The sequence below is a fragment of the Choloepus didactylus genome, chromosome 2 (assembly GCF_015220235.1).
Source record: "Choloepus didactylus isolate mChoDid1 chromosome 2, mChoDid1.pri, whole genome shotgun sequence".
Classification (NCBI taxonomy): Eukaryota; Metazoa; Chordata; class Mammalia; order Pilosa; family Megalonychidae; genus Choloepus; species Choloepus didactylus.
The window spans coordinates 53,469,249-53,530,196 of NC_051308.1; the positions used below are offsets into that span (position 1 = coordinate 53,469,249).

Consider the following 60,948-nt stretch of genomic DNA (forward strand, 5'->3'; position numbering starts at 1 on the left):
AGGCCAAAAGGAAATTACTGCCTTTCCTGGAATGATTGATCGTGAATATCAGAAGGAAATAGAGTTGCTGCTATACATTGGTGGAAAAGAGGGAGTTGGAATCCTCTGGGTGCCTATTAACAATGCCATATCCAGTGAAAAAATTAATTGGTTGAATTACAACAGTCTCATTCAGGTAGAGTCACCAAAGCTCGGATCCCTCAAATATGAAGTTTTCAGTTCCTCCAAAGTAAATAACTCCAAACACCTGAGGTAATTTTTGAGGGCATAGGGCATAAGAAATGTGTAAAGAGGGAAGTCATAAATACTACTATGACCTTAGGACCAGTTGAGGAATTAAGGACTATAGCATTGAGCCATATTGAACTACATGCTGAATCAGAACATATTTGTAACTCATACATATCTATAAACATATCTCTAAACTTTTAGTTTTCAAATACTCTTGCAAGTTTTGGATTCAGAGGTGACACTTGCTTAAAACCAAGAACATAAATATATCAATTACATTCTGAAACCAAATTTGTTACTGGGAATTAAAGCATGACACCTATTACCATTAAATATGTGTTTCCTCAACTATTAACCACAGCAAAGATGCCATGACTCTTGGAAGCATCCTCTTGCTGTGGTCAGCCCCTCTCAGGATTTTGCAATTGAAACCGGGTGTAGGTATGCATTTGCTCATGAGAGTTCTGTTATTTTCTTCTTTGGAACAAAACCGCAAAAGTAGGAATTCTCAGTAAGCTCCATCACGTTCTCATTTTCTCATTTCCTTCGCTATCTGCTCGTCTGGCACTTCCTCCTCCATAGCTCTAAATCTAGACAGTCCTTGCGGACTTGCTTTTTCCTTCTGATCTATGGTTTTTAAATCAGTCCTTTGGGAGCACAGTGTCCAAAAGAGTCATAGACTTTTTGGATATAGAAGCTTTCCTTTAACTCTTACACCAAAAGTGGAATTAATGAAAGGGGAAAAAATGTTTAATTTGAATATTATGTTTTAAATCACCCACACGTCAAACACTATAATTAAGAAGGGTAATAAAAAGCTACTAGAAACAGTTAAAATATATATAATAATTGAGTTAATTTTTAAACAAAGTCTTCTTTACAAATCAATACGGAAATAGAAATGGCAAATAAAAATATGAGCAAAGAACATGATAGGTAAGTGAAAAGAGAAGAAATACAAATGCTCAATAAGGGTTTCATAGGACAGTTTCCCTGGGAAATAGCCTCAGAGATGGAGGTTCATTTGCAGGTGTTTTATTAAGGATACCTCTCAGAAATGATATGTCAAGGAAAGCAGAATGGGGCTGTGAGCAGAGTTGAACCATAAATCATTGCATCAGAGGCCTCAGCGGATCCACAGAGCTAAGGCTGGGGTAGCCCTTCAGACATGTGTGAGACTGAGATAGGAGCTGGGCCCTCCAACCACTTCATCACCCATCACCCACTATAGTCTGCCGCAGAGAGATAGTGCACCTTCAGGTGGGGCTGGTCCCAAAAATTACCCTATGCTCATTATAAATGCAGATGCCCAGGTCCCATCCTCTGATCAGCCCTAGTAAGGCTCAAGGAGGATCAAGTTATTTTTAGGAATGCCGCAGGTGATTCTCATGCGTTGGAAATTGGAGACCACTAGTGCAACATATACTAATCATTCATTTCTTTACAACCTCCAGGGTCTACCTTGGTTTCAAAATAGAACTTTAGTTGTTATGTGCCTGCATATCAGCAGATTAACTCCTTGCAAAAGCATTGATCTTAATAGATCAACTCAGTTCTTATAAATGGCTGATATATTTGGCTGTTTGAATAATAGCTCTGCAATTGGTGATGATTCATTATGTTACCCATTGTTTCTTATAAAATAATCCATGAGACAAATCCTTCTTCAACTTTAATAAGAACAAAAAAAAGTCTCTTTTCAGAACTTACGTATTTATTTTTGTTAACCAATGGGGAATATATAATCACTTTATTTCCCATTTTTCCTTGACTGAAAATAAACTCAATCAAAATTACTATATGGGCCTAAATTTTATTAAATTTGCTCCTACTCTCTGGTGCTTCCTTTTCCATAGGTCTAACCAAGCAATCCTTGAGTGGTTTTGACTTTCCATTTTTATTTTAGCCATTTTAAGTTATGCATGCTGTGCCAGTTATCAATGTATTGCCTCTCAGCTCCATGTTCACCTTTTATTGCATGCTTTGCTATAATGGACAAAATTTCTTTAATCCTTTGTCCTTTACAGTGAGCATGATGTTAAGCTTTCTCAATAGAAGGTGCTAGAGGGATATTGCAGGAAGAAGGGACCCTCCTGCCGTTTTCTACTGCTCCAGGTGGGTTAGCAGTGTGACTGTGAGGATACCCAGTGTGGCTCTGCCTCAGCCATGCGTGCAGAAAGCATAGTCCCTTGTCAACCTTGCAGTGCTGGCCTGACCATCACCTTCCTGTGGTCCTTCTGACAGGGTATCAAGCTCTTGGCCTCTTCCTCCACTGGTGACCCCATACCCTGTGCACACCTGCATCACTAGCCACCAGCTACAGCTTGCCTGTATCCCACCTATGTCCTGGAGGCTTGCCACTGGGGTCCCCTGTTCCTCTGCTCCTGGCCACTCTCTGCATGTTATCTCCCAGACACTATGCCCTCCAGCACAGGCTCATGAACACAGTCGATAGCTGTAGTGCGCCTCTCTATTGCCTGCATTCTAGGGGACTGTTTTCTGCTTGCCCAGTGACCACAAACCAGCTATGGTCCAGGAAACAGCTGAACTTCTCTGTCATCTAGTAGGCTACAACTATACCTTTGCCGATGAGTTCTAAACCTCAATCTTAAGAAGAGGCCCCCACTTTGAAGTTTGTCCTTCCTTGAGTGCTTTCCATCATCCCTGGGTTCCATATAGAGTTTTCTTATTTCTTGTAGTTACTCTTTTATCAGAGTTACATAATTCTTTATATTAATCTTCCTCTATTCATTGTGTGATTCCTATCTCATTATTGGACTCAGACTGAGGCATGTATCTTTTAGCATAATTAAGAATAGATATAGGAAGGCGGGGCAAGATGGCAGCATAGGGAGGTGTAGAATTTAGTTAGTCCTCTGGAACAACTAGCATATAGCCAAGAACAACTAGTAAATAGTCTGAAACAATGTTGGGGACATCTGTGACTGGACAAACATCATACACCAGTCTGGAATGGGTGGAATGACTGAGATTGCAGTATAAGAACTGCAAGCAAAGCTCCCCAAACTCTGAAGCTGGCACCCATCCCCCACTAGCATGGCAGGCTGAGCTGAAACACTTCCCTGTGGGAAAAAGAAGCAGTCTACTAGGAGGAAGGGAAGGTAGCTCAACCAAGCTCCAATTGTGATTTTAATTAACAAATTTGGATTACTGAATACAAGTTATGAGCTCAGATAAACCTGGAGCAAGCAGGAAAGGAAAATGGAGGTTTCTCCTGTCAGAGAGGAGGCAGGGCTGATGGGAAAAAAAAATGATAATAAATAAATAAAATCAGAGATTTTTGGAGTCACCTGAACTCAGAATACTGAAAGGGGGCTGTGTTCCAAGAAAAGGGGCATATAGAACACGGCACCAACTTTGGATCTTGACTGGTAACTGGGGGGCTGGAGACTGGTTCTGAAAAGGGGATTTCTTTATATTTTCCTTTTTTTTTTCTCTCATTCTAAGTAGCTCATTAGAGAAAGCCTCAGACATTTTCAATTGTCAGTGACCCAGGCAAGGGAGGAGTTAAGATAGAGAGCCAAAGGAAGAAGTCAAAGGTAGTAGATAAATCCCTAAAAGGCTTATCTTCCCTAAGAAAAGGGGGAGGCAGGGCCCAGTTCAAGTGGCTGCCCACGCTTAGAGAACTCAGACTCCAGGGTCCAGGGGAAAAAAAAAAAGAAAAGTAGCTTAACCTTGGCTTCTGATACTCTCAGCCCCTGGCAGGGACAGGGTCTGTGGAGATTAAAGACAACACACCTCTTTACACCAGTAGGGAACTGTGGGCTGACAAGCACCACCTGCTGGCAGGATAGGAAAAGCACAACATTTAGAGTCCTCATAGGAAAGTCTGACAACTTTCTGGGTCTCATCCTGTATTAGTTAGGGTTCTCTAGGAAAACAGAATCAACAAGAGATATCTGTAAATACAAGATTTTATAAAAGTGTCTCACACAACTGTAGGGATGCATGAGTCCAAATTTCATAGGGCAGACAGCAAACTGGCAACTCCAGTGAAGGTGTTCGATGAACTTCTCAGGAAATGCTTCACTGGCTAGCTGAAGAAAGAAGTGAAAGTCCTCTCTCTCTTCCTTAAAAGTCTTAAACTGATTGGATTAAATCCAGCTTATTGAATTCTTTCATTGCAGAAGACATGCCTTTTGTTGATGTAATCAGTCACAGCTGCAGTTAATTGACTGATGATTTAATAAACCAGCCTTCTCATTTATAACGAGTCACAAATGTCCTTGCAGTAATGGTTAGGACAGTGCTTGCTTGACCAGACACCTGAACACCATCACTTGGCCAAGTTGATACCTAAACCTAACCATCACACATCTCAGGAAAACCTGATACTGATTATACCCTCTTCCTGAGACCTGGGCCCATCTGGTCTGGAAGAATCTGATTGGGGTCATCAAGGAAAACAGATGCTAGACAACAAAAAATTATGAATCACACTAGAAAAAATGAAGATATGGCCCAGTCAAAGGAACAAACATATACTTCAAATGAGATACAGGAGCTGAAACAACTTATTAAAGATCTCCAAACAAATATGTTAAATCAATTCAAAAATCAAATCAATGAGTTGAGGGAAGATGAAGCAAAAGAGATGAAGAATATAAAGAAGATATTGGGCAAACATAAGGAAGAACTTGAAAGTTTGAGAAAAACAATTGGCAGAACTTATGGGAATGAAATACACATAGAAGAGATAAAAAACACGATGCAGACATACAACAGTAGATTTGAAGAGAGAGAGAAGAAATGATTCAGGAACTAGAGGACAGAACATCTGAAATCCTACTCAGAAAAGAAGAGATAGGGGAAAAAAATGGAAAAATATGAACAGGGCCTCAGGGAATTGAATGACATCATGAAGCACACAAATATATGTGTCATAAGTGTCCCTGAAAGAGAAGAGAAGGGAAAAGGGACAGAAAGAATAACAGAGGAAATAGTCAATGAAAATTTCCCATCTCTTATGAAAGACATAAAATTGCAGATCCAAAAAGTGCAGCATGCCCGAAACAGAATAGATCCAAATAGACCTACTCCAAGACACATAATAATCAGATTATCAAATGTCAAAGACAAAGAGAGAATTCTGAAAGCAGCAAGAAAAAAGCAATCCATCATATACATAAGACTATGTGTGGATTTCTCAGAAGAAATCATGGAGGCAAGAAGGCAATGGCATGATATATTCAAAATACTGAAAGAGAAGACAAAATGGTAGGTGGTAGACATTATATTGAGTGAAATTAGACAGAAACAAAAGGACAAATACTCTATGAACTCACTAATATGAACTAACATTGATGAGCGAAATTTGAGAGTTGAAGTTGAGAACACAGGTTGTCAGGAGATAGCAAGAAGTTAGAAAATGGGCATATGATGCTGAAGGAATACATAAGATTCAACAGAATTAATTGTACAGATCCAGAAATGGATAATATGATACTGTGTGATGGTAGCACAATATTGTAAGTACTCTGAACAAAGTGAGTTGTGAGTATGGTTGAAAGTGGAAGTCTAGGGGCATGTATGACACCAGAAGGATAGAAGATAAAGAATGGGATTGTATAACTTAGCAAAACCTAGAGTGGTCAGTGATGGTGATTAAATTTACAAATATAATAATGTTTTTAAAAGAGGGAGAACAAATAAATGTCAACATTACAAGGTGTTCTAGTTTGTCAGTGCTGCCAGATTGCAAAACACCAGAAATGGATTGGCTTTTATCAAGGGGTTTTATTTGGTTACATAGTTCCAGTCTTAAGGCCATAAAGTGTCCAAGGTAAGTCATCAACAATTGGGTACCTTCACTGGAGGATGGCCAATGGTGTCTGGAAAACCACTGTTAGCTGGGAAGGCACGTGGCTGGTGTCTGCTCCAAAGTTCTGGTTTCAAAATGACTTTCTCCCAGGATGTTCCTCTCCAGGCTTCAGTTCCTCAAAAATGTTACTCTCAGGAGGCGGGGCAAGATGGCAGACTGGTGAGCTGTAAGTTTTAGTTACTCCTCCAGGAAAGTAGGTAAAAAGCCAGGAACTGCGTGGACTGGACACCACAGAGCAATCTGTCTTTGGGCATACTTCATACAACACTCATGAAAACGTGGAACTGCTGAGATCAGCGAAATCTGTAAGTTTTTGCGGCCAGGGGACCCGCGCCCCTCCCTGCCAGGCTCAGTCCCGGGGGAGGAGGGGCTGTCAGCTCCGGGAAGGAGAAGGGAGAACTGCAGTGGCTGCTCTTATCGGAAACTCATTCTACTCATTCAAACTCCAACCATAGATAGACTGAGACCAGACACCAGAGACTCTGAGAGCAGCCAGCCCAGCAGAGAGGAGACAGGCATAGAAAAAAAACAACACGAAAAACTCCAAAATAAAAGCAGAGGATTTTTGGAGTTCTGGTGAACACAGAAAGGGGAAGGGCGGAGCTCAGGCCTTGAGGCGCATATGCAAATCCCGAAGCAAAGCTGATCTCTCTGCCCTGTGGACCTTTCCTTAATGGCCCTAGTTGCTTTGTCTATTAGCATTTCAATAACCCATTAGATCTCTGAGGAGGGCCGTTTTATTTTATTTTATTTTTTTTTTGTTAAATCCTTTTTTCTTTTTCTAAAACAATTACTCTAAGAAGCCCAATACACAAAGCTTCAAAGAATTGCAATTTGGGCACGTCAAGTCAAGAGCAGAACTAAGAGAGCTCTGAGACAAAAGGCAATAATCCAGTGGCTGAGAAAATTCACTAAACAACACAACTTCCCAAGAAAAGGGGGGTGTCCGCTCACAGCCACCATCCTGGTGGACAGGAAACACTCCTGCCCATCGCCAGCCCCATAGCCCAGAGCTGCCCCAGACAACCCAGTGTGACGGAAGTGCTTCAAATAACAGGCACACACCACAAAACTGGGCGTGGACATTAGCCTTCCCTGCAACCTCAGCTGAATGTCCCAGAGCTGGGAAGGTGGAGCAGTGTGAATTAACAAAGCCCCATTCAGCCATCATTTGAGCAGACTGGGAGCCTCCCTACACAGCCCAGCAGCCCAGAACTGCCCTGGGGGGACGGCACTCACCTGTGACATAGCACAGTCATCCCTCAACAGAGGACCCGGGGTGCACAGCCTGGAAGAGGGGCCCACTTGCAAGTCTCAGGAGCCATACGCCAATACCAAAGACTTGTGGGTCAGTGGCAGAGACAAACTGTGGCAGGACTGAACTGAAGGATTAGACTATTGCAGCAGCTTTAAAACTCTAGGATCATCAGGGAGATTTGATTGTTAGGGCCACCCCCCCCCCGACTGCCCAGAAACACGCCCCACATACAGGGCAGGCAACACCAACTACACACGCAAGCTTGGTACACCAATTGGGCCCCACAAGACTCACTCCCCCACTCACCAAAAAGGCTAAGCAGGGGAGAACTGGCTTGTGGAGAACAGGTGGCTCGTGGACGCCACCTGCTGGTTAGTTAGAGAAAGTGTACTCCACGAAGCTATAGATCTGATAAATTAGAGATAAGGACTTCAATAGGTCTACAAACCCTAAAAGAACCCTATCAAGTTCAGCAAATGCCACGAGGCCAAAAACAACAGAAAATTATAAAGCATATGAAAAAAACAGATGATATGGATAACCCAAGCCCAAGCACCCAAATCAAAAGACCAGAAGAGACACAGCACCTAGAGCAGCTACTCAAAGAACTAAAGATGAACAATGAGACCATAGTACGGGATATGAAGGAAATCAAGAAGACCCTAGAAGAGCATAAAGAAGACATTGCAAGACTAAATAAAAAAATGGATGATCTTTTGGAAATTAAAGAAACTGTTGACCAAATTAAAAAGATTCTGGACACTCATAGTACAAGACTAGAGGAAGTTGAACAACGAATCAGTGACCTGGAAGATGACAGAATGGAAAATGAAAGCATAAAAGAAAGAATGGGGAAAAAAATTGAAAAACTCGAAATGTACCTCAGGGATATGATAGATAATATGAAACGTCCAAATATAAGACTCATTGGTGTCCCAGAAGGGGAAGAAAAGGGTAAAGGTCTAGGAAGAGTATTCAAAGAAATTGTTGGGGAAAACTTCCCAAATCTTCTAAACAACATAAATACACAAATCATAAATGCTCAGCGAACTCCAAATAGAATAAATCCAAAAAAAACCCACTCCGAGACATATACTGATCACACTGTCAAACATAGAAGAGAAGGAGCAAGTTCTGAAAGCAGCAAGAGAAAAGCAATTCACCACATACAAAGGAAACAGCATAAGACTAAGTAGTGACTACTCAGCAGCCACCATGGAGGCGAGAAGGCAGTGGCACGATATATTTAAAATTCTGAGTGAGAGGAATTTCCAGCCAAGAATACTTTATCCAGCAAAGCTCTCCTTCAAATTTGAGGGAGAGCTTAAACTTTTCACAGACAAAGAAATGCTGAGAGAATTTGCTAACAAGAGACCTGCCCTACTGGAGATACTAAAGGGAGCCCTACAGACAGAGAAACAAAGACAGGACAGAGAGACTTGGAGAAAGGTTCAGTACTAAAGAGATTCGGTATGGGTACAATAAAGGATATTAATAGAAAGAGGGAAAAATATGGCAAACATAAACCAAAGGATAAGATGGCCGATTCAAGAAATGCCTTCACGGTTTTAACGTTGAATGTAAATGGATTAAACTCCCCAATTAAAAGATATAGATTCGCAGAATGGATAAAAAAAAAATGAACCATCAATATGTTGCATACAACAGACCCATCTTAGACACAGGGACACAAAGAAACTGAAAGTGAAAGGATGGAAAAAAATATTTCATGCAAGCTACAGCCAAAAGAAAGCAGGTGTAGCAATATTAATCTCAGATAAAATAGACTTCAAATGCAGGGATGTTTTGAGAGACAAAGAAGGCCACTACATACTAATAAAAGGGGCAATTCAGCAAGAAGAAATAACAATCGTAAATGTCTATGCACCCAACCAAGGTGCCACAAAATACATGAGAGAAACACTGGCAAAACTAAAGGAAGCAACTGATGTTTCCACAATAATTGTGGGAGACTTCAACACATCACTCTCTCCTATAGATAGATCAACCAGACAGAAAACCAATAAGGAAATTGAAAACCTAAACAATCTGATAAATGAATTAGATTTAACAGACATCTACAGGACATTACATCCCAAATCACCAGGATACACATACTTTTCTAGTGCTCACGGAACTTTCTCCAGAATAGATCATATGCTGGGACATAAAACAAGCCTCAATAAATTTAAAAAGATTGAAATTATTCAAAGCACATTCTCTGACCACAATGGAATACAATTAGAAGTCAATAACCATCAGAGACTTAGAAAATTCACAAATACCTGGAGGTTAAACAACACACTCCTAAACAATCAGTGGGTTAAAGAAGAAATAGCAAGAGAAATTGCTAAATATATAGAGACGAATGAAAATGAGAACACAACATACCAAAACCTATGGGATGCAGCAAAAGCAGTGCTAAGGGGGAAATTTATAGCACTAAACGCATATATTAAAAAGGAAGAAAGAGCCAAAATCAAAGAACTAATGGATCAACTGAAGAAGCTAGAAAATGAACAGCAAACCAATCCTAAACCAAGTACAAGAAAAGAAATAACAAGGATTAAAGCAGAAATAAATGACATAGAGAACAAAAAAAACAATAGAGAGGATAAATATCACCAAAAGTTGGTTCTTTGAGAAGATCAACAAGATTGACAAGCCCCTAGCTAGACTGACAAAATCAAAAAGAGAGAAGACCCATATAAACAAAATAATGAATGAAAAAGGTGACATAACTGCAGATCCTGAAGAAATTAAAAAAAATTATAAGAGGATATTATGAACAACTGTATGGCAACAAACTGGATAATGCAGAAGAAATGGACAATTTCCTGGAAACATATGAACAACCTAGACTGACCAGAGAAGAAATAGAAGACCTCAACCAACCCATCACAAGCAAAGAGATCCAATCAGTCATCAAAAATCTTCCCACAAATAAATGCCCAGGGCCAGATGGCTTCACAGGGGAATTCTACCAAACTTTCCAGAAAGAACTGACACCAATCTTACTCAAACTCTTTCAAAACATTGAAAAAAATGGAACACTACCTAACTCATTTTATGAAGCTAACATCAATCTAATACCAAAACCAGGCAAAGATGCTACAAAAAAGGAAAACTACCGGCCAATCTCCCTAATGAATATAGATGCAAAAATCCTCAACAAAATACTTGCAAATCGAATCCAAAGACACATTAAAAAAATCATACACCATGACCAAGTGGGGTTCATTCCAGGCATGCAAGGATGGTTCAACATAAGAAAAACAATCAATGTATTACAACACATTAAAAACTCGAAAGGGAAAAATCAATTGATCATCTCAATAGATGCTGAAAAAGCATTTGACAAAATCCAACATCCCTTTTTGATAAAAACACTTCAAAAGGTAGGAATTGAAGGAAACTTCCTCAACATGATAAAGAGCATATATGAAAAACCCACAGCCAGCATAGTACTCAATGGTGAGAGACTGAAAGCCTTCCCTCTAAGATCAGGAACAAGACAAGGATGCCCGCTGTCACCACTGTTATTCAACATTGTGCTGGAAGTGCTAGCCAGGGCAATCCGGCAAGACAAAGAAATAAAAGGCATCCAAATTGGAAAAGAAGAAGTAAAACTGTCATTGTTTGCAGATGATATGATCTTATATCTAGAAAACCCTGAGAAATCAACGACACACCTACTAGAGCTAATAAACAAATTTAGCAAAGTAGCGGGATACAAGATTAATGCACATAAGTCAGTAATGTTTCTATATGCTAGAAATGAACAAACTGAAGAGACACTCAAGAAAAAGATACCATTTTCAATAGCAACTAAAAAAATCAAGTACCTAGGAATCAACTTAACCAAAGATGTAAAAGACCTATACAAAGAAAACTACATAACTCTACTAAAAGAAATAGAAGGGGACCTTAAAAGATGGAAAAATATTCCATGTTCATGGATAGGAAGGCTAAATGTCATTAAGATGTCAATTCTACCCAAACTCATCTACAGATTCAATGCAATCCCAATCAAAATTCCAACAACCTACTTTGCAGACTTGGAAAAGCTAGTGATCAAATTTATTTGGAAAGGGAAGATGCCTCGAATTGCTAAAGACACTCTAAAAAAGAAAAACGAAGTGGGAGGACTTACACTCCCTGACTTTGAAGCTTATTATAAAGCCACAGTTGCCAAAACAGCATGGTACTGGCACAAAGATAGACATATAGATCAATGGAATCGAATTGAGAATTCAGAGATAGACCCTCAGATGTATGGCCGACTGATCTTTGATAAGGCCCCCAAAGTCACCGAACTGAGCCATAATGGTCTTTTCAACAAATGGGGCTGGGAGAGTTGGATATCCATATCCAAAAGAATGAAAGAGGACCCCTACCTCACACCCTACACAAAAATTAACTCAAAATGGACCAAAGATCTCAATATAAAAGAAAGTACCATAAAACTCCTAGAAGATAATGTAGGAAAACATCTTCAAGACCTTGTATTAGGAGGCCACTTCCTAGAATTTACACCCAAAGCACAAGCAACAAAAGAGAAAATAGATAAATGGGAACTCCTCAAGCTTAGAAGTTTCTGCACCTCAAAGGAATTTCTCAAAAAGGTAAAGAGGCAGCCAACTCAATGGGAAAAAATTTTTGGAAACCATGTATCTGACAAAAGACTGATATCTTGCATATACAAAGAAATCCTACAACTCAATGACAATAGTACAGACAGCCCAATTATAAAATGGGCAAAAGATATGAAAAGACAGTTCTCTGAAGAGGAAATACAAATGGCCAAGAAACACATGAAAAAATGTTCAGCTTCACTAGCTATTAGAGAGATGCAAATTAAGACACCATCTAACACCGGTTAGAATGGCTGCCATTAAACAAACAGGAAACTACAAATGCTGGAGGGGATGTGGAGAAATTGGAACTCTTATTCATTGTTGGTGGGACTGTATAATGGTTCAGCCACTCTGGAAGTCAGTCTGGCGGTTCCTTAGAAAACTAGATATAGAGCTACCATTCGATCCAGCGATTGCACTTCTCGGTATATACCCGGAAGATCGGAAAGCAGTGACACGAACAGATCTCTGCACGCCAATGTTCATAGCAGCATTATTCACAATTGCCAAGAGATGGAAACAACCCAAATGTCCTTCAACAGATGAGTGGATAAATAAAATGTGGTATATACACACGATGGAATACTACGCGGCAGTAAGAAGGAACGATCTGGTGAAACATATGACAACATGGATGAACCTTGAAGACATAATGCTGAGCGAAATAAGCCAGGCACAAAAAGAGAAATATTATATGCTACCACTAATGTGAACTTTGAAAAATGTAAAACAAATGGTTTATAATGTAGAATGTCGGGGAACTAGCAGTAGAGAGCAATTAAGGAAGGGGGAACAATAATCCAAGAAGAACAGATAAGCTATTTAACGTTCTGGGGATGCCCAGAAATGACTATGGTCTGTTAATTTCTGATGGATGTAGTAGGAACAAGTTCACTGAAATGTTGCTATATTATGTAACTTTCTTGGGGTAAAGTAGGAACATGTTGGAAGTTAAGCAGTTATCTTAGGTTAGTTGTCTTTTTCTTACTCCCTTGTTATGGTCTCTTTGAAATGTTCTTTTATTGTATGTTTGTTTTCTTTTTAACTTTTTTTTTCATACAGTTGATTTAAAAAAGAAGGGAAAGTTAAAAAAAAAAAAAGAAAAAAGACAAACAAGGAAAAAAAAAAAAAAGATGTAGTGCCCCCTTGAGGAGCCTGTGGAGAATGCAGGGGTATTCGCCTACCCCACCTCCATGGTTGCTAACATGACCACAGACATAGGGGACTGGTGGTTTGATGGGTTGAGCCCTCTACCATAAGTTTTACCCTTGGGAAGACGGTTGCTGCAAAGGAGAGGCTAGGCCTCCCTGTATTTGTGCCTAAGAGTCTCCTCCTGAATGCCTCTTTGTTGCTCAGATGTGGCCCTCTCTCTCTGGCTAAGCCAACTTGAAAGGTGAAATCACTGCCCTCCCCCCTACGTGGGATCAGACACCCAGGGAATTGAATCTCCCTGGCAACGTGGAATATGACTCCCGGGGAGGAATGTAGACCCGGCATCGTGGGATGGAGAACATCTTCTTGACCAAAAGGGGGATGTGAAAGGAAATGAAATAAGCTTCAGTGGCAGAGAGATTCCAAAACGAACTGAGAGGTCACTCTGGTGGGCACTCTTACGCACACTTTAGACAACCTTTTTTAGGTTCTAAAGAATTGGGGTAGCTGGTGGTAGATACCTGAAACTATCAAACTACAACCCAGAACCCATGAATCTCGAAGACAGTTGTATAAAAATGTAGCTTATGAGGGGTGACAATGGGATTGGGAATGCCATAAGGACCAAACTCCACTTTGTCTAGTTTATGGATGGATGTGTAGAAAAGTAGGGGAAGGAAACAAACAGACAAAGGTACCCAGTGTTCTTTTTTACTTCAATTGCTCTTTTTCACTCTAATTATTATTCTTGTTATTTTTGTGTGTGTGCTAATGAAGGTGTCAGGGATTGATTTAGGTGATGAATGTACAACTATGTAATGGTACTGTAAACAATCGAAAGTACAATTTGTTTTGTATGACAAAAAAAAAATATGCATTGGTTAAATATGATATAGGGCTATTAAAACCACATTGTAGAAGAATTTTTAATGTCAGAAAAGTGTTCAAGATATGTACTTACTTTTCTAAGTAAGAAAAGCAGACTTCAAAACCATGTGCATCTTTAATTATTATTATTGTTATTTTTGTGTGTGTGGTAATGAAGGTGTCAGGGATTGATTTTGGTGATGAATGTACAACTATGTAATGATACTGTGAACAATCAAATGTACAATTTGTTTTGTATGACTGCGTGGTATGCGAATATTATCTCAATAAAATGAATATTTAAAAAAAAAAAAAAAAAGAAAGTAAAAAAAAAAAAAAAAAATGTTACTCTCAGTTGCTCTTGGGGTGCTTGTCTTCTCTTAGCTTCTCCGGAGTAAGAGTCTGCTTTCAACGGTCGTCTTCAAACTGTCTCTCATCTGCAGCTACTCTCTCAGCTTCTGTGCATTCTTCAGTGTCCTTCTTGGTTGTAGCCAGCCTGCTCCTTCTGCCTGATCTTATATACTTCTCCAGTAATCAAGGACCACACTGAGTGGGTGGGACCCTGCCTCCATGGAAATGATCTCATCAGAGTTATCACCTACAGTTGATGGGTCACATCTCCATGGAAACACTCAAAGGATTCCAATCTAATCAACACTGATACATCTGCCCACACAAGATTACATCAAAGATAATGGCATTTTGGGGGACATAATACATTCAAAACAGCACACAAGGTGTTCAAAATTTGATGGTATAGGAGAAAAATACAATCAATGCCAACTAGAGTCTAAAGTTAATGGTAACATTGTAAGATGCTTCCACTAATTTTAAAAAAAAAGGAAAGGCAATACACCAAAGCTAAATGTCTATAAGACGCAGATGTAAGGGAGTGATATGGGATTCTTTGTGGTGTTGTTGTCTGACCTTTTCATGGTATTTTGTTTTATTTTTATTTGTCTTCTATCTTTTATTTTTCATTCTTCATTTTTTCCTCCTTTTCCTCTTTCTTTGCAGAAGAAATGGAAATGTCTTCATATAGATTGTGGTGGTGAATGCATAATTATGTAATTGTACTGGGAATCATTGATTGTTTACTTAGAACAGATTATATGGTGTGTGAATGAAATTATTTTAAAAAGTGCTGGAGAAAATGTGGAGAGAGAGATGTACTTACTCCCTGTTGGTAGGGAAATAGAATGGGGCAGCCCATCTGGAGGGCAGTGTGGTGGTTCCACAGGAAGCTAACTGTGTGTTTGCTATATGGTCCTGCAATTCCATTATTGGGTATATTCTTGGAAGAACTGAGAGCAGGGACATAAACGGACATTGCACACTGGTGTTTATGGTGCAGTATCCATGATTCGCAATGAATGGAGGTGACCTAAGGGCACATTGACCAATAAACAGAATGGTGAACTGTGGTGTAAACATACAATGGAATACTGAGCAGTGGCAAGAAGAAATGAAGTTATGAGGTATGCACCTAGGTGAATGGACCTTGTGGACAGTATGTTGAGTGAAATAAGTCAGAATCAAAAAGAACAAACATCATAATACCTCACTAATATTGACTAATTATAATGTGCAAACTCTGAGAATTGAATCTGAGAGCATAGGTTATCAGGGGAAGGCTTATGGTAAAGGTTCCTAAATTGTAAACTCCTATAGCAGTCACATCTATTCATGAATTGTAACAGTTATTTCTAAATTCTGAGATGATGAGCTGTTTGTGTGTAACATAGTCAGTCCCTGGAACTTCAGGTATCTGTGACACCTGAGACTCAGAGTTAGAGTTCAGCAATAATGAATGTCAGCATTACCCATACAGCAAAGGTTAAAGAAGCTGAAAAAGAGATCAGACTTTAATTAGTGATATGAACAAAATGGACTTGCTTAGGACTAAGGTAAACGAGACTAAAGGGAAAAGGATGATATTGACTGTGTTTTTAAAACGTCAACTCCTGTGTGAGACAAAGGAAGAGATGTTTATTTGGTGTAAAATCTATATTTTTCTGTAGCATGCTATATAATTTAACTTCTGTGGTCAGTTTATTCAAACATCATAATTACATGGAAACTTGAATAAGGGGTGAGATCTGGTTTGTTTGTATAGGTTAGCATGAAACCCTGATATGTCCCAAAGTAATGGACAGAGAATAAAAAGTATTTGCAAAGCCCTCTTGAGGGACTGGAGGGGGGAGAATTGGAAATATTAAATTTCCCCACCTGGGGAATTCCTGATATTCTTGCAAGCATTGGGGACTACCATTGTAGCAGGCCAATCCCTTGATCTTGGGGCTTGCCCTTATGAAGCTTGTTACTGCAAGGAGAGGCTAAGCCTACTTATAATTGTGCCTAAGAGTCACCCCCAGAGAACCTCTTTTGTTGCTCATATGTGGCCTCTCTCTCTAAGCCAACCCTGCAGGTAAACTCACTGTCCTCCCCACTACATGGGACATGACTCCTAGAGGTATAAATGTCCCTGGCAATGTGGTACATGACTCCCTGGGATGACCCTGGACCCAGCATTGTGAGATTGAGAAAGCCTTCTTGACCAAAAGGGGGAAGAAAAATAAAACAAAATATATTTTCAAGGGTTGAGAGATTTCAAATGGAGTTGAGAGGTCATTCTGGAGGTTACTCCTATGCATTATATAGTTATCCCTTTTTAGTTTTTAGTGTATTAGAACAGTTAGAAGGAAACACCTGAAACTGTTGAACTGCAACTCAGTAACCTTGATTCTTGAAGACAATCGTGTAGTAACTATATAGCTTATACACTGCGACCATGTGATTGTCAAAACCTTGTGGCTCATACTCCCTTTATCCAGTGTATGGACAGATGAGTAGAAAAAAGGGGGACAAAAAGTAAATGAATAATGAGGGGGAAGGAGTATGAGATATTTTGGGTGTTCTTTTTTATTTTTATTTTTACTTTTATTCTTATATTTATTTTTATTTCTTGGAGTAATGGAAATGTTAAAAAAATTGATCATGGTGATGAATGCACAACTATATGATGATACTGTGAATAACTGTACACTTTGGATGATTTTATGGTATATGAATATATCTCAATAAAATTGCATTTTAGAAAAGAGAATAGATATAATCTAAAACTTGTAATACTTCAACTACTACTTGATGTTAAGGTACATAATATATAAAGTTTCTAAGAATTTTTTTGTTAGGAATAAAATTTTAGAAGTTAATAAATCCATTAAAAGTATATAAATATTTTGAATAAATAACAATTCATCATGTCTTTAAATCTGCAACTAGGCTTAGTATAATATCAGAAAGTCAATTAAAATTGGTGGAAACACAGGACTAGGAACAGCAATTCCCAGATTCTGAGGAATTTTAGAAAATACCATGTTTCTTTTTTAGCCTTCCTAACTTCAAGATGGCAGTGCAGTCAATATAGTCTTCCTTTAGTTAGAATTTTTCATGAAGTTTCCAGTTTACCAATTTGCTTCCCATGGTTATTAAAGCTGAAATAGAAATAAGCCACTCCATTTTAATTTGTTTTCTTGTGGCCAGACAATGATCTTTGACTACCAACATTTTGCAGTTGACCTCTGTTAGGCCAAAGCAAACTTTAACACCAAATTAACATTTAATACACACTTTTCACTCATGATGACCTTATTCAGCACCTACTGTGGTTAAACTTCTGAGGGAAATACAAAGATGAACTTGTCATAGTGGAAGGGAAAACATTGTGCCTAAAACGAGAAGATAAATGAAACTGTTCTACCTTCTAAGGATGGGAGCCATCATTTCAGAAAACAGTGCTGCCAAAATAAGTGATGTGGTGATGGAAATAGGCTGAGGAGTAGAAGGAGACTCAGGGTACGGTGAGGATACCAAAGCAGTTATCTCCTCATCTATATGGTAGAAATCCAAGTTACAAATAAGCAGGCAGGAGACTGGAGGATCCTTCTTGGGAAAACTTGACAGCACTACAGAAAACAACAATGAACATTGATAGTTGGAGGAGACAGGACACCTGTGATGATTAATTTCTTGTGCCAACTTGGCTAGGTTATAGTGTCCAATTATTTGGTCATGGAAGCCCTGGCCTGATTGTTGCTGAGAGGGTCTTTCACAAATGGATATCAATATTATTAGTCAGATGACTTCATCTATGGCTGATAACATCCACAATTAACAAACAAGATTGCATTTGGCAATGAAAGGTGTTTCCTCATTCAATCAGTTTGAGAACTTAAAGAGAGAACTGAGAATTTTAGCAGTCAGAAAGACTTTCTATTACTAGTTCAGCCAGACAGCTTCTCCTAGGGAATTGAACTTCACCTTTATCAAGTTCCCAACTTGCAGCCTGCCCTATAAAACTCTGCCTTTCCAACCCACATAGTCGTGGGAGTCATTTCCTTTAATAAATCTCTTAATATCCTGTTGGTTCTGTTACTCTGATGAACACTGACTAATCTAACACCCAAAACCACAGTGGCTCACACCAAGTAGATGTTTATTACTCTTCCATGGTATAGTGCAGAGGCATAAGGGCATCACTCAGGATGGTTGGCAAGTGTGCCCAATACGGTCAACCAGACACCAGGTCACCCCTCCCTTGTTGTGCCAACATCCTCTGGGGTGCTCTTCTCATCAGCATGGCAGAAGGTGGCTCAACGCACACTGTCAGCATACCAGCCCACAGCGAGGGCAAAGAGGATGTGGAGAGCAAGTGCCTTCCTTTTGAAGAAAGTGACCTGGAAGTTGCAAACATTAGGAGATTGCTCAAAGGGAGAGCCTAGCTGAGCAGGTATGGGCCCTGCTGATATTTACAAGGATGGAGGTGGTTCTATTATTTGAAATACAAAGGAGATAATGGAAACAATCAGTAGTCTCTGCTATGTCCCTATATAAAGAAAAATGCCTCCTTCCCCTCATGCTGTAAGTAAGCCTACTGTCAACAAAATTGGTTTATGTGCACAGAACTTAAAATGAGCTTATTTGGACCTCACTTTTAAAAAAAGCAAATGACTAATGACCAACAACAGAAGTTTGCAGGGAGCAGAAGAAACTTTTCTACTACAAACGGCTCCATGGAGACAAGAATATATCTAGGGAGCAAGAACAGAATATTATTTAGCAAAACAAAGTAGGACAGTTAGAAAACAAGAAAAAGTCTTCTGAAAAATTTAACTAAAGGGTTGGAGTACAAAGTCAAGGACATCTCCCAAAAAGTGAGGGACGGGTTGGGAACAGGAACGAAGATTTGGGAAGCAAGACATAAAGTGTAAGTAAAGTAGATAATCACAAGGAGGTCAAATATCAGACTAATTACATTTCAATAAAGAGAAACAGAAAAACAGTGAAGAAACATTATTGAGGAAATTACACAAGAAAAGTTGTCAGAACAAAAGAACATGAGTTTCCAGACTGTAAACGCCTTTCAAGCACAAGGAAAGAAAAGAAAAAGTATAGCAAAGTTTATCAAAATGATTTTTTGGAACACCATAGGTAAAGAGTCAATCCTAAAAGCTCCTGAGTGGGGGAGAAAAAATCGGGTTAGAAATCAGGATGTCTTCTGACTTAATACCATACTGCAAGTAGTATGACAACGAAGAAATTCCTTTAAAACATGAGAGAAAATATTTCTAATCCATCCTTCTACACCTAGCCAAACTATCAGTCAAGTGTAAAGATGAAGACAGTTTCAAACAGTCAAGAACTAAAAATTTTATTTATCAGGCAGCTCCTAAAGGATGTCCTCCATAAAAGAAAACATCATGAAAGAGGAAAGCACGGATCTGAGAATTAGAGAAAACACAAAGGCAAGTCTGCAGACTTGAGCTCATCCATTGCATGTTGAAGTGTGTAACTGACACTGTCAACAACCTGGCAATATCACTAAGGGTGTAGGACCCCCAGCACACTCTGGCCAACTTCCAAAGGACAGTATCTGCATCTCTTTGCAGAGGCTTTTTCCACAGCCACTTAAGGCTATTTGCCCTTAGACGGACAGAAGTACCAAATAAGTAATACCTCCCAGAAGCAGACTCAATTAACAACTGATGGAAGTTATTGTTTACTCCAACTCCCTCACCTTGAGTAGGATTACTCTGAAGTATGAGTTAAATATCTTTCCCCAGTTTCTGGCTCCATCATCCTAACTGGCTTGATAGCATCCCGTTTTTGGTTACTGTTCCTTCCCTGTCTTTCTGCCATACTCCTCTCCTGGTGTTTCTGCACCTGCCAAATAAACTACTTGCAGTTGAATTCTTGTTTCAGGGTCTGCTTCAGGGGGAACCAAATTTGGACCAAGTGGGAGAATGGAGGACTCTGGGAGAGAGGTCCAAGGGAAAGAAGGGAATTGATAAAGCATCTGATGCCTTTGAACATTAGAAAAAATTAATAGACCTAAAAGCTGTTGGAACATTTAGGAAGAATTGGAAACAGGAATATAGAAGACTAACATGCAATCAAATAAACAACATCACTATAAAAGGCATTATAAATACTGGACTAAAACAAAAGAAAGCTGTAAAGAAAGGACCCATGCTCATGAACACTAACTGGTCTAGTGCAGAGTCATAACAAGTAAAATTTACTATTCATTTAACCAAAATGTGCAATAACTACATTGAAAGATAAAGGGAAGAAAACAGGTGGAATACTAGAAGAGGGTTAAATCTTTATCTCTGACCAATAGATACGCTCAAATGAATAATTCATGAAAAAAGTAGAAAAAGCATTTTACTTAATCATATGGAGGTAAATACCAGAAAAAAAATGCTGCAAGAGATGACAGTGGTTGTCTCTAGGAATAGAGACAGAGAATTGCATGGGTCCACGTTATATACTAATTTGTTAAACATGCATATATTTTAAGTTAATTTTGAAAATAAAGTTGATAGGTCAAGTAATTGATGTATTTGAATGTGCTTTACAATTTAGACTCTTATGTACAAAAAGTAACATTTTAAATGTGACAGAGAATGTTTGTAGAGGGGGGAAAATGTAATGGAGGTGAGCTATTTATGACCACTTTTATTTTCTTAATTTGTTTACATGTGCATGTATGCATTTTATGATAATTTTAAAAGGCATTTAAATTAAGAGAATAATTAAAAGAATGGGGAAATAATTCAAATCACTGTGACGAGTTTCTACACTGTATCTTTATACTCAGAGCAAATGGTGGGGAAGGAAACATTAAAGACGGAAATTTAAAAGCCTTGACTATTTCTGCTGTACAGCTACAGGCTGAGGCTTCAGGTGGATAATTCATTTATCCACCTGAATGGATAAGCACATTATTAATCATATTAATAACATGAAATACAAAGCATATTAATAACACGAAAATATAAGCATCACTAATTACCCAATTCTAATCCATTGTTAAAATGGTGTGGAGAATGACTTTTCAGATAGTGCCAATTTTAATTTCACTTACGGAAATGGGAAAAATAATCCTTATTTCCCAGGCCATCCAAATATACAAACCAATTTCTCTAGTATCACTAAAATATTCTTAAACACTGCTTTAAAACAGCCACTAAGGATTTTGTTGGGAATTGAATCACAAATTCCCAACAAAAGACCTGTTCAAGTCCTAACTCCTGGTCCTGTGGGTGTGAACCCATTTGCAAATAGGACCTTTGAAGATGTTATTATTACTTAGGGTGCACCCAAACTGAATGAGGGTGGGCCTTAATCCAGTATGGCTGAAGTCCTTGTAAGCAAGGGAAATTGGACATAGGACAAATCCGCAAGAAGCCAGAAGTCAACGGAACTGGAAGAGAAAGGAGAACATATCGCATGTGATGGAAAAGCCAAGGAATCCAAGGATTCCTGGCCAGCCAGAACACTATCAAAAAGAGGAAGCAAGCCTTTTAGCTCCCGAAAATGTGAGTCAATAAATTCCCATTCTGTTTGTCTTAGCAGCCTAAAAACTAAGACAATTTTATACATATGAAATGCATTTAAAATATCAACTATCAAATAATCTAATACATACTCAATGGACTCATTTGAAATTGCATGCAATATGCAATGATACTGTACAGTGCAAAATATAAACTAGGTTTTTATTCTATTCTGGGAAAAAACATATAACAAACAATGAAATACTGTGCTAGATATATGAAATCAGTTCAACTAGCACAAAACAAAATAAAATAAGCAAGCAAAGTCATGTTTTCAAAATTATTTAATAGATGAAGACTTTTCTGAGTGAGATTGGATGCAAAATTATTTAATAGATGAAGACTTTTCTGAGTGAGATTTGGATGCAAGAGGAGGGTGATGGGAGCTGTATTAACTTGCTGGCGGGAAAAGGAGAGCAACAATTAGAGTGAGTGAGTGAAACAGTAAGTGTCAGTTATTTATCCATACAGAATTCCAAGGAACTGATAAACGACTTCTCCCTGGAGCTCTCCAGATAGTGGAGACATACAGAGAGAACCATTTTAGGAAGTCAAAGAAATAAATGCAAAATGGACATCTATTTGGGTTTCCTTTGCTTTCAATTATACAGACCTTGCTAACATGAGACTGTATGTGCAATTCAATTTTTTGAGTGTGATATGTCCACCCATATTTTCCCATACAATGTAAAATTTATTTTAAATAGTTGGTATAAAATATTCAGGATCCTCTCTTTCTTGTCCTCCGGCTAATAATAAGCAACAGCTTGAATGAGTTCCTCTCTAGTAAGTTCTTTGGAAAAGTCTCTTTTAGGCTTCTTGGGCTCACCTACATTCTTAGATCATGTTTTTAGCAATATAACAGCTCATGCTACATCCTCACATCCTGAGAATGGGGGACTCAGATATCTCTTACAATGAATTTTTTTGCTTATTAGTGAAATTTAGTTATTAGCAGGCAGTATTAGTGCATAATAGATTTCTGAAAATTCTGATAAAAAGAGATACAAGTTGGCCTGGAGTCCAGTGGGAGATGGAAAAATAAACAACTCACTATAAGAAAAAAAAGGAATTGAGTTAGGGTCCACTAACAATAAAATGATGGAGGGGCATGATAAAGTGAAAGGGAGTCTTGAGTAGGAAGAGAGTGATAGACTAGAACAACATGTCAACAGAGAAGACAGTACAGAAAATGCAATTGCAGAAGAGACTGTGACAGCATTGGCCTACCCTGGAGGTTACTGCACATGGCCCCATAGGCATAGTTGGCTCCCAGCATCTTTCTCATTGTGGTCCTTATGCTCAGAAACATGCTCAGGCTGCCCAGAGTGTGGACCACATGTGCCTAGAAGTTAATGTTCCTCTCCAATGCTGCCAACAAATGAGAGAAGGGAATTAGTAGATAAATATCGCAGGCCCATATCCTCAGGAAGACATCTCAGGGCTGTGTTCAGCTTTCTCTCTTAGAGGGTGACCTGTTACCAACTGCAATAACCCAGTCAATATTGTACCTTTCTTGGCTTTCCTGCATTCCCTGACTTAATAACCCACTAGCTCAGTGCTTTTTGGGATCACAACAAAAGGAATTCAGTTGGCCACAATGCGTGTCTCAAGTCTGCTTTTGAGAAGCCCAAATTAAACATCAAAGGAAATTGCTAGTAGCAGAAGAAGGCCAATGGCTTATAAGAACATGGATAGATAAATTCCATGTTAAATGTTTTTTCTAACGTTCAACCCCTCGGTTATATCTTAAATTTCAGTGAAGGCCTGTTACAAATGACTGCCTCCTTAGAGAATCTTTGGGGGAATTAAACAAAAGGACCATATTTCTTATATAGTTCTATATACACAGGAGAGATGATACACACATAGGAGCTAAGATGTGAGCGAGGAAGAGATTTTGGAGGTAGTATGATTGGAGGAAGGGATGACTGGAAGGTTTAAAGCTTCTGACGAGTACCGAGAGCTATAAAGGTGATTGATACTGTGCTCCTCATCATATGTGGGATAGTTTCTCAAGCCATTTTATTTTAATATTAAGGAAAAGGATCAACAAATTGGAGGGAAGTCTTGGGAATACGTTCCAGGTAGCCGACATGTCAGTTTCAATTCATAAGGAGGTCAGACTCAAGTATAAATATCCTTTGTGTAAGGCAAAAGCTAGCCGCGGCATCAAGGAAGTAGAAGCAATGAGCATGGAGTCCAGAGGAGGGGGATCTCCATTCAAATGGGTAGAATGGATAGGCTTTTGGAGGGTGTTGACATTTAACCTCAGTCCTGAAGGGCTTGAGTGATCTGGACATGTGAGAAGATGATTGTATGAATATAAGTATGTATTTCCAAGGCCTTGGAGTAATATGAAAGTATTAAATATCATGGTAGTGGATATGATTTGGAACCTCATCTCATGGAGTCCTAAATGAGCACAAAGAAATAGTTTTTGATATAGGTATTTTTAATTGAAAAAAATAACTGAACTTTACATCCAGAAAAGCAAAAACATAAGCCCCAAGAGGACACATGATCAATAATTCCATAATTTCAAAAGCACTAAACATTAGCAAATTCTCCTAACCAGACATTTATTGTGAATCATGGGGGCAAAATGGCAGTAAGGTTGCTGGTCTGAACTTCCCTGGATTCAGTTGCAGGTGACAAAGCAGTTTTCTCTTCTTTTGGGAAAGACGGCTCCACAGGGCAATTTTTTGCCTTGTCTCTCTTTAATTCCAGTAGTTCAGTCTCCAGAGACAGCTTATATAACTCCAGGGCCAATTTCACTTCTTCAGGCTTTGGCAGACACTGCATGAGGTGTTTACCCGCCAGCACCTTCTCACAGCCTTCAGGGACTTCCTAAAAGAGATGGAAGTGGTGGGTGTGGTTAGGAGGCTTATCCCCAAATCATGGCACTGTGACAATCTAGCAAGTGCATCGCTGACAACGGCAAGACTGCAGGAGCAGGAACAACCCCAGAACTGGTGGGTGAGCAGGGAAAACCAGAAAATACTGTGGGTCCTACCACAGTCTTCCCAAGAGGGTCTTGATCTGATCTGAGACAGCTTCCCAGAACGCCTACGCCGGGGACAGCAGCAATTTCTGCTGACCATCCAGAAATAGAGGGAAAGTATATCTGATAGTCCAGTCTGTATCTTATGGTCAGAACTGTCCCCAAGGGGCTCAATTTTTCCTATTCTAAAGTGAGAGCAGGGAAACTTGCCACTCCTAAGTCACCAGAGTGCTTCTGGGTAGAAAGAGAGAATTCCTGGAAGTGACCTTCAAGAACTCAGATAAATCCTGATAAGTGAGATCACACTGGCAGTGGCTGGACAGTGCTTTGGGGGAGGCCACTATTTGTCACGTGTGATAGGACAGAAACTTCTTTGAATTCTGCCACTTACCCACTCACACTTGGGCACTTTGGGATGCCAGCTTCTGTTCTCTGAGCAAGTGATATTTTGGAAACCAACCAGACCATAACCAGAGTTGCACTGGACAGTGACAGTTTCAGGTTCAATATAATGAATCTTTTCCACAGACAGCTTTCCATTGGTAATATCTGGACTCAGACACAGAGCTATAATGGAAACACCAATTTAAGCAATGTATAATTCTAAGAAGAAAGTCATGATAGTCTATGGCAATGAGAATGAACTATATTTGGGTGCTGATAATTGTTCTCTCTTTGGTCATTTTGAGAATAACAGTGATATTAACATTGAGGTTAGACTTTGGACTAAGCATTTATGTTATTATCTCATGAAGTCTCTCAACATTGCTACAAAGTGAGTAATGTTATTATTCCAATTTTTCTAGGAGAAAATTGAGATATAAACAGGTTAAGAAATGTGCCCAAGGTCATAAACTTTTAAATAACTTTATAGGATATTTTAAAAAAAAAAAACTGTGACATCAAAATCTCAGCTATCAAAACAATCATCCCTCATGCTCTGGATCTCTGCAAAATACTAGGTAGGAAATTTTCATTCTTCTTGCCTTATTATCCTCCCCTGTTCAATAGTGACAATAGCAGCAAATAATTCCTGGACTTGTTGTTAGCAAAGTGCTACTAAAGCTGTAGTCATGTAAAAATCAGCTAGTTTTGACTCACTCTGTCTTCACAACAGGCTGACAAACCAGGAGTCCCCCGAATCATGGGCAGGAAGTGCCCTGCGTGAGGGTCTGAGGAAACCCTCTCGCTTCATCGTGTTTGGAATTAGCCAAGAGAACCTGCATTCACGCTAATGCAAGTTTCCATGAAAATTTTGCTGTAGGCTCACAGGTACTCTCAGATAAAATGCACTACCTCTAGAATATATCTGGAAATATACACAAGAAATTAGGAATAGGAGCTGCCTTCAAGGGGCTGAATCTTATGATTAGGAGAAAGAAGGGGGGCAGTTTATATTTCTGTATGTCCTTTGCTCTTTTTGCATTGTGTACCTGGTGCATATATGTTATTTTAATTTTTATAGTGGTAACACACATACAACATGAAATTTCCCATTTTAACCACTTTAATTGTACAATTAAGGGTATTAATTGCATTCACATGGTTGTACTACCATCACCATCATCCATTAGCAAAACTTTTTAACACCCCAAACAGAAACTCTGTAACTACTAAGAAATAACTCCCGCCATTCCTCTTTCTTCCAGCCCCTGGTAACCTGTCATCCACTTTCTAGGAGTTTGCATATGCTAGGTATGTCATATGATTAGAATCATACAATAGCTGTCCTTTTGTTCATGTGCATATAACAATTACTTTAAATGAATTAACAGAACAAATGTTCACATGCTGACTCTGGCAAAGAAGAAACTTTGCTGGCAGTCCTTTTGTGATAGTCCTACCCTTGGCCATGGGCTGAAAAGGGAGCTGGACTTACCTTTACACTGAGGAGCTGGAGGTGACCAGCCTGAATCATCGCAGGAGATTTTTGCCTCTCCAACCAGAGTGTATCCTATATCACACTCATACGTGTACTGAATGTTCCAAAATGAACCACTTTTTTTGGAGTGTCCGTGGTCAATTTTAGGAGGTAAATGGCAACCTTGATGGTGAGAGATACAAGTGAGAGAGGATGAGCTTGTAGAAAATATAAAATAACACAGCCTAGAATTTGCGTGATTTGTTGGCTGCTTCATTTGGTCCTTTCATCTCTCTGTCACAGGATTACTTGGCTAAACCCAAGCGCTTGTGCTGCTCTCCTATAATCCTCAGGCTGAGGACCCTGTAGAAAGGCTTGAATTGAATTAAAAATCTCTTGGTTGAGGGAGTTCTTCTATCTTCTTGATAAGTTCAATAAACTTTTATGCTATTTAGGGATCATTTGTGCATGAAGGCGGGATTCAGTTACTAAGTCACATTTACTAGGGGACACTCAATGAATTTCATGCTAAATGCAGAGATTGCATCTGTAAGAAATATAAAAACATTAAATAAATCCACAATCTCTTAGTCACAGCACCCCAATCAAAACTGTCCATTCATCTCTGCCAAGAATATACTTCAGGCAATTAAAAAATATTGTGGAAATGAATTCATAGGAGAATAAAAATATTTGCTTGCATGTTAAAATAATAAACATGACATTGGATGGAACAGCTCTCTGAAACAGGACATCTCAGTGTCTACAAACACTGCATGAGAGCATTGGACTATTACAAAAGAAAATGCTGATGGGCTAGAGTAGTTACTACACTAGGATGACTCCTGGAAGCATGGGATTTTTGTGCGTATGCATTTTTTTGCATATGTATATAAATGAGATTGAAATTCCAGAATTGCCATGGCAGATGTCAAAGAAGGATTAAATGACTCCGGGCATTGAAAATCCTGGAGTGGACATATTACGTTAAGGCCAGAAAACTTTACATCACCAATGATTATGTGACATAGGAAGGCCTGGAGGATTAAACATTTACCAAGGCCATAGGAATTCCCTGACAAGACTTGCACCAGCATCACAGGCTAGAGATGATGATAAGAAAGGCCCATAAAGAACTAAGTTTGCTGATATCAAAAGCAGCCAGGGGCTGTGCATCTGCCCCAGAAGGGAGATGAATATAATCATCACAATGAGTTGAAAGGTCAGAGAGGCTGCACAAATAGTAAGCCAGGTCCTGCAGGTGTCCAGTCATGGTGGCACAGTGCCTCTCCTTAGCTTTCATATGGCTATATGAGCATCCACCATAAACCAATAAAAGAACAGGAGAGCCAGAGCTCAATTCCCAGATGAGAATTTTTGTAATGTGTGTCCAGACTTAGAATGGATGACAGCGACACTATAGTCCAATCAGGAGTGGCCTTGAAAGACGTAGTGAGAGAAAATCCTCCTGGTAGGCAGAGCTGGAGGTGGTACACTAGGTCATTCCATTTGTTGGGAGAAAAAGTAGTCCAAGGATAAAATAAATTAGGATTTGTGGCTTGGAATGAATGGCTTTTCTGGTAAGTGTCTTGTACATAGAAAGAATGGAAGATTGGGCATAAGAAAATACAGGGTAGAAGCAGGCGGATAGACATACGCGAATGGGGAGGAAGTGTGTAGATTTTTATTTCACATCTTAATCCTCACCAGAGCATTCCAAATAGAAGAGACATTAAACAACCAAGTCGGAAAAAATGTCTCAGGCTGATGAAGTCAGCCATTCTCTGTCATTGGCCCCACCAGTGGGGCACCGAGGAAAAGGAGTCAAGTGGCCACAATGACATGGATGGAGGATAAGCGTGAACCCAAAGGCATGGGCTCTCACTTACCAAGTCTGAATAGCTATTGTTGCCACTGAATGTCCAGCCTGCCAACAACAATTCCGAGTCCCTGACAGGATACCATCCCTCGAGGCACCAAGAAAACACTCGTTAGCAAGTTGACGGTATTGGACCCTTTTCACTCTGGAAATGCCAGAATTTATTCTAATAGAAATAGCTAAAAATACATATTGCAGATACAGATTTGCCTTTCCTGCCATAGGTCCTCAGTCAGCACAGTTATCTGAAGGCTTATAGAGAATTTGATCAACTGGCATGAGATCCCAGCTATCACTGTGTCTGACTAGAGGACCCACTCACAGCAAAGTGTGGTATTGGGATCATAGCCATATAATCCACTACTCATATCACATACTGCATCACATGGAACCTGCCAGCCTGATAGAACATTGGCATGGCCTCTTAAAGGCATGAAGTGCCAAGTGAAAGGCAATGCGTTACAGTGATGGGGCACTATCTTCCCAAATGTAGTATTCGCTTTGAATCAAGACTGACCTTTATATGGTACTCGATCCCCAATAAAATAAATGCATGGGTCCAGGAACCAAGGGGTGGAAACATGAGTGCCCCCATTACCATCACTCTAAGTGACCGACTTGGGGAATTTAAGCTTCTCATCCCTGAAATTCTGAGATCTGCAAGTTTAGAAGTCCTGGTTCACAAAGGGGGAACTTTCCCACCAGGTGAGATAAGGGATTCGCATTGCTTTATAAGCTGCAATGGATGCCTGGCCACTTTGGGGCACCTTTGGGCTCCTTCTTGCTCAGAAGGAAAGAAGAGGAATCACTATCCTGGCAAGAGTAATTGATCCTAACCATCACTTGAAAGGGCTGCTGAAATACAACAGCAGAAGGGAGGAATGTGTTTACTGGAGGGCCTCTTGGTGGAGGAGAGGTAGGCATTTCACACTGTTATAATCTTAGCAAAGGCTTACAGGAAGCAGATGGTTGCTATTTGAGAGAAAAGAAGGAGGCAAGTTCAGAAAAGCAGATTCCAACATATTAAGGTAGGCCTTGAACTGCAGGTTAATTCATATGAGCCATAGGTAAAGGAAGAGGAAAAATAAACACAAAGAAACATAAAGCAATAATTGACAGGACTAGCTGATCTATTAGATATAGTCTATCTTCAATGATCCAGAAAAGAAGAGGAAACCTGGAATGTAAAAAGAATGGAAACAGTTGGGGAAAAAAAAGAGAGAATATTGGACTGGGTTCAAGGCTTTTTAAATTTATCCACTCCAATTTCTGGCTTAAAAGCAGAATCATGCAGAGGATACAAATTCTTTTACTTAATGTCAAACCTTCTCTTAATAAGCTTCATCATTTTCATATGAAGGAATTTCCAAAATAACATAACTCCATAAACTCTTACCTGGAACACATTTTGGTGTTCTGGGAGACCACATGCCATCTTCTGTGCATGTAGCAGTAGAATGTTCCCCATAACACACAAATGAAATACGGTCGCCATATGTGTAGACACAGCTATTATTGACATTTGCTCTTGTAGATGCAATGATTTCATTAGGCTCCAGGGGTGGTTCAGAGCAACATATTGCTAAAAATAGAAAACAATGCCAATGTTAAGGAAAATCACCATGAGGAGCCTCCATGGCTAACAATCTCATTTCTACCTTTAGAATATTTCACCACTGTGGAGAAATTGGGGAAATAAAAATGAGCACCAGGGCAATGCAAATCTGCTCCAAACTCTGTCGCTGATTTGCTAAGGTTCTCCAATCCGGGTATTTCACTCCAACTAAGTATTTTCATTAGGCACCTTCAAAATGAAAAGCTGGATTAAACCTCTATGAAAATGCAAATTTTCAAAAATTTTCAAGAGCAATGACAGCTTCTCATCCATCTCCTTATGGCCCCTCAGGCTTATACCATTATGAAGCACTCTAGTAATGTACACTTACCCACTTGCAAGGGGGGAGAAAGCAAGTTCTCAAAGATTTATAATCAGCAGGCAGCTAATGCACAGAAAGAAATTTAAATTATTGCTTATGGGTGTGATTTTTCTTTTCTGATGCAAAATTTAAGAGACAGAGCTATTCAGATTCTTCCATTTTAATGCAATAAGTGCCTATATAATAAACATCCTTTATTAAACAAATCAATAAGACCATAGTAGGCAAAATAAATATAGTTAAGAAGTCTGTTTTTAAACATCCATATGCCTTCACTTATATTCAAGAAATTAGTTAGTTATATATCATTGTTTATTATTATTATTATTAAAAAGAACCCTCAAAGGCTTGTATTTATCAACACTTTATTATTTAAGTGGTGGTAATTAAATGTTGTTAAATATATTTTTAATTCAGTCCTTTTGTTATTAAAGCCTTTATTTCTATTTCCCCAAAACAAGTGTGAAAAACTGAAAAATTAAACTTTGTTAATTGCCAATATGAAATAAATGATCGTTCCACACATTTTTCACATTCCAGTCTGTGGAATAAAGTTCCCTGTATTCTGGGCCTGCATGTCTTCACTTCTAAAAGGGCAAGATTCTAAGAGATGTGTAAAAGGATGCATTTTCTGACCCTCCTGTCAATTCCACTGAGGCCCATAAAACAGCATCCACCTGCCTCGCACACCTCCACAGTGCAGCTCCTTCCGTGGAACGGAGACCAGCTCTGTCCGCCCACGGTGCCTGACTCAAGAGGCCTGAGACACGAGTCACCTTGCAGCTGGCTGAGTTCATGACTGTTTCACAGATGTACTCTACCGACACCCAAAGTCCAGACGGGGGAGGCAAGGGCTGTGAAGGGAGTCTGACTCTAACAATGGTTAAGCTGTATTGTCCATTCCATCCTTACCAGAAGTGAAGCTGATATTTAATCTGCAAAACATTTGACTTCCCCAGGATGGGGAAATATTGGACTTTTTCAGCCCTTTGAGCCCCAAGAACTTTATGGTTCTTTCTGGCAATAACAGTTCCCTATTCTGTTGAATTATAATTAAATTTATCTACATTTATCTTGAGGGATAAAATTCTATTCTTTAAGATACTGACTCCACATACTGGATATTTAATAAGCGAAGACAGATTTAAAAAACAGACACTCACCCTCACACCCTTTGAATGGGGACCATGTGAAATCTTTCTGACACGTCAGAGTGGTGGGCTTATTTGTAGTGGATCTATAACCAGCCTTGCAGCGGTACTGCAACACAGTCCCAACATCATACACGTCCTCTTCTGATAGCATGTGGTAGCCACGTGTAACCCAGAAAGCATGTGGGATGTCTGGTAAGCCAGGACAACCATCTGCTCATAACAGAAGAACAAGGGAAAAGACATTGTTACCAGGACTGCCACAGCGATCCTCGAGCTTCTGCGGAAGTGTGTGGGAAAGAGGGACCGCACCATTCCCAGCTGCCTCATCTGGGTCCTCCTTAGTTAGCAGGAGTTGGGTGGAGGAACAGACCCTGTGACCAGCTGCTGCTACCCATGCAGCCCAGGCCTTTTGTAGCACAGAGCTCTGGAAAATGCCGTCTCATGATGTATCCTGGCTGCCAAATCCACCAGAAACAGCTCTCCCATCCCCAGGGATCTGGGTGAGATGGGACTGGTCATGTGCAATCCCCCTGAAACAGTTCTTCCACCAGGCAGTGCTGTTGGGGGCTGGATGTGGTCACCAGTCCTAAAGCCACGGCCTCCTACTCTCCCCAAGTCTCTACAGATTTTGATGAATAATTGTGTCCCAATTTCCTCTAAGCCCTTTGATCAATCTCCAAAGACTATGAATAATTTTTTTTTGTTTTTTTGCTAATTTTCACCAGTTTTATTGATGCCTCTTCAAGGAGAGAGCTTTATCTGATCATCTCACGCTGCTATTCCAGAAGTCCAGGGTAAGGTCCTTTATGTTTCATGAGGGCAAAAGTAAAAGCACAAGGCAGTAGTGGCTTCCACCTCGTACCAGCTAAATGACCCTGGGCAAGCAACTTAACCTCTCTGAATACTTTCCTGATCTGTAAAATAATAATATTATCCACAATTTTTGGGAACTCACTCTTATAATATACCTAGATCATCATTACTATTATCACTATGTTTAATGACTCATGTGAGTTTATAATTTCAGAGATTTGGGATCATAATAGCCAGTCTGCACAGTCATTTTTGTACAAGTTAGAAAAAGGCATTTCTTCCTCAAGACACTTCATGTTTTATCTTTGAAGACCATTATTGTTATATAATTATTTTGTGAGAACCAGATAGTTTTCTATCTGTTGCTAGAAAATTGTTGTAATAAATGTACTAATCTACTATGTCTACTATGTGAATGTTGCCCCTTGGGGTTGGTATGTGTGTCACCTGCACAGTACAGCCTTTTGTACTGTTATATGACCTTGCACCATATACTGAGACCATTCTTCCTTCCAAAGAGAAAAAATCTGGAAAAAAATAAACAGAAAATCATTGATCTAACTTTAAATTTACACTGTGACTCAAAGTGGACCTAAGCATCTGCGTGTGCCCACGCCAACATTTCAAGGTACCTCTCAATACCAAACAGGGAAATTCTTTCATGGCCCATACTCACTGAGTTCACAAGTGGGAGGAGAAGGATGCCAATTTTTATCCACTTCACAGTAGATTAAACTGCTGCCGCTGAGGATATAACCTTTCTTGCAGGTAAACACAACAGAGTCTTTGTAATTATAGGTAGATCTAAATCCGGAGACTATACTTCCATCTGAAACTGTTGGCTGAGGACAGATAATTTCTAAAGAATCATAAGAAAAGAAAAGGGGGTCATAAAAGAGAAATAGCCATAAGGATATGACTACTACTGCTAATCCAGTTCCCAGTATAACACAAAGGCCTGACACAAGTGCAGGTCAAGCAGATACCAGGGAAACATTTTAAAGTGATTAGCTAGATAGTGAGATAGAGATGGGGATGGAGATAGATATAAAGATATGGAAATATAGATATATACAGATATATAGACACAATTTCAGTTCTTAAAAGCCTCAGTACAATGAGACGCTTTATGACAGATGATTGGGCATAACTCCTTGTACTGCCTCACCAGAAAAAAACAGCCAAATAAAACCCACAAGAGGCCCACAACTTAAAGTCCCTGCATCTTTCCATTGTTTGGTCTAGTTTCCTGGATGGCTTTGGTTGTGGGGTCAGCAGCCAGGGGTAATGATATGGTGGTTGGGATGAAGAGACCCTCAGGGCATCAGAAGTCTGACCCTTATTAGCAAAGAGCAAACCCCCACCCATCTAATCAGCCACAAAGCCTGTCAATTCTGCCACTTCTATGCCTCTACAATCCCTTGACTTCTCTCTAAGCCCACTGCCTTGGCTAAGGTTGAAGTGATCTTCAGTTCTTAGTTCGACTGTTGTAGCAGGTGCCTATTGGTCTCCTGGGCTTGAGTTATTGTCTCACTTCAAATTCTTGCCATCCTGCAGCCAGAGTATCTTTATTAAAAGAAAAAAAAAAAAAAAAGGCAGCACATTTCTTCCTTGCTTAAAGCCCTGCAAAGTCTCCCTTCGACCTTTGTGCTGAACTCCTGAGAGTGACACATGAGGCCCTTCTTAACATGATCCCTGTTAATTTTGCCAGTCTCAGCTCCTGATATTTCCATCTCTTGTGGTGTAGACTCCAGGATTTTTTTTAATTCAGTTTTATTGAGATATATTCACATACCATACAATCATCCATGGTGTACAAACAGCTACTGTTCACAGTACCATCATATAGTTGTGCATTCATCACCCCAATCTATTTTTGAACATTTTCCTTACACCAGAAAGAATCAGAATAAGAACAAAAAATAAAAATAAAAAAGAACACCCAAATCATCCCCCCCATTGCACTCTGTTTTTCATTTCGTTTTTGCCCCCATTTTTCTACTCATCCATCCATATACTGGATAAAGGAAATGCAATCCACAAGGTTTTCACAATCACACTGTCACCCCTTGTAATCTACATTGCTATACAATCGCTTTCAAGAGTCAAGGCTACTGGGTTGGTAGTTTCAGGTTTACTTCTAGCTGTTCGAATACATTAAAACCTAAAAAGTGTTATCTATATGGTGCAAAAGAATGTCCACCAGAGTGACCTCTCGACTCCATTTGACATCTCTCAGCCACTGAAACTTTATTTTGTTTCATTTTGCGTCCACTTTTTGGTCACGAAGATGTTCTCAATCCCATGCTACTGGATCTAGATTCATCCCCGGGAGTCATATCCTGCGTTGCCAGGGAGATTTACACCCCTGGGAGTCAGGTCCCATATAGAGGGGAGGGCAGTGAGATCACCTGCCAAGGTGGCTTAGTTAGAGAGAGAGGGCCACATCTGAGCAGCAAAGAGGCACTCAGGGGGAGACTCTTTGGCACAATTATAAGCAGGTTTAGCCTCTCCTTTGCAGTAACGAGCTTCATAGGGGCCAGCCCCACAACAGAGGCTCAGTATGTCAAGCCATCAGTCCCCAGTGTTTGTGAGAACATCAGCAACAAACCAGGTGAGGAAGTCCAACACTTCCGCATCTTCCCCCAGCTCCTCAGGGGCACCCCGAATATATAGTTTTATTCTCCACCCAAATTACTTTGGGATGTGTTGCTATTTTACTCTAACCTATGCAGACCTACCATATCTCACTTCCTATTCAAAGTTCCATGTAATTGTGGTGTTTGAACAAACTGACTGTAGAAGTTATACTGTTTAGAAAATATAGATCCTACACTAAATAAAACATTTCTTCCCTTGGTCTCACATGGAAAATGAAGTTTTGTCACACAATCAGTTTCAACCTTTACTGTTTGGCCTGATTTGCCCTAGTCTTAACCAGATCTGCTTCATTCATATCTCTCATTGAAGTCTGGGCTCTTTTTCGCCTTTTTTTTTTTAACAGTGCTGTATGCATTAATACTGACATTCATATCTGCCGAGCTCTAGCTCTGAGTTTCAGGTGTCACACAGATACCCAATGTTCCAGAGACCAATCAGGTTATACACCAAGGGATCAACACATCAAAGTTTGGAGATAGCCATTATAATTCAGGAATAGATTTGACTGCTATAAGAGCTTCTAGGGACCAAGGGATCATTACAATAATCATTTCCATGTTAGGCTGTGCTCTAAGATTCAATTCTGAGTTTACACATTGTAGTTAGTCTATATTGGTGAGGCATTATAGTGTTTGCCTTTGTTTCTGGTGTACTTCACTCAAAATGCTGTCTACAGGATCTGTTCATCTCCTTGCATGTCTCACAACTTCACTCCTTCTCTAGTTGCTCAATATTCCATTGCATGCATACACCACAGTTCACCATTCTGTTCCTCAGTCAGCATACCCTTAGGCCACCTCCACCCACTGCAAATCATGAATACTGCCTCCATAAATACCAGTGTGCAAATGTCCATTCGTGTCTCTGCTCTCAGATCTTCCAGTTACATACCCCATAATGAGGTTGCAGGGCCTTATGGCCCCCACATACTTAGCTTCTTGTGGGACCACCACAGTGACCTCCAGAAAGGCTATACCATTCTGCCTCCTCATCAACAGTAAATAGGTATATCCCTCTCTCCATGATTTTTCTAGCACTTTTACCCAATTTATATTTTTTCCTACAATTTTATAGAGATACATTCACGTAACATACAATTATCCATAGTGTACAATCAGTTGTTCACAGTATCATCATATAGTTGTACATTTATCACCACAGTCAGCACTTGAACATATTGATACTATGAAGAAGGGTGTGTTTTTTTTTTTAGTGAATAATAAAAAAGATACTAATAAAAAGAAAAATAAAGTGTCATACAATATATTAGTAAGGACAGAAAACAATACTACCAAGAATCCCACATCCCTCCCTTATATGTCCCTCTCATACACATTTAACTTTGGTATATTGCCTTTGTTACATTTAATGGAAGCATATTACAATGTTACTGTTGACCATAGACTCCAGTTTGCTTTGACTATGTTTTTTCCCAAATACCATCCCTTTTACAACACTTTGCATGGTTGACACTCATTTGTTCTCCCACATGTGAGAACATTTTTATATTTCTACATTTAGAAACAGTCATTGGCTGTTCCAGGTTTTGCTAAGTTACACCATCCCAGTCTTCATCATCTATCTTTACCTCTGGTGTCATACATTCCCCTATCCCACCTCTTTCAGCTTTACTCACAGAAATCTTTGTTCAGTGTGCTTACAATACTGTGCTACCATCACACAGTATTATGCTATCTATTCCTGGATCTATACAATCAATCCTGCTGAACATTCTGTAGTCCTCCAGCATCAAACGCCTGATCTCTACCCTCTTTCTATCTCCTGGTAGCCTGTGTTATCAGCTTTTAACCCTCAAATTTTGCTCACTAATGTTAGTTCATATTAGTGAGACCATACAGTATTTGTCCTTTTGTTTCTGGCTAACTGCACTCAACATAATGTCCTCAAGGTTCATCCACGTTATTTTACGTTCCATGTCTTTGTTCTGTCTTATCGCTGCATAATATTCCATCATGTGTATATACCACAGTTTGTTTGACTTCAGGAATTTTGAACTGTTTGCAGTATCATGCTACTCTTTCACCCCCTAGTTTGGTTGTGTCTTATGATGAATCAGTACAGTAAGTGACATTGAGTAGGCAGTTAGTAGTCCCGGAAGGTGCCTTAGATGAGCAAACTCACAATAACATAATACAGCTTCTGGTCCCCTTACTGCTTGTTTTGTACTATTGCCCCTCTGGTGTTTAGTAAATGTGGTTGACATTACAAGTGCTAAGCAATATTTCCAGTTCTGCTCCCTAGACAGACAAAACATTACATTCCCCAGTCCTCTTTAAGTAGGTAAGCCATGTTACTTATGTTACTAGTTCTGGCCAAAAGGCTGCATTAAAAAATGAAATGTGGCCACTTCCAGGCCAAAGCTCTTGGTAGCCAAAGCATAACTTGCGGACTCGGGCAAGATGGCGGCATAGAGAGGAGTGGAAGCGAAGTAGTCCCCCTGGAACAACTACAAAAAACCAGAAACAACTAGTAAATAATCCAGAATAATTGCGGGGGGACAAACAAGACCATCCATTCATCATACACCAACCTGAATTGGGAGGAATGCCCAAGAACACAGCATAAAATCTGTAAGTAAAACCTGCGGAACCAGGTCGGGAGACTCCCTCCCCCATAGCCCGAGCTGCGGAGCCTCATGGTGCCAGAGAGAAGCTCTCTCCCAGCAAGCGAATACGGCTCAGCTGAGCTCCAACTGGGGTTTTAAGTAGCGAGTGTGAACTGCTCACTACAGGTACGCAGCCCCAAAAAACAGACAGAGGCTTTGGGTGACGACTGACCTGGGAGAGCCGGAGGGTTGCCTTGACTGGGTCTGAAGGGGACTATCTGTTTCTTTTTCGGCTCAGTGGAGAAAGCCCCAGTCATTTTCAGTTTCCAGGGCTGTGACTCTGGGAAGGGTGGAGACACCACAAGCAGAGAGCAAGACCATTGAAATGCTAATGACCTCCACCTGGGGGGTCTGTCTTCTCTAGGAGGAAAGGGGTAGGGCCCTTTCCATTCAGAACCAGACCCCAGAGCCTGGGGGAACACTGCCATACCTCTTCACACCTGTCAAGAATTATAGGCTAACAGGCATCACCTGCTGGGCAGAAAAGCACAGTGACCCGAGGCATCAAAGGGTGGAGCAATTTTCTAAGACACACCCGCAGGGAAACCAGATACTGAATATTTCTTCCCTCTGTGCGGTCGCAGTTGACTCGTCTGGGGGGGGGAGGTGGCGGCCGGTTACCAAATCCTAGGCTCTCAGGATTGCTTGGAGGGTACCGGCGGCGGGGGCTCTTTCCCGGAGGCGAGGGCGAGGCGGGGGACTGGGCCCGGTCCCCGGCGTAGGCGTGCAAAGTATGGAGGGCGGCGAGAAAGGAACAGGCGGGACACGGTTCTTTTAGGGTGAAGAAGCCAAGAGAGTTTATTAGGGGAGAGTACAAGCTTATATTGGGCGTTTAGAGGGCGGGGTAGCTGTAGAGGTTAAAGGCTTGGATTGGTTCTGAGAGGGCAAGGAGGTTGATTGAAAAGGGGCGAGAGTTGCTCCGGTAACGGTGTCTGGCAACAATGTATGCGCACTGGTGGTGATGGGAGTTGCACTGGCAACGGGGAGTGTCCGGGCAAGATAAGGGGGTGGGGAAAAGGCGGTTCCCTCCGGCAAGCCTCCCCTAACAGTGGTATTTTGGGTGAGGAAATGGGGCCTGCCTCCGGCCTCACTTTCCCAGGCCCGGGGGGCTGCGGAGGGCGCTGTCGCCCGTGCCCACCACCCTCCCCAGGGGCTGATCAGGTCCCCCAGCCCAGGCCCGCCAAGTTGAAGCACGTAATCAGTGTCCCGCACCTCTGGGACCTGAGCCTGTTCTGGTCTGGGAAAACCTGATTTGGATAACCAAGGAAACCATGCCTAGACAACGGAAAATTACAACCTACACTAAGAAAAACAAAGTTATGGCCCAGTGAAAGGAACAAACGTACACTTCAACTGAGATACAGGAATTTAAACAACTAATGCTAAATCAATTCAAAAAGTTTAGAGAAGATATCGCAAAAGAGATAGAGGCTGTAAAGGAAGCACTGGACATGTATATGGCAGAAATCAAAAGTTCAAAAAACCTACTAGTAGAATCTATGGAAATGAAAGGCACAACACAAGAGATGAAAGACACAATGGAAACATACAACAGCAGATCTCAAGAGGCAGAAGAAAACACCCAGGAACTGGAGAACAAAACACCTGAAAGCCTGCATGCAAAGGAGCAGATGGAGAAAAGAATGAAAAAATATGAGCAACGTCTCCGGGAACTCAAGGATGAAACAAAGTACAATAATGTACGTATCATTGGTGTCCCAGAAGAAGAAGAGAAGGGAAAGGGGGCAGAAGCAATAATAGAGGAAATAATCAATGAAAATTTCCCATCTCTTATGAAAGACATAAAATTACAGATCCAAGAAGCACAGCGTACTCCAAACAGAAGAGATATGAATAGGCCTACGCCAAGACACTTAATAATCAGATTATCAAATGTCAAAGACAAAGAGAGAATCCTGAAAGAAGCAAGAGAAAAGCAATCCATTACATACAAAGGAAGCTTAATAAGACTATGTGCGGATCTCTCAGCAGAAACCATGGAGGCAAGAAGGAAGTGGTGTGATATATTTAAGATACTGAAAGAGAAAAACCACCAACCAAGAATCCTGTATCCAGCAAAGCTGTCCTTCAAATATGAGGGAGAGCTCAAAATATTTTCTGACAAACAGACAATGAGAGACTTTGTGAACAAGACGCCTGTCCTACAGGAAATACTAAAGGGAGCACTACAGGGTGATAGAAGACAGGAGTGCGTGGTTTGGAACACAATTTTGGGAGATGGTAGCAATGTAAGTACACTGAACAAAGGTAACTATGAATACAGTTGGGAGAGAAAGATGGGGAGCATGTGAGACACCACAAGAAAGGAGGAAAGATAACGACTGGGACTGTGTAACTTGGTGAAATCTAGAGTATTCAACAATTGTGATAAAATGTACAAATATGTTCTTTTATGAGGGAGAACAAGCAAATGTCAACCTTGCAAGGTGTTAAAAATGGGGAGGCATTGGGGGAGGGATGCAATCAGCATAAACTAGAGACTGTAACTAATAGAATCATTGTATTATGCTTCCTTTAATGTAACAAAGGTGATATACCAAGGTGAATGCAGATAAGAGGGGGGGATAGGGAAGGCATGTTAGACACTTGACATTGATGGTATTGTCTGATTCTTTATTCTACTTTGATTTAAGGTTATTTTTCCTTTTGCTGCTTCCTAGCTGTCATTTTTTGTTTGTTTGTTTCCTCTTCCTTTTGCCTCTCTACCTTCTTTGACTCTCCCTCCTGCCTTGTGGAAGAAATGTACATGCTCTTGCTTAGTATGAGCAGAATATTCAATTAGGATGAACTTAAATGTTTGGAAATGAACAGGGGTGTTGGTAGCAAGATGTGAGAATAACTAACAGTGCCGAATGGTGTGTGAATGAGGTGGAAAGGGGAAGCTCAGAGTCATATATGTCACCAGAAGGAAAGTTGGAGGTCAAAAGATGGAAATGTATAAAACTGAATCCTATGGTGGGCAATGTCCATGATCAACTGTACAAATACTAGAAATCACTTCATGAACCAGAACAAATGTATGACAATACAATTAGAAGTTAATAATAGAGGGGCATATAGGGAAGCACTATATACCTATTACAAACTATATACTACAGTTAGTAGTATTTCAACATTTTTTCATAAACAGTAACAAACGTACTATATCAATACCAGGAGTCAACAATTGAGGGGGTGTGGTTAGGGATAGGGGAGGATTAGAGTTTCCTTTTCTTTTTTTCTTTTTTCATCTTTCACTTTATTTCTTGTCTGGAGTAATGAAAAGTTTCTAAAAATTGAACAAAAATTAAGTGTGGTGATGGATGCACAGCTGTATGAGGGTACCCAGGGGCAAGTGATTGTACACTTTGGATCTTTGGATAATTGTATGGTATCTGAACAATCTCAATAAAAATGAAAAAACAAAAACAAAAACAAAAACAAAAACAACAACAACAAAAAAGCATAACTTGCCTTTCTCTCTTCCTTTACAGAGGAGATTGTGAAAGCACATGTTGAAATGGAGGTGCCACAAGATCAAAGCAACCTGGGTTGCTGAGCTGATTGCTGAGCTATAACATAGATTATAGCTGCCCTGGTGAATCTCCTGGAAATGCACCAGATTTAGCATGAGTGAGAAATAAACTTTTACTTTGCAAAACTAATGAGCTATTGGTGCTGTTTGTTACTACATACTGATACAGCATGCATTGAGGATCCTTGACCAAATAAATGACTGCATCATTGTAGTAATTGCTTTGTTTTTGAATTGTTCTGGTTCTTCAATAAATTCACCTTCCTTTTTCTTTTAAACAAAAGAGAACAAACAATTCAGAGCAGAATTCATTGGCATGACTTACTTTCACAGGTAGGAGGGCTTGGGCTCCAGACACCTTCTGTTTTATTCTCCACTGTGCAAGAAATGGAGGCCTTGCCTAAGAGTGAGAATTGGGGGTCACAGGTGTAAGTGACAGAAGAGCCATAATTGTAAACATCTTCATCTCCACCACTGTGCTTCCCATTTTTGATGTTCGGAGGGGGCAGGCACTTCACAACTGAGATAAGCAAAGAGGAAGAAATAGTCATTGAAGGCACTGTTACAAATCTACAATTCATGATTCAAATTCTACAGGAGGGCATCCAAAGCAGCAAAGATATACAGGAGTTTCATTACCTAACATGGTTTAGGTTTATATCAAATCAGAAAAGTCTTCACTTACTTATACATTCTGGGGCAGGGTCACTCCAGCCAACTCCATTACCTTGGATGTCACAGTAACTAGTAGTTGAGCCAATTAAGATATATCTAAATAAAACAGGATCAAATATTTTAATGGAATACTTCCTACCATAAATTATATTGGACAAATGGGTCTGCAGCAATAGAATTGTTACTCAACATTAAAACTGAAGAAATAATGTTATCTTAATAGCAATTCCCACTGAACACTATATCCAGTTAAATTGCATCACTGTAAAGAGATGAGCATGTTTGTTCATTTGTTGTTTTTATTTAATAACTCAAAATTGAGCATCTACTAGGTGTCAGACCTGGAGTTCATCCAGGGTTCAAGCAGTCCAAGATAGGATCCACTTGGGTGTGTCTGCAGTTTTCTTTAGATGGGATTACCAGCCAGATTACTGACCCTGGTTTGAAGCCTTCTTCTGACTTCCAGACACTTGGCTTACTTCCATAAATCATTAACTCCCTGGTCACCATCTCATTTTTCCAGCTCCTCCCAAGTCCTAGCCTTCCTTTAGTAAGTACTTGGCCAAGTTTGTCTTACCACCTTTATGTGTTATGGTAACAGGAAAAAAAACCATGGCTAGTAAGATATCAAATTGTAGCATCATCAAGGAATCAAAGCTACAATGTGAAAGAACACCAAGTGTTACCTTGGGCAATCTACGAGCTTCTGGAATTTATTGAATAATCAAAATAAAATATAGGTAGAATTAAGCATTTCTTTACTTTGGAATTTCTTTAAAATATCATTTCTCTAACCTTTCCAAGAAACCTAATGAAAAAGTATTGCTTCTGGTGATTGCAATGGGAACATGATAGCACCCTGGCTGTGACCCTCCCCCCTTTCCCTCCTGGGAGCCATTCAATACAGCAACGCGAACGGCTACAGCATCAACAACGATTCTCCTCAATATGAGATCTTCTCAGTTTTAGGAGTCAGAGAAAAAATAGGAGACAGAAAAAAGAAAAAAAAACAAAACAAAAAAAACAAACATGTAATCCAAATTGTGGGAAAGGGCTGCCCCAAAGAACAAAGACCTGCAGAACTGGGCGGGAACCACACGCGAAGATGGTGTGACAGAAACAAAGACGGTGTGATGGGGAATGGGAAGAGAGAAACGAGAAGGGGCGAACCTCAGAAACCACTGGCTGAAGAGAGCACCCACCCTAAGTGGAGAGTTCAGTGAGCAGGGGTGGGAAAGTGTAGGGAACAGTAGGCAAAGTGCCCAGGAAACTTTATTGACAAACCTCAAAAAATGTCTATGTATGTATATGTAACATATATACATACTTTCTAAATGTTAACAGGAGAGTCATGGAGTTTCTAAACTGGAAAGCTTACCTGCCCTACACTGTTCCACCCCACGAATCTCTCATTAATGATCAGTACTGGATAATATAATTTATTCAGATACAAGTAACAAAAACATAAGAAGCAAAATTACCACAGAAGATGTTATATGGAAAAAATGATTTTTAAAAAGCAGCAAAACTTGTCTATAAATGAATAAAATTCAACAGCTAGAAATTGTAATCCAAATTCCAGCATAATATTTTAAAACTTTGTGGCACAATAAGAGAAAAGCCCAAAAATAAATATTTAAGAATTCAGGGAAGAGGAGGCCAGACAACCAAGTAGGTGAAACAGGAACTGGCAGAAGTCAGAAATTAAGCAGGAGAAAATGGCAAAAACATTTGAGAAAAAATGGACTCAAGAGGTCATTCTGGAGGTTATTCTTATGCATTATCTAGATATCCCTTTGTAGTTTTTAGTGTATTGGAAAGCTAGATGGAAATACCTGAAACTGTTGAATTGCAACACAGTGGCTTTGATTCTTGAAGACGATTGTATAACTATATAGCTTATACAACGTGACCATGTGATTGTGAAAACCTTGTGGCTCCCACTCCCTTTGTACACTGTATAGACAGATAAATAGAAAAATGGGGGCAAAAATTAAATGAATAGTAGAGAGGATTGGGGGGATGGGGTGTTTTGGGTGTTCTGCCTTTCTTGTATTTTTATTCTTATTTCCATTTTTTTGGAGTAATGAAAATGTATAACAATTGATTTGTGATGAATGCACAACTATATGTTCACAATTGAACTGTGAATAATCGATTGTACACTGTGGATGATTGTATGGTATGTGAATATACCTCAACAAAACTGAATAAAAAAGAAAAAAAATGTTTAAGAAAAAACGAGGATAAGAGAAAATACTAAAGCCTAAAAAATACTGTACTTAAAGACACAAAAATGTACAAAAATGAAGAAAACAGGCAAATGAAACCAAAGAAAAAGATAAAGATTAGAGAAAAAATAATAGATATAAAAGATAAGCAAAGGAAAGCTGACATATGCTTAATTGAAGAACCTGAGGAATGACCAAACTGGCTGAACAAAATGGCTAATTTAAAATGTATTTCAAGAAAATCTACTGAAATTAAATAATTCTTTAATCTATATATCAAAATTGCACATGATGTAGCACCAACAAATTGAGCCAGAATGGTCCATACCAAAACAACTAAAAGTAAAATTATTAGATTTAAAAGTTAAAGAATAATTTCTTTGGGCAGCAGGACAAAAAGACCAAGTCATGTACAAGAGACAGAAATTCAGGCTGGCGTCAGAGTCCTCCACAGCAACATTCACTAGCCAAAAACAGTGTAGAATACCTGCGAGATAGTCAAGAAAAGTATGAGCCATGGACTTTGTATCCAGCCAAGTTATCTTCTAAGTATCAAGGCTTCAGACATATTATGTGAACCTTCTTAAGGAATAATTTTCACTAGGGGCCTTTTTGGGGGAAACCACTAGTGAACAAACCACACCCAACTGAGAGATGATGAGACACTGTAGCAAAAAACTGGTGCTGAGCATTGAATGCATTTCATGCAGGTCTAAGACGAAAACAAAGGTGTGTTAAAAGTAACTGAAATATAGGTACTATATGCTGTGATACTGCTAAAATGACATGACATGAAATAGGAAATGGAAGTTAGAGTAGAAAATAAAATAAATCATTTTATAGCCTTATCTGTAAGAGTAGGAAGTGAAAGCAACTGTAGACATAAGTGTATAATTAACATTAATGTTAAGCACTACGTAAACATTAAAATAATACAAGTGACGTAAATTTACTAATAGAGAAGACAGAAGGAAGATTAGGAGAGAGGAGAGAATACAAAGTAAATTTATTATTACTCACAGCAAGGGACAAATTTTAACTGTGTAAAGATAAGGGGAATTAATGATATTTTGTGAATTGTAAATGTATAAGCAAAATCACTAGAACCAAAGTCTGAAACTTACTAAATATTTTAAAAAAAAGTTAAGTAGCAAATGCATGTGTGTATCAGAAAATATAAAATAATCTGACAAAACCAAGTCTGTAGAGATCACTCATATCAGTAAATATAATGGGCTTCAGTCTCCCACTGAAAGAAAAGCATTTTTTCATTGGAACAAAGTTCAACTCTACATTGTAAACCAGAGACAAACCTAAAAATAAAGGAAGGGTAAAGTTGTATAAGGTTATATAAAGCAAACAAAAAGACAAGCAGGGACAATGATTTTAATGTCCCATAAATTGGACTTCAGAACCAAGATTACTAAATTCCACAAAGATGGGCATTTTATAATGTTAAAGGTTTTGATGTGCAGTGAAAAGCTTTATATCTCTATGTCTTAAATAATGTAGCAGCAATTTCAAACAAAACAAAAATACAAGGGACATAATAAAAATAGTCAAAATGCAATAAGTATTTATTCTTCATTAATGTATTTCATTTCAAATGGTTAAGAAATAGTTAATTTACTTTAATTCTTGTCTTTAAGCTTAAGACATATAAAGAGAAGCATAATTAAAGATTCAGAAAAGCTAATTGATAAATTAGATCTGATATGCATATATCAAACTCTGTACAATGATGATAAAAAGAATATACCTTCATTTCAAGAGTTTGTGGAATGTTCATGAAAACTGACTATATATTAGGAAGCATCCTAAAACCTCAATAAATTCTAAAAAGTAGAAATAATACAAACAGCGTTCTCTATTGTTTTAAAAGTCTTCCTTCCCAGTGGAAGAAATGACTCCACCATGGCACACAGCAATTGTTCCATTAGACTAGTGTTGCCAGATTTAGCAAATAAAAATACAAGATGCACAGTTAAATCTGAATTTTGTGTAAACAACAAACTCTTTTTTAGTATAAGTGTCTCCCAAATATTGTGTGGGACATGCTTACACTGAAATTATTTGTTGTTTATCTGAAATTCAAATTGAATTGGGTGTCCTGTATTTTATCTGGCTACTTTACATTAAACTGGAAGTTGAGACTGCTACTCCTGGGCTTTGGGCCTTCAAGGAGAGTGTATGAACAGGCGAAGAAGGGGGTTACTCTCATGGCTGGGGTGATCAATCCTGATTGCCAAGGGGAAATCAAGTTGCTACTACAAATGGAGTAAAGATAAGTATGTCTGGAATGCAGGAGATTCCCTGGGGCACCTCTCTGTACCCTCATGCCCTAGAATTAAAGCCCATAAAAAAACTACAACAAATCAGTACAGGCTGGTCTGTTAGTAACCCAGATCCTTCAGGAATTAAAGTGTAGATGACTCCATCAGGCAAGGAACCATAATCAGATGAAGGACAAAAGGAATATGGAATGAGTAATAGAAGCAGGTAGTATAATTACCTGCCACAACCACATGATCGGTTGCAGAAACAAAAATCATAATAGTTATGGATACTTCTTTCTTCTTTTTATATGAATATATTTTGCATAATTTTTTTTCTCTTTACCTCTCTCATTCCCCTACCATCTAACATAAGATTTGTTATTAGCAGTTAACCTTATATCTTGGTATTCAACTTACAGGATATCAAAAAAGGAGATATGACTCAGCTCAAAGGGGTTCCTCTTTTGGGGAGAGAGCATATTTTTGTTTGTATGAGGGATAGTTACATTATGTGAGGTAGAAGCACCATTTTTTTTTTTTCCTACCTGAAATACCTGTTCATTTTTTTGGTGTGTTTCTGTGGCCTCCCTCCTGGAAGGGGAGGCAAGATTTGGTCTTGTTCAAGCCACTGAACGAAGGAAGGAAAGAAAGAACACTGGACTAAAATCGGAGATCTGAACCCTGCTCAGACTTTCTGCCTGACCTTGGCCAAGGCCCTTGTGTCCCTTGCCCCTCAGTTTTCTCATCTTACATGAGGTTGGTGGCCCCGTTGGTAGCAGTGGTACATCTCTAAGGTTGTGTCCAGAACAGCTTCTCCAACTCCTTCATAGGTTTAGGGACATACCCAGCGTCTGGAGAGAAGCAACCTGGTCAAATCTTGAAAGGAGTGGAGGAGGAGTTGACAATTGGGTTCAGAACCACAGGGAAAGTGGCTCTGGCCTGGGCATCAAGAAGCACAATTTGGCTATTGTCTTTATTATGAAATTACACTAAATATGGTTATATCAAGTGCACATGGATATCAAATTTGACAAGAGGTGTTCTGTGGTAGATTTGCATAATGTCAATGATATAAGCTGGAATGACATTTCTCAGCATTCTCTTCCACACATAATGACCCACAAAAGCAGGTGGAAATGAATTAATAGCCATATTCTTTACATGCTTAGCGGGTCAGAGCAGGGCACAAAATGCAATTGCAGCTCACACACATTTTTGCTTCTCTGTTCTGTCACATTCCTGGCACAGCGGGGCAACCAGGCCCACAGCAAATCCAGCTCTTGGTTGATCTGCTCCTTCACGTAGTCTAACTTATAGTCCAGGTGCATTAGCAATGTGATAAAGGGCAACAACTTCTCCTACAGGACAACCCCATCTTAGAGCTTGAAGGCTCAAAGGCAGTGAAAAAATAATGTGATTTCTAGTCTATGTTTTTGTGTTCCACTCATCCTTGCTGGTTCCAGTTTGTCCTTGCACTCCCACTTTGGGATCATCTTCCTTTCTTGACTGCCTGCCCTACCAACTTCAGGCCACAGCACCAGTCACAGAGGAAACATTTTCCCATACTGTTTAACCAGCTCCCACAACTGTTTCAAGCTGGATCACTGCAATAAATTCTTTATTATATATATCTGAGTGGTTCTGTTTCTCTGGGTGAATCCTGACTGATACAATTAGCTAGCACAAACAGACAAGAAAAAGAAATTAGAAATATAAAAATTGGAAAGTAGGAGGTAAAACAATCACTATTTGCATGTGACATGATTGCCAACCTGGTGTTCCCAAGAGCATTCACCTGAGAGACTATTATAAATAATAAAAGAATTCAGGAAGTTAACAGAGATAAATTAATACGCAGAAATCAATAGTATATATGTATGTACACACAGAGAGATAGATACATTTTATACAAATATAGAGAGAGAGTTTGGGTAGATAAAGATGATGGATGGATGGATAGATAGGTAGGTAGGTAGAAAGGTAGACAGATGATGGATAGATAGATAAATGATAGCTAGATAGATGATTAGATAGATGGTAGATTGATAGATAGATAGATAGATAGATAGATAGATCGATCATCCAGTTAGAATATATAATGGAAGAAAAGACCCATTTAAAATGCAAAAATAAAATACCTAGGTTTAAATACTTCAAGAAACATTAAATCTAAGTGAGGAAAACTTTGAAAGATTCCTGAAAGAAATGAGAAAAAGACTAAAATGAGTGGAAAAAAATATAAAACATTCTTGTCTAGGGAGACTCAACATTACAAAATATTTATGCTCTTATAATTAAGTAAAAAATGAACCAACACCGATTTTAAAATCTAGCTTACTTTAAAGTTCACATGGTAAAATAAATAACCATAGTCAGAAGAAAGAAGAGTAATAAATAGGATTATCCATATTGGCTTTGTAACATATTGTAAAGCCTCAGTAACTAAATGACTGCAAAACTCATGCATGAATATATAGACAAAACAATCGCATTGAACAGAAAGTTCAGAAATAGACCCAGAGACATACTGGAATATAATATAGTACTAAAGAGAGCCCTTAAGTCAGTGGATTGAAGATAGCCTTTTTAATAAATGATATTGGGATAATAGGAAAGCCACCTGGAAAAATAAAAGTTAGGATCTGTACTTCAAATTGTATACTATATCAACCCAAATGGATCAAAGCTTTAAACATTAAAAATATGAAACCATAAAAGTAGTAGAAGAAATAGAGGCAATTAATTAAAAACTTTTAATTGGGGAAGGCCTTTCTAATTAAGATATAAAATCCAGAAGCTATTTTAAAAAAGAGATTGATAAATTTGATGACAGAAAAATTTCTCTTTGAGAAGGAAAAAAAAAAATACCAATAGTCAAGTTGAAAGAAAAATAATAGATTGAGGGAAAAGGGTTGCAACTCATATAAAAAATAAGCCTAAACCCTAATATGAATAGGTTCATGTGTGTATTTGTATATGTATGTTTGTGTATGTGTATGCTATGTGTGTATGCATGTGTGTACAAATCCTAGAAATCAAGAAGAAAAACTCCAGGTTGATAGAGAAAAAATAGGCAAAAGACAATGTCCATAACTATGTGATTATACCAAGAGCCAGTGATTGTACATGTAGGATGGATTGTATGATGTATGAATAAAACTGTTAAAAAATAAAAATAAAATTGTATACTATATCAACCCAAATGAATCAAACCTTTAAACATTAAAAATATGAAACCATAAAAGTAGAGAAGACAACGTCCAGGCAGTTCACAAATAAAGAAATACAAATGTTGAACATATAAAATATGCTCAACCTTACTCATAATAAGAAAAATGTAGATTAAAACTATTACCTCTGAAACTGACAAAAAATCAAAAGTTTGACAAGTTTTCAAAAGGTTAGACAACATATTTGGTGGAAGAGTTTATGGAGACACAGACATTTGCATACTCTGCAAAACTATGTAACCCCTAGGGAGAACAAGTTGGCAATATTTTTCAAAATTTCAAATGCATATACTCTTTGACCCAGTAATCCCAATTCTGGGAATTCACACTACAGATATCACTGCATACGTTCAAAACAACATAAATATAAGATAAGGCATCAGAGTATTGCCCCGAAGAGCAAAAGATTGGAAATACCGAAGGATCTGTCAAAGGGATTGTTTAGCCATGACACATCTGCACTATAAAATTCTATGCAGTTGTAAAAGGAAATTAATAAGGAAAGATTTCCAGTTTATATTTATATGTTAAATAATAAATCCAGAAGCAAAGATATGTTTGTCATTAGAGAGGAGGGGAAATAAGAATATATGCTAATTTTTGGCATGCACTTGTATAAGGAAACACTGGAAAGATACATAAGAAACCAACAAAAATAGAACCAGGGATGGATGGCAATGGGAGAGAAGCATGAATTCTCAATGTACACCTATTTACATCATTTTTATTTTGAAATATATGAGCACATCAGCTATTTTAAAAAATAATTCAAAAGAAAAGCAGTGCTTCTGGATTGTGTTACACTTACCCTTCTAAACAGCTGTATTCTATTTTTGAACCAAAAGCGTAACCTGTGTTAATTTCCACTTGCCCATTAGGTAAGTCTCCTGGGTTGCTGCATCGTTTCTCTGAGAGAAAAAGTAAAATGATAATCAACAAATCCAAGCACTCATAGATACGGCATTAGAAAAGAAGTCTTACTGATCAGCTTTCAACCCGTTTCCAGAAAGACCCAGAGGTTCAGATTCAAACTTACATCTGACCCTGATTCACTAGATTTTTATTTTGGAGGAAAAGTGAATGCAAAATTTGACCTCTTTTTTATCTGGTACATATTACCAATCGAGAAAAATGTGCCCAGATCTGGCAGCTCAGTTACATCACTGAGCAGAGGCTAGAGTCCAGGACTTCATACGCTGACCAGAGAGCTTGCAACGTTCTCTTTTTCACAGCACACACTGATAACACAAGCCACTCAAAATTGCATGTTTTTGGTCACAAAAGGAATAAAAGAGAGGGTATAGATTGTATACTTTTCCTATTGGTAAAACATCTCAGAATGCATTCCCAACGGATGGCGAGTCATAGCATCTTCTTCCAAACACAGCAAATATTTTGGATGAGGTTACTGTGGAAGCTGCATCACTACCTTCTAGCCACAAAACATAAATTTTTGTAAAGTGAATCTGGTTTTCAATATATTAAAATTGAATTTGCAGTTCAATCTCTTGAAAGAGAGTTTTGATGGATTACTTTGTAATGAATAGACTTACTTTTAATGCAATTAACTCCAAATTTTTCTGTTTTGGTTTGTTTTTGTTTTGTTTTTCAAAGCTTGATACACATGTACATTGAAAGCAGCAACTGGCAGACTGGATGGTTTCTTTGCATTCAGGAAGCCACTCAGTCTCTGAGACAACATTTCAAAGGACAAAGCACAAATGAGAAAAATAAATGTTGATACTTACTAGAACAGAATTCACCATAGTTCCATTTGCCTTCATTGTTACAAGTAAGAGTTGGATTTAAACGGTTCCTGCCATAGCCAAGGCGGCAGTTGTATCTCAGAATAGTTCCAGTTCTGAAGTGTGTCTCATTGCGCACATTTATTGGAAAAGCAAATGATAAGTTGGGTGGAGGGTCACAATCGCCTGGACACCAAAATGACAAGGAGCACCAAAAGTTATAGCTCGAGACCCAGCATTTCCATGCTCCAACAGGAGGATTTTTGGAGAAGGGAGCATGCATTCCTCCTCTGTCATAACTCTTCTACTCCTCACTGTTCACTGAACCCAGGGAGTGATCAGTAATATAAATTTGCTATTAAATGATAATGAAAATAATGAGGATAAATGACAATAATAAAAAATTGTCCCCCTTCATAGTCCCTGCATCTGCTGACCCTGAGCCAGAAAATCCTACAATATGCCTCCACAGAAGCATATCATTTCATTAATGGCATTATATAATATTCATTGGTTGCCTCAAGGAAGGCAAACTGGGTGGCAGGAGACAGACAAGAATGACATTTTTAATTTAGACTTTTTGCAACTTTTGGATTTTGAATGATATAGACAAGGAAGCATCAAGCCTTTGAAATGTGAAAATCTTAATCCTACTTCACAAGCATGATTTAAATACTGGGCTAATTTAGGTTTTAGGGACTTCGGTAGTAGAGCCTTGCCTCTTCACTCTAGATAAATCCACAAGCAGTGAAAGTTGCTCAAGGTCAGGCTGGTAGATTATTAATATAGATTCGTTTGAAATCATGGTTGAGAGTCAGATTGTTTCGGAAGTTCATGAAGCAGAAATTCTAGGAGGGTATGTCCAGAAAACTGGCTTTTTTTAAATGTGGAAGCAAATCCCACCTGAATTTCAGATGATCAAACAAATCCTTTGATGCTGAAGCTGGATCTCTGCTAAAAACTTAGTCATCTCTTTGTTAGCCTTAAAAGTGAATATGTAGACAATCTCATTTGTATGATGCCAATCTCAGTCTGTTCCCCCTTACTCACCATAAACAGCAACCAACAGAGAAGCCACCAAGGTCATTTGGAACAGAGTTGGATCACGGACTTTCCACAGCCTAGAGAAGGGCCAGGCTGCCATTTGCCCCTTTGTATGAAGGTTCCCATTTGGGGAGTGCATGTCCTGATGCTTCTTCAACAATTTTCTGCTGAGAGAACTTAATTTAATAATAGTCATTGAATTCTTACTTGTCATAAAGCACTAGGATAAATACTATGGGGTCCATGTCTCAAGGAGATTACAGGCTAGAGTGGAAGAAAAGACATGAGCACAAATGTTGGAGCACAAGACAGTGAGTGTTGGCTGCTGCAGAAGCACTCTGCTCAGAAGAGAGATTAATTCCAAGTGAAAGATGGGAATGGGCTTTACAAAGGAGACTGCATCTGAGTTAGCTAGTGCTGTAAAAGTTAGAGAATAGATGCAGGGCACACTGGGGGAGCAGCAGATAATACTTCAATACTTCACTGGTAAGTAAAGTGTCTGAGATGGGGAGATGCTGATTAAGGAGGGGATACCTTACAGCTATGTCTGAATGGGATTTAAGGGCCAAGCTTAGAAAAGTATAGACTTTACTCTGTTTTTTGCTTTTGTTTTCATTCTTAGCTTGTATGTTTGTTTTAAGCTTAGGAGTAACACAATTACTGTACTTTACGAAGATCACTGTGCCTGGTATGTTCAGGAGAGATTGAAGGAGACAGAGAGGAGACAGGGAGGTTGATTAGAAAGAATGTGGCCGTTGGTTAGGTGAGCCACATTCAGGATCTGAACAAGGAATGGCAGAGGGATTAGAGAAAAGGGAACAAATGTAAGGGGGGAGGGGGCGGTGGCAAGAAAATGATGAGATAGAGGAATCACATCACTTTGCATAGGATGTGGGTTTCCTCATGCTGACTGAAAACAAAGTTTACATAATAAACAAAGACAATGAATCATCAAGTAATTTGTAGTTTTGAAAAGAAATTATTTAATTCTAAATAATTAAATTAAAAGAAAAAAGGTATCAGAAATGCAAATTATTTTTTAATCAGATGATTTGAAGACTATATAAAGCAAAATCACTAAGGACATTTTTATCCTTCACCATGACTCCTCACCCCCACTGTAGAAAACAATATATTCCAAGGTTATATTAGAAATGGAACTTGTCCTCAAAGGAATGTATGATGTTAACTTCCCTATGGAATATGGAATTTCATCTTTTATTCTGATACTTCTGTTAGATCCATATGGTCCTAAACCATCCATCTGTCCATAAGTCATACTAAGTCTATTTCCATTTAGGAAAAGGTAGCCTTCTCAATTATTTCCCCCAAAGCTATTTCTGTCCCACATTATAGAAGGAAGAGTTTATAGTGGCCCTTGCCACTATCTGGAGGGGCCTAACTTATTCATTGAGTAAAGGCTCAAACGAGCTTCTTATCTTTCTAAAACTCAGTTCTGATGAAGCCACTCTTCCACACCCTGCTGTCAGGGACACCCCCACCCCACCCACATCCTATCCCCTGAGCTCTTGTACACGGCCTCTAGGACAACACTGCCAAAAAATAAATTCTCCTAATGAATAACCTACCAAATGTATTAGTTTACTAAACGTGTGCTTACAGAATTTGCACTAGAGGAATCGAGGTACTTAAAAAGGTTGGGAGGAGCCAGGATCAGTGTTCCGAGCCCTCAAAGTCCCCCTTTCTCCTCCGTTTCCTCCTCTCTCTTTTCCTGATGTTTCCTGTTGTGCACTTCCCCACCTTCCCTCCTCTTTCTGTCCTAGTATCCTGATGAAGCTGGGGTTAAGGCAAGTGGCACATAATGAAAACTAGCCCATTACATCTTCAGTGAAATTTACAAATGTGATAAATTTCTCCCATGCAATAAAAACTATTATGACTATACAAAGAGAGGCATATGTTTCCTTAATTTTTGATGTCAGTAAATCTGGTATGTTTAGGGAGTTTGTCATTCTGTCAAACTGCAGAAAGAAATTTAAGAATATCCGTATGTTGGCAAAAGAGAATTTAACTATAAAAACACTAACAGGATAATAGTATAAAGTGAAAAGACCCTTATGAACTGTTGCAATTGTTGTTACATTCAGAAGAAAATATTTATGAATATATTCATAAAATACAGCCATAAGAAGATTAAATCTTTGGCTTTAGGAAATTGGCCAAAAATACTTAAAACGTTGCTAAAAAGAACATATATTCTTTAGCTATATTCAAAGAATATATTAATAATCACTGAAAATACTCACAATGAATATTTTTAAAACAACGTTAGATAAATTGGTAATTGGATGAATTCCTCCAATCGTTTGGGAATTGGCATTCACTCAACTGGCTTTTGGTGAATCTTTTCATTACTGTGGTCTGTGCACTTAGTACTTTAGCCACCCTGACAACAGGGCTACAAACCTTCTCTGAAAGCTACAAACTTACCACGCTGATATTTCCAAGAAGGGGCTTAGCAGGGTTCCTCCTTCCCCCTGTCATCATCTGCCCCTTCTCCCTTTCCTCATTAATTCCTACTCAGTCTGCCAGTCCCATCTCCAACATCCCCTCCCATCCCCCAGGCCAGCCTCCATTTTCTGACTACAGTTTAGTGTTCATATGTGATACATGCAGTGTTTCCTACCAGGACTGACCTCACCCCTGCCCCCCTCTTCAGGTACACCCCTCCCTGCCTTGGATGCATGCTGAGCTTTGGCTGCTATAACCTTGAACACTGCGCACATCTTGTTTTGAGAAAAGAGCATGTACCAAAATGCTTCTACACTACTTGCCCACAAGCCCTGAGCACTCAGCCCCCTCTACCCTCAGCTGCCTATAACCTGTAGGGTGGTCACCATGGGTGCAGACATACTTGAGTAAACTTCTTGCCAGCCTTGATGTCCGTTGTGAGGAGGCTGCAGCTCTCCACCAGTATGATCCCCTAAGAAATGCTTTTGGACTGATTACCCTGGCACTTACTGCCTCATTCTCACGAGCCCTGCTTTGTGGCAGTTTGTTTGGAGCTGTCTTGGCTGCTCTAAACTGCCCCTATTTCTTCCCCTATACATCTTCCTTTGAGGCAAGTCTTGCTGTTGGTCCAGAGGGACTCAACAATTTGTAACTCCAATTCTGACTTGGTTTGTAACCAACATCTGAAGTCTGTTTTCACCACTAGACCATAATTATGCTCCCTGAAGTCAGAGCAGGATTTTTATTCATCTCTGCCCCACATAGTACCAAGCACACATCTCACACAGTAAAGGGCTCAGTAAATGTTTGTTGAATTTAAATTCAAAACCACCTAATGATAAAATATATTTTAAAAGAAAAATAATGCTCTTTCATGCCCATATATACCCTTACATTGTTTGCTTTGTCAAGATTAGATTTGAACTGATTTTAAAGCAAGGCACACCTATATTTTAGTGAGACCTGATCCCTGAGATATTATTCTAAGCTCTTCCCCATCTTTAACCTGAGGTTATCATATTCATTAACCAGTCAATAGAAGACAGCAAAAGAGGGAAAGAAAAAATGAAAACTAGTTGTTCTCCCTCCACAGGTAATAGCATTAGATAAGAGGCTGCCATACAAATCGACCCTACATAGTGATGAGAAATTTCTATCATTCCCTTTACCTCTAGCTCACAATGAGGCTGCAGCTGTGCACGAAGGAGGACTGTATGTGTCCAGGACCCTGGGCCTGGGCTGCGGAGTCAGAACATGCAGGTTTGAATCCTGGTTCCACCACCAGGGAGCTGTGTGCCTGTGGGCAAGCTACTCAACTCCTCTAAGTTTCAATTTCCTCCTTTATACAATAAGAATAATAATTGTGCATGACTCGCAGAATTGCTTGGCTTGGTACACAGATGGCACACAGTAAACATTCAAAGATGTTAGGGAACAGAGGGGTAGAACTGGAATTGGAATGTGCCTCTGCCAGGACCAGAACTCCTAGAAGTCAAAACATCGTCGTCATTTAACATTAGAATAATGGAGTGCTGCATCACCAGAGGACTTGAATTAAGCCCAGTACAGAGGAATGTCCACTGGACTTGGGATGGTTGGTTCTGATCTCCACTGGGGCCCTTGAGATACAGTGCAGACCCCAAGCAGAGAGAAGCTGGTGCCCCCAGGACTTGGCCTGGGCTTTCTTTTCACTCACCCTGTCTTCCTAGGAGGAACTCACCCACTTCCATGCCTTTAACCATCACACATCAATCACCCATGGACCTCTAGGCCCAATTATCTTCTGTAGTTGCAAAAACTTAACACTCCATAAATTCGATGGTTAATAAAAATCTTGCACTCTATTCCTTCTCACATGTGAGTTTTAAACCATTCGAGACAGTCTTTTCTTCCCCCCTCTTGTTGCTAACTAATGGAATTAAAACTGTGGGACTTCCTGAAAGTGAATGAAAGGAACTTCAGCAAAATAAGAAGGAGGAAATGTCTTCCCCTGCTGCTGCAGAAAAGCAGGCAACTTATGAACCATGAAACTGACCCTGCGAATGTTATTTCTAACAAGGAAGTTGTTCCTGAACTTTAGAGATTATTGCTCTGCCACTTGAAAGTAACCTTTAACTGTGAAAAAGTCTGCGATTCTGACTAGTTATCTTATTGAATTATTTTTTGCCTGAAATAATATTTAAATTGACATCTCATTTTTCCAAGGGTTATAAGTATTTGTGGTACTATTTCTATGAAAATCCAAAAATAGATAGACACTTTCCTCTTTAGCTGCAACCCTGAAAGTAAACTTAAACTTTTGACCCTGTTGGATTTCTTATTGAAGCAAAATATCTTAATTTATTTGTTACCATTTCCATTATTGATATCAGTATTTTCTAGTGCTGCTTTTGTATCTCCTAGGCTCCTTGAACCCACCGTATCTCAAACTAAGCTAAGTTCCTTCCAACACGACTTGATCTCTATGCTTTCTGTCTTAGCTAATGGTATCAGTCTCCACCCCATCTTCCAGGAGCCTGATCGCCCTCACCAACTCTCTCTTCCTCTCTTTCCACATTCAGAGCCACCGAATCCTGCCAAGTTTTCCACAGCAGCTCTCTTCTACACCTCACTTCCACATTCCCAGTGTGGGTTCTCATAATCCCTCTAATATCCCACGCTACACTACTGCAAAAACCTCCAAATATTTGTAAGCCAACATCCACTCTCTATCCCTGCAAAGCAATTCATGTACCCTGTTACTCTGCTTAAAAACTCCCATGGGTCCCCAATTCTCATAGGTATCCCAACCCTCCCCCTGCATTTTCTCACTGAAAACACTGTACTTCAACAGTGCAAAGGTACTTTTCCCAAAATGCATCCTGGATTTTATTTTTTTAAGACCTGCAAGAATTTGCATTTAATGTCTTCTGTGCATAAATGCTCTCCCATCCAACCATCCCTTGATTAACTACCCAGATCAAATGGCAACTCCTGGGTGAAAAATTGCTTGGCTCCAAGAAATGCCAGTCTTCTATGCTCCCCCAATAGTTTACCAATGCACTCATAACACTACACTGTATTATAATTACCTATTTACTTTTGCCTCTTAAAATGGACTGTGGCCTCTTGTTAATAAGGAAGATGTTTTATGCAACTTTCTATCTCTATTGTGCAAGTATTGTACAGGTATTGTACATGGCATATAATAGTTGTTCAAAAAATGTGAAATGAATGAACCTTGATTTAGTTTTATCTTCAGAGTTAAGATAACTACACCTGCCTCACTGAGGACCACATGAAATAATGTGTGTGAAGTACCTTGCAAATTTTGAAGAGAGATAATGTGGTGATTTGTCAATTTCTCTCACTAGCTCTCAGAATACATGGACCAGCTCTAGCATTTGCAGTCCATCATAAATTCTCTTGTGGTGGCTCAGCAGAATCTGCCTAGAACTTGGCAAAATGCTGAGTATGGGGTTGGAGACTTAGGACTTGGAACTGAAGACACCTGAATTTGAGTCTCAGCAATTCTGTGATCTTGAAGAAGGTATGCCAGCTCCTTGGATCTCAGTTTCCTTATCCCTAAAATGTCATTAAACTAGATTGCCTTTCTATTTCCTATGAACTCTGTTATTCTATAACTGTCCACTGAAAAGCTGAGATTACTCTATCAAGTTCCCTCATAATTCAATGACATCATCACCTTTTAAATTCCTATAGAAATGAACCAGTTCAAAACACAGCAGGTCTCTCGTGGAAAACACAATCAGCGCTTGCCAATGCAGTACAATTTGAGAGACCCTGAAAAATACTCAGCCCTAAAATTTTTCCTTTCATTAGAGTTTACTTTCTACTTAGGTTAGTGTATTTATTTTGTCTAAACTCCCCTTTTAAAAGTCAGCTACCTCAGGTCTAAACTCCCCTTTTAAAAGTCAGCTACCTCAGAAGGGATCGTATTTTTCTCCAATATCAAGAGAAATATCTCCTTCCTTAGAGTCACGTTCTCATTCATATCACTTGCAGACTCCAGAGGAACTTGCTTTCATTCTTTCCTCCTTCCCACCTAGAATCTCTTTGTAGCTCTATAAACTCCTTTTGTTGTGTACTCACGTTACATACAAATGTATCTCTAAGATTAATACTAACCTTCTTTGATGCTTCTACCTCTTCTGGATACTCTACTTTTCATTCTCATTTCACTACCATATCTAGGGACAAAACAGGAGTCAGCAAAGGAGAGGAGTGGCTGAAGAATTGAAATGAGGACCAGAATAGTACTCGTGTACTGCCCAAGAAAGGGAAAAGAGAATTTCAAGAAGTAAGGGTGATCAATATTGCCAAATTCAGAAAGTGAGGGAGAGAAAAGAAGTGAAGACAAGTAAGGCTTCTAGGCTTCAGAGACTGGATAAAAGTTATGCAATGTCCTCCTTATTAGCAAATCTAAAGGGCTTTACTGTCAAGGTTAGAGGAAATGTGGAAAGGTTAATACAGTCTCCAAAGTAAAATGCAATAATTTTGCAGAATATAGGCTCTGGAGACCAGTTCTGCTATGTCCCTGCTCCTCAGTGCACCCCTTTGATAAGTCTGGCTCACCTCCTGCCTCAAGAGGCAGAGGACTGATATACTTAGACAATCATCTTTCAGATCTATTCTGCTGCAGTTTATTTTTATTAGTAGGCATTATTATCCCCCATTTATAACAAAAATAAAGGCCAGAGAGTTTAAAAGTACTTTTCCAGTCACAAAACCCACTACATAAATGCAATATGCCTGAAAGATTTTTGAGTCCAGTTTTTTACTCTGTCTTATCCTATGAGTCCTGCACTCTTGAAAGGGAGAAACCACCAGCCTTTCCCCCAAGTACCCCAAATGCATAGTAATCCACTGACCTGCAGGCAGCTGAGGAAGAAGTAGAAGACTCTAGAAAGATGCCTTGGGTAGTTTCTCAAGGAAGAAAACAGTCTTGATTTCTAATAGTCCTAGTCCCTCCCCAGAGCAGAGTTTAACCCTTAAATTGGCTGGCAGTTGGTCCACCAAAAAGTCGGTGAATTCTAGCTATGTGGCTGGCCAGTCAGAGACGCTGGATAGGCAGAGACACTCCATTGGCCCAGTGAATGATTAACCGCAGAAATAAAGCAGCAATGTTTACCTAATCTCCTCCTTCCTCATCACTACTGTTCATTCTTGGTAACATGTTGCAATAGTTATTTTCTCCCCTGCCAACCATTTCCCCTAAGTGGAGATATAATTTGAATTTACTGCCAGGATTCTTTTTTTCTTTTCATAAACACAAGAGAGTTACATAAGAAGCAATCCAGTTAGTGGAAAACTTGAATACTGCAATGTTCACCTGAGCTCCACAAAAGGGATCTGCTTTCCATGAGCAAGATCCAGCAGGCTTTCCTGGGGCTCAGGTTCTGGTGATCTTGCTCCTTGCTGGTCTCCATCTCACCCCCGTGAACGTACAAAAAGTGGGGGATTTAGCAAACATTTGTTGAGTTCCTGCTAGGTGCTGGGTTGCCTGGAACACAGACAGGGCTCAATAAATGTTAACTACTACCACTACCACTGCTACTACACACCAGGCACCAAATGACCTCCAGAAGTTGGTCTTTTGTGGAGTACTGCTCAGAAGAATTCAATGAAGGGCCAGCCATGTTTGTTATCACACAGATCTTGGAAAGATCCCAAGCCCTGATAGTTTCCAGTTAAGCTGTTATTTCTTATAATTAAGGTTGCTTAGGAGAGCTATTACAATCTCCTGATTAGTTCACTTCTTCTATAATAAACACTACAAATCCCGTAAAGTTTTCAGAAAGGAAGGAGTTGAATTACAGAAGGTTGAATCATCAAGGAAATTTTGACAGATGAAGTAGGACTTGGGCTGGAGTTTGAAAGAAAAGCAGAAATTATTAGATGAACGTGAGAAGGA

The 60,948-nt window shown here is 39.3% G+C and overlaps 1 protein-coding gene across 3 annotated transcripts; it reads right to left on the minus strand.

Annotated features, from left to right (window-relative positions):
* Window positions 1-24,325: 24,325 nt before the first annotated feature.
* On the minus strand, window positions 24,326-60,077 carry C4BPA (complement component 4 binding protein alpha). 3 transcript variants are annotated; one of them, XM_037824831.1, is made up of 12 exons: window positions 59,906-60,077; window positions 52,569-52,726; window positions 51,522-51,704; window positions 50,582-50,681; window positions 42,047-42,132; window positions 41,687-41,881; window positions 33,216-33,398; window positions 31,736-31,936; window positions 30,032-30,217; window positions 26,775-26,939; window positions 25,287-25,462; window positions 24,326-24,741 (listed from the first exon to the last, which is right to left on the minus strand). In XM_037824831.1, exons 2-12 carry the CDS (start codon window positions 52,699-52,701, stop codon window positions 24,484-24,486), a joined length of 1,866 nt encoding a protein of 621 aa, XP_037680759.1. In that variant the 5' UTR covers window positions 52,702-52,726; window positions 59,906-60,077; the 3' UTR covers window positions 24,326-24,483. The 3 variants fall into 3 exon arrangements, with proteins under 3 accessions (XP_037680759.1, XP_037680761.1, XP_037680760.1); XM_037824833.1 differs by having other exon boundaries at window positions 52,569-52,729; XM_037824832.1 differs by having other exon boundaries at window positions 52,569-52,738.
* Between the last annotated feature and the right edge of the window lie 871 nt (window positions 60,078-60,948).

What these genes read in the sequence shown, in the direction of transcription:
- C4BPA (XM_037824831.1), bottom strand. Translation starts at nt 52,701, where the DNA reads ATGCACTCCCCAAATGGGAACCTTCATACAAAGGGGCAAATGGCAGCC. An exon ending in TCTGTTGGTTGCTGTTTATG is followed by an intron (nt 51,705 to 52,568) that starts GTGAGTAAGGGG and finishes TTTGGTGTCCAG; the next exon opens with GCGATTGTGACCCTCCACCC. An exon ending in TCCAGCTCCTCAGTGTAAAG is followed by an intron (nt 25,463 to 26,774) that starts GTAAGTCCAGCT and finishes TTTCCATTATAG; the next exon opens with CTCTGTGTCTGAGTCCAGAT.